Here is a 71,879-nt window from a genome sequence, read left to right on the forward strand (position 1 = left end):
AAGTAGGCGGGGCGAGGATGTAGTAAACATGACTGGACATGAGGTATCTAAGAGGGATATCTCTTCGCTATCTTGGTTAAATACTATATAAAAAATGAGAGATTGATGAGGATGTTAACCACAGAATAAGAGCAGGTTGGTTGAAGTGGAAGTACGCTTCAGGAGTTCTGTGCGACCGTAAAATACCTACCAAGTTGAGGGGAAAGTTTTATAAGACAACTGTGAGGCCAGCCATGCTGTACGGCTCAGAATGTTGGGCCACCAAGAAGCAGCATGTGCATAAGATGAGAGTAGCGGAGATGCGAATGCTTAGATGTATGTGCTGCCACAAAAGGTTAGATCAAATTAAAAATGAAGACATCTGTAAGAAGGTGGGGGTAGCACCAATTGAGGAGAAGAAGAGAGAGCACTGCTTAAGATTGTTTGGGCATATCCAATGTAGGCCTTTGGATGCTCAAATGAGAAGAAGTGACTCATGCCAAGTTGATGGAGTAAAAGAGGTAGGGGCAGACCGAAAACAACTTGGGTAGAAAGACTAGAAACAGTAAGAGACTTGAGGGCTAGGAACATAACAAAGAACATGTCCTTTGATAGGAGAGAATGGAAGAAAATGATCTATGTAGATGAACCCAACTAGTGTCAGGATTAGACTTAGCCAATTTGAGCCGGGTAGATCCTTTCACCTTCTTCATGAAAGTTTTATAAAGGATTCGTTAGCCGACGACCCCAACTAGTTTGGGACAAAGGCATAGTTGAGTCGAGTCGAGTTGAGTTTGACCGAGCAAATAGTTATTATTAAGATCAATCCTAATCAATGACTTCAATCTCATCTTACTTAGCTATTAAAAACAATTGACTTCAAATAAACAAAGTAGTTTTTTTTTTTGTTTGGCAAAAACTCTGAATGAGGCTTGATGGATCAAGGGTTTAGATAGTCTGTTCAAGATGATTTCAATGGCAGCGGGCCAAAATTCTGTAACAATAACCTTAATACTTCTATATGACACAGATGGGCCCTAAAAAAGATTTGCTCAGGGTATGTTTGGTAGCCATGAATTTGTTTTCATGATAAATTAGTTTCTCAAGGGCACTATTGGCTGGCAGGAACTTTTTTTTTCTTTTTTCTTTTTTCATGATAAATCAACGTCTCCAAGTAGAGATGAGGGTGAAGTCCAAAAAAATTGGGAAACAAAATCCTGAAAACAGGTGTCTCTCATCATCCCCACTTGAAGACGCCGATTTATCATGAAAAACAATTCCTGGCAGCCAAATGTACCATAGTTGTTGATAGAGTAGTTGCGTGTGTGGGAGGAGAGGTTTGAGAGGGCAGGGTGAGAAGTGCCTAAAAAGCAAGGAAACAAAATCTTCTATCAAAAATTGATTGTTCTTGTAAAGGGGATCCATCCCTACTTATTATATTCCTCCTTTACTTGCTAAAATTGTCTCGCAATATGCTTTGGGTCACTGCTATATTAGATTGTGACATCCTTTTCATTTTTAATATATCTAGGGTCTTGCCTAACTTCAGCTTACCCATAAAAAAAAAAAAAAAGGAAGGAAAAAATCGATCATATTTTGGCGGGGAAAATAGTTTTTTTTTTTATATTTTAAAATCTCCTAGGCAGAAATCTGATTACTGATTTTTCCCATTTTAAGTTATTTTCCACGTAAACTCAATTCTAAGGAAAATTTTGTGATTCTTAGTTAATTAGAATTTTTAATGAATGATTAACAAGTGCCATAGATTACAAAAAAACCCTAAAAATTGCCTAATAAGACAAAAAAAAAAACCTATTACCCAATGCCACCTCCAGGAATGGTAAACAGATTCCAGCGTTTCCCCTTTTTTAACATTTTTGCCCCCTGAACCTCTCTTTCTCCATGGCTTCGCGCAAGGTATTATCATCCCTCTTCCGATCCTCCTCATGCCTCAAGGCACCTAAACCTTCCTTGCTCCCGTCACCGTCTCCAGTCTCTCTCCATTCTCCGGCGGATTTTCAACTCATCACTGTAACTTCGTTTGTTTCCTCTTTCTTTTTAATGTTTTATTGAAATCGGCCATTTTATGTTGCTGGATTGTATAGAAAGCTTCTGAGATTTTCTAATTTTAGGCTTTCTTGGTATGGGTTCAACGTGGATTGATATTTAGGTTTTTGCTTTTGGAAGGGTTTTTTTGGGTTACTGTTAACTGATCTTTCTGTTTCACTGACTGAGGAGAAAGTAAGAACTGGATTTTTTTGATGGATATTGTGTAGATCCAACTTCTATTGTTTCTTATTTTCTATTCTTTTCCCTTTTTCTTTCTAGGTTTTATTGTTTTGGTTAGTCCTGTGTTGATATTTATTGTTATTAGTGTTAATTTTTCTGTGTTCTTGTATTGGGTATGGGGCTTGTAATTTCATGTGTAAGAACACGGCTTAGTGAGTTTTTTTTGGGGTTTGTTCTCTTGATGAGGTGAGTTGTTAGTTGGTAGCTGATTAGTGGGAGATTTGTTGTTACTAGATGGGTAGGACAATAGCTAATTAGTATGAGGTTGTTCGGAGGATAAAAGGAACAAATAACTGGTATTGACCTATTGTCTATTTTTCTATGTAAGGATAGTCCAACAAAGGTTTTTTTTACACGTGTTTTGCTTGTTTTTTTTTTCTTTCTTCCTCTTAGTCATAATAGTTTAGATCAGTATGGTTACCTCGAATTGTGGAGCAAGTTGAGATGACAGAGAGGACTAGAGCACAAAAGGCAAGATGCTTGCAGGAGTTAGCCAAAAACCTTTGTGAAAGCAATGATAATCAAGTCGAGGTTCTAACCGAGCTTAGGCAATTGATGGCGTCCATGGATCTTAAATATGAATGTGATCGAGCGGAGTCTTCTCAGACGTCGTGGGAATCATTCTTATCGACTGATGGGGACCATCACCTCTTCTGATAGGGCTTGGCGTACTACGTTCTTTTTTTTTTTTTTTGAAAATTGACATTAATATTTATAAATCATACTTATAATTACATGAGAAAGGGACCAGAAGTCCCCCATGATTACAATCATGAAAACATCAGAACAAACTCCATTGTCTAGAAAAGAAAACCTTAGTAAGGTCAAAAGATGCAATCTGTCCAAGTTCCTAATCTTTCCTTAACAAAGCCAAAATATAACTCCTTTGCAATCTCCAGTAGGGATCTTGAATACCTCTCCATCCTAGTACCAACCCAAACAGTCTACTCTACCCCATGTATCCCAATCTCCATCAACTTCTTCCAATTAGGTGAGACTAAGCATACTATACCAAAGGGCTCCCTTCAGCAGTGGCAAGTTAATAAGAGACTCGACAATAGTCGAGCAACACCGCATCGTTTCATACACACATATTTTTCTTTGAAATGGTTCATACACACTTCTTACTCCTCTATTAACTCAGAACAGGAAATAAAATATATCCTGAGCAGTGAAGAACAAGGTTCCTCAAGCCCACTCTGATGTTCCTTTACTATCTTCCATTTAGTACTACTGTTGAAGAAAAAAACTGCCGGGACCCTGCCCTTAACAAATTCTAGCAATCAAATGCCGGCGAAAACTTATCGTTAACATCAACCTTCCAAAAGAAGACTCCCTCCAGCCTCATTAGAACTAAAAGAGTCCTCAAAGTGAGATATCAATTCTCAGTTTTGTCCAGAGATACTCCTCCAATGCCGAAAACTTTTAACCAGAGACTTCAACTTCCAAAAACGTCTAGACATTCCTCAAATTCCACCAAGAACTTTTCACTAAAAGACTAATAGAACCAGAAAAAGAAAAGAGGACACAAATGGCCGACCCAAAAAGATATTTACAACAATGAGAGAATGGAAAGCTTTCTAGTTACTTGGGTCAGAGGACCCGTCCTTCTTCTGCCCCTGACTCTTGCTTTCTTATTTTTCCTGCCCTTTATCCTCTGATGAATGGTCACCCATCCCTGACTCGAAGACATCCCCTATTGCCAGGAAACCAACCACCTCATCCCCTACACTAGCATCCTCCTCTACTCGACAGGTCACCAGCTCCTCCAAAAGAACTACCTTTACCCTTTCTTTCGCTCATTGCTCAGAAACCCACCTCTGCCTCCTTTCCTCTCTTTCTTTTTCTAAGGCCTTTTGAAAGAATGGGAGCTTGTATTTTGGACCACAGTTTTTTTTAAAATCTCTCTGATGGCTCCTCCCATTTGACCTTCCTTTTCCCTTTTCTATCTTCCCCATCACCTTTTCCTGAACAATTGGGGTTTTCCATTAGGCCTTGAATAGATGAATGCACTTTTTTCTTCTTCTTCTTCCCTGTTTTTAGACGATCTTGGAGCTTCCTTTTTAGGCCTTGAATAGATGCATGTACTTTTTTCTTCTTCTTCCCTGTTTTCAAACGACCTTGGTACTACGTTCTTTTTCCACCAATATCACTTGGCTTCTTTAAGTTGTTGGTTAAAATAGGGCCCTCATGTTTATTGCGAAAGTCTTAAGTGATGGGCATTAAACATCAGTAATTAATCACTCAAGTTGTTAAGTGACTCACATCACAACATAATAGGGTCCTTGTATTTGTGGGACTTGAATTGGATTAGTTTCCATGATTTATTGTACAACACCCCTGCCTAATAATTAAAAATAGTCCGAGTGCACGATAAAATCATCCATTGTGTCAAGCCTCTGATTGTATATTTTTTTTGGCAAAACTAACCTCTTCACACCACCTCGTTGTCATCTCGACGGCTGAAGGACTCACCATTGCTAACCCATCTATCTGAAATAACTCTGAACAGACCAGGAAAATTGGCCTTCAAAGGACGAGGATAACGCCATAGATTGTACCAAACTGGATTTGCAGCCATGGCCCACCTTGAATCTTTTGTCCAACTGAAAAGTTGTTGCCAATCTCGTGATGTCTCTTCAAATTGTGACTCCCAGGCCAATCTCGTGATGTCTGTCCAAATTATGACTCCCAGAATGCTGTACTCTTTCAAAAAAAGAAGAAGAAAAGAACAAAAGGCTGCACTCATCCCCCCTCCCCCCCACACTCCCCCTGGCAAAAAAAAAAAAAAAACGGCACAACCACTTTCTCAGTAGGATATTATTCATATTTCTTAAACTCCGAATGGCCAGGCCCCCTTTGGCCTTAAGTCTACACATGGCCTCCCAACTGACCGGGTAATATTTCCTGCTCTCCTCATCGTTCTGCAAGAACTTCTTCCGGAGCTGATCAAGCCTGTAAATCACTCCAACTAGATATTGAAAGAGGGACAAAGTAGAACGGATGGATAGCCAACACCACTTTGATAAGTTTATTCCTATCCCATAAAGGATAGAATGCTTTTCTTCCAAGGGAATGCTTCCTCTACACCCTCTCTATAATTGGGTCCCATAGGCCGTTAGGCGGCCTGCCCACATATAGCGGCAACCCCAACCGGGGTTTAGCGAAAACCTATTTCTCTCACCATCGATCAAATGGACTCCCATCATATAGGATTTTAAGAAGTTAATCCTCTGACTGGAGAGTGGAGACAACCTCATAATACCTTTAAACCGCCTTTGGGTTCTTCACATTCTCCTCACTGGAACTGGATATTTCTACATAAGTCACTTGAGATTGGAATCAAATGTTTTGCTGACAAGCTACATATGTTCCAAAGAAACTTATTAGGCTTAGTTGAGTTGGGACAAAGGCTTAATTAAGTCTACTCATTAGCCAACCCCAACTAGTTTGGGACAAAGGCTTAGTTGAGTTGAGTATGATGATTAAAAGGGTTCTAACTTATCATATTCAGGCTGAATGATGGTTTATCTGCATGCATTTTCCCTCTTCTTCACATGGTTTTTTCTCTCCTTTATTACACATTCATTTTGGGTCGAGGAAGGGTTCTTGGTAGGGGTTTAGATAGGATTCCTGGGGGGAAAAGACTCTCATGCTATGGTTGATAATAATAGTATTTGTGGAGGATAAGGCTGTAAACCTAACAAGGTATGTCTGTTGAGTTACAACAGTAATAGTTTTAGTTTCTTCTGAGATGGTGTGAAGGATATTAATTCAAATTATCATTATACCCTCATTTATCATCCATTTTAAAAATTAATGCATTTGGACTCTTGTTAAAAAAGTGATCCATTGGTAATCTTACTGGATATCGGCGTAGTATAGACTCTTTATTTGGGGCTCTTTTGCAAAGGTTTTAGAAATGGAGATCTTTTTTAGAGTGTGACAAGTGTGCTTAGCATGAAATGTTTAATTCACTGGAAAAAAATGGTGCTTGTTGGAAATTAAAAGGCTTGGGTAAGGATTTCAGGGAAGTTATTCCTTCACTGGAGACAGGGCTTTTGGATGATATTAAGAGTGGTTCCTTTCTCTTCTTCAGACCCTTTTTGTGACTTCACCTTAGAAGCAGGAACCTTCTCTTGGGGTGCCGCTCCCACCTCGAAACCTCGATTCGGTGCTCCTTAGGAAGGAGCTTCCAGGGATCGCGACCCCAGAGAGACGGGAACCGCTCTAATGACGATCGCAAACTATTCTGTTAATCTACAAGTCCAACCATCATTATCTTCCTTACATCAAACTCCTCTTCAAAGTACTTCATTGGAGCAAGCACAGGCTTGTGCATATTCAGAAGGCACGAGGAAGGAGTGCACACAAATGAAGATGGTAAAGATGGTTAGAAATTAGCTTTTACATGTACTTAAATTTCGAAAGATACATATGAAAATGGTTAGAAACTGTTATTTTTTTTTCATGTACTTGAATTTTGAAAGATATATAAAGAAAATATTACACACACGCTCCCATGGCGCTCCCAAACTTAGACTCTTCTAGACCCCACGCTTCCCCGCTCCCGCTCCCGCCTCTGCTCCCGCCTCCGCCCCTGCTTCGTGCTTCTAAGGACTTCACTGTCGAGGGATCAGCGTAGTGGGCTTTGTGGCCACTAGCCCTTGCATGATGAGACTAAGTGGCCACTAGTCCTTTGAGTATCTTGTGTTGGGTAAGACTTTAGGGGAAACTTTGCCTTCACTGGATGCAGGACTTGGGCCTGATCATTAAGAGTGGTTCCTCTCTCTTCTACAGTTCTACTAGACCCTTTCAATGACCTTACTGTATCTGTCACAAATATCAGCGAAAAATTCAAGTTCTCATGAGAAAATCATGATATTTTGATTAAACGATAAAAATATGTTTTATTGCGAGAAATTGAATTTTCTTGCGAGAAATTGAATTTCTCGCTATTTTATCTCAAATTATCTCGATAAATTAGGAATTTGAGTTTAAAAAAAAAATCTTGAACTTCTCATTCACTGTAAAAAATCTCTCAAACATCATGAAACCTTCGACGTAGTCCTAATTCCGAATTCAAAAAGTGTATATATTTGATATTTTATATTTGTACATTAATTTATTTTTACCATTTTTTCCCGATATAAACCTGAAAAAAATAAAAAAAATAAAAATATCCCGAGAATTTCCCTTGCCGAGAAATTCCCGAGAACGATATTTGTGACAGAGCTCACTGTTGAGGAGCTCAGCCTTGTGAGCTCTGTGGCCCCTAGCCCTGGCATGGTGAGATTAAGTGACCACTAGCCCTGGCATGGTGAGATTAAGTGACCACTAGCCCTTAAAGCATGCTGTTGAGTTTGGCCGTGATGTAGGTTTGTATTTTGTACATTTTAGTTTATTCATGGATAGGAACTCTGGTTAAGTCTGCAAGAGGATGCCCTTAAAATAGGTTGAAGGACAGGTTTCGTTTGGGCATGTAGTGACATCTTTGCAAATGGAAGCATTTGGGCGAAACAGGGTGCTGATGACATTGATTGGTAAGCAAATCCATCCTTTAAAAATGTGATGGGCATTTAGGCCTGTCAATCTCTACATGAGGGATAGAGAGTGGAGAAGAAGAGACAAAAGGAGATGGAAGAATACATGAGAGAGAGAGAGAGAGTCGTAACCTCTCCCACACGAAAATACATTTTTATATACATGTGTTATTAGGGTTACGTATAAAGACCAAAACACCCTCATGACTAATACGCCCATTCTAACACTCCCCCTCAAGCTGGAGTGTATATATCATACATACCCAACTTGTTACATAAATCACTCAACCTCACTCTACTTAAGGGTTTGGTAAACATATCAGCTACTTGATCATTTGATCTAGTGAACACAGTGCAAATCTCTCCTTTCTGAATCCTATGACGAATAAAGTGGCAGTCCACCTTTTTGGGTTTAGTTCTTTTATGGAAAACTGGATTCTGCGTTATATGAATGGTTGACTTATTATCACAGTGAAGAGATGCCGGAGATGAGTAGGGAAGTTGAATTTCTGGCATGAACGATCTCAACCAGATCAACTCACATCCTATATAGGCCATGGCACTATACTCTGCCTCTGCACTTGACCTGGATACCACATCGTGTTTCTTGCTCTTCCACGACACCAAATTCCCTCTAACAAAGTTACAATAGCATGTATTCAATCTCCTATCTACAGGAGATCCTGCCCAGTCTGCATCTGAATATCCCTCAATCCTCATATGTTCGTGTTTTCTGAAGATCAATCCTTTACATGAGCTTTCTTCAAGTATCTCACGATCTGTGTAACTGCTGACAAGTGTGATGACCGTGGTGCACTCGTGAACCGACTAGCTACACCAACGACATAGGATATGTCCCGGCGTGTGACTGTGAGATAGATTAGCTTTACGAAAAAGATGTAGTTTCTTATGCTCGCATGTCACCTATGTTTACATATTTTTTGTCATCTATTTCCTCTGTTTCTATACCTCGTTCAGCTGCGGAGGCTTTAGTTCATCCTAGTTGGCAAGCAGCGATGGATGCTGAGATGGGTGCTTTAAAAAATAATAATACCTGTCAATTGGTTTCTCTTCCTCATGGGGCTCAGACAGTGGGATGTAAGTGAGTGCTTACAGTGAAATACTTACCCAATGGTACTGTGGTAAGATTGAAGGCAAGACTGGTAGCAAAAGGTTACACACAAAAATATGGCATTGATTACCCAGACACGTTCTTTCCTGTAGCAAGATTCCGTCAGTCCGAGTTCTGATCTCACTTGCAGTTAATATGTCATGGCCACTTTATCAATTAGATGTCTTAAAAATGGATTCCTGCATGGTGATCTGCAGGAGGAGGTTTATATGGAACAACCTCTTTGGTATGTTGCTCAGGGGGAGATGAAGAATGCTGTCTGTAAGTTGAAGAAAGCTTTGTATGGTCTTAAGCAATTTCCATGTGCCTGGTTTGGGAGATTCAATGAAGCAGTTTTAAGATTTGGCATGACTTAGTGTGGAGTGTGGACCATTCCATATTCAGCTCTCAGTCTAAGGATGGACGAATCTTTCTTGTTGTCTACGTTGTTGATATCATTGTTGCTGGGAATGATAGTGTAGGTATACAGAGGCTGAAGGATTTCCTTCAGAGAGAGTTCAGCAGCAAAGACCTTGGTCACCTCAGATATTTTTTAGGGATAGACGTAGCCTACTCCTATGAAGGATATCTCTGTCACAAAGGAAATATTCGCTTGATATACTGGAGGAGACATGCTTGTTGGATGCAAAGCTGGCTGAGACACCTATGGATCCCAACGTTAAGCTTTCTCCTGATCAGGGGGAGCCTCTAGAGGACCCACGTAGATCCAGACGCTTAGTTGGGAAGCTCTAATACCATGTCAATCTCTACATGAGATATAGAGAGTGGAGAAGAAGAGACAAGAGGAGATGGGAGACTACGTGAGAGAGAGAGAGAGAGAGAGAGTCGTAACCTCTCCCACACGAAAATACATTAATGTGTGTGTGTGTTGGGGGGGTGCATTCTAACTATATTCACAATATCTCGGTACTATGAGTTTGGAGGCCCTCGTGTCAAACGTTGTTACTTATTCACAATATCTAGGTGCTATGAGTTTGTCTCTGAATCTTTTTGTTTTCCCTCTTTTTAATTACTAATGGAGATCTAAATTTATAAAACAGATCAAGCAGCAAGATGAAAAGGTCCCAAATGAGCTGATTTTAGGCTGAAACAACAAAAAAACCAACAAAGAAAATCAAAGTCTCTCATCCCTCTTCTGAAACTTAGTGTGTATCTCTTTGAGCCACTTATATTATATTTACGATTATCTTATGCTTCATCCATGGACGCCCTCCACATGCTTCAACCAAGCACATTGAAATTGATTCTACCCTTCTTGGAAAGGTTGCCTTAGAAGAAATTTGGACTGCCTTTACTCCCTCCTCACATCAACTAGCAGATGTCTTCACCAACACAATCTCAAAGGAACAACCTCAATGTTTAAGGAGCAGTTAGGTGTGCTAATAAATAGGAGCTTAGTGTTTGCGTATTTGTTCATTCTTTAGATGTATATCTTATTCTTTTAATATGTATTATCGAGGTATCTTCGACATCTCTTACATTGAGAAGAGATCCGTGTAACTCTTTTAAGGATATACCTGTTCAACTTAAACTTTCAGCAGTTCAAATCTTTCACATTTTGTACTTCTGTATTAATGGAAAATACAAATATGACTCCCGCCGGCCAGTCTAGTGACTAACTCTCACTATCTTTGGTTACTGTTATCTTGAAGAATAAAGGGTAAAAACATATGTTCTTATACTTGATATTGTGTACTTATTGCAGCAATACAAGTCTGGTATTCAGACAGAACTGTTTACAGCTCATGATGGCATGTCCTTTGCGTCATCTTTCTGTAAAAGCCATGGGCTGGAGCTATTTCGATCTGGCATGGTTAGGCCCCCTTTTTCCATCAGACACTTGTCAACAACGGTTGATGCTGATGAACCCGTGGCTCAAGATGTGTCTGCTTCTATCCCTGAGACTGCTCCGCGTATCAAATTCAAAAGGCCTAGTAAAACAGCCAAGCACATTATGCAGGCATTTTTCATCTTTATTCTTAGAAAAGAAAAATCTTTGGACATCTTTGTTATTTTCATTGACCCTGTTATTCTCTCTCTCTCTCTCTGCAGATTTTGGATAAAGAAGCTGTGGAGAAAGTAAGGGCAGCTAGAGAGATTCCTGATATAAAGCCTGGTTATATTCTCCAGCTCAAAGTGGTATGGTACTCTTGTTCAAGGTTTTAAATCTCGGTTTCGGTCATCAGCGAAACCGAAACGTTTTGGTCTCGGTACGAAATTTCGGACGAAATCTTGTAAAAATTTCACCGAAATTTCCGAAATGTTTCACCGAAATTTCCGAAATTTCGGGTGAAATTTTGTACTTGACCGAAACGTTTCACCGAAATTTCCGAAATTTCATTGAAACGTTTCGTTTCGGTCAAAATTTCCGAAACGTTTCGGCGAAGTTTGGTACTTTTCCGACTTAATGTGAATTTTTTTCGTTTTCCACTGAAACCGAAATATTTCGTTTCGGCTGAAATTTAAAACCATGCTCTTGTTTACTGTGATTTAGGGCCTCTTTGGATGCCCACCAAAATTGGTCCTTATAATATTTTTTAATTTAATCTTATTTACAAATGGAACATTAAGGCCTCTTGGAAACCAATCACCTATATCATTTCTAAAACTATTGTAATAATTAGTTGCAAATAGTCATCAACTTCAAAACCAGTTGTGTATGAGGTTATATGAAAATAATTTTCAGAGGTATCCAAAGAGGCCCTCAGTTGTTGTTGTTTTTTCCTTTTGCCATTCCAATCTCTATTATGAACAGGAAGTGCCAGAAAATAAGCGCCGTGTTTCAACCATAAAAGGTATCGTTATAGCAAGGCGTAATGCTGGTCTAAATACAACAATCAGAATAAGGAGACTGGTAGCTGGTGTTGGGGTGGAATCTGTTTTGCCTTTGTAAGTATCACATTAATCTTTGTTATATATTTTTAATCTTTTCTTCAAATAGTAGTTCTTATTACCAACGTCGTTTTTTGGTAGGTAAGCTGGGATTGAACCTGTGACCTAAAGGTTGAGATACAAAGCCTCAACCAACTGAGTTCAGGCCCAACCCCAGTATTTTATTTCCACCATCTAATGTAACTTTGCCATGGACACCGCCTGTCCATCCAAGAAATCTGATAGTCTGACATATTTTGAACGGATTTATAAATATATTATTGTATAAATTAAAATACATAAAACTATGTATAGATAATTTTTTAGAAGATTTATAGGAAAACCAAATACATGTCTGTATTCTTGGCCCTATATATGCATATTTATCTCTATATATCTATAATATATACTAAGCCCGTAGGATTCCCAAATGTCATTCGTCTTTTCCCGGAAAATAATTTTGGAAAAGTTTTTCCATTTTGCTAGCCACCTTCTCTGAAGGCTACATCTCGCCCGTCCTTTGCAATTGTATGTGTGTAGAGATTTGTCTTATTCGACGTGGTGAAAAACTTCACGGAAATACTATGTCTTGAAAGGTGGCTAGCAATAATGAGTGTCGAAAGAAACTAGAGATCATCGCACGGGTTTCTTACTAGTTCTTATATATACATACACACACACACACCACACATGTACTCTCTCTCTCTCTCTCACACACACACATACACACACATATATATATTATATGGGGAATGATATTTCCACCTCCTCTTGTTTGTCTTCAAAAAAAAGAAATGACTACATTTTCAGGAAACGGTGAATAAAAGGTGGAAATGCATCCCTTATTTCAGGAAAAGATTAAAAAATGACGGGGAATTGCTAGAAAAGGGGGTAGAAATAAGGGGCGAGGCAGTGTTGGGGTGACAATGCTTGAAGGAGTTATCATTCAAGAACAAAGAAAAAAAAAAAAATGCTCGGAGGAGTTGCGACCCTCAAACTGCTTCGTAGAGTGCCAAGGGATGGTGGAGCTCTATGCAAAGGAGATGTCATGGCCCTAAAGATGATAGCTTGTAGCTAACCATCTCGCGCAGCATCACTGTAGGGCAATGCCGCTTGCGCTGAATGTGTAGTAGGGTCGCTTGTAGGGAAACCCCACTCCCATGGCCAATCGAGGGTGCTGCTCATTGGGTTATTGCTGTCAACCTCTTCTACCCCACCGCCAAGTGATTCCGTAATGTTTGAAATTATTATTATTTTTTTAAATTGACTTATTTTATTAATGTTAAGATGGCATTTGGGACCAGAGGTCCCAACCTACTTATTTTATTAAAGTGATTCCTCAATGTTTGGATTTTAGATGGTCGAATTGTGATCAGTGGGAGGGAGAAAGGGAGCCGAAAGATCCAAGGAGGCATTGAGTTAGTGTCCAATCAATTTGCCGAAAATCCTTCTCATCATCAATCTAGATAAAAAATAATGGTCGGAGGAGGTTTTGGAAGATGGTCGGAGGACTGGCAATGCTGACATTGCCAATATCACAATTTCAGCTCGCGGAAAACTTGCAGAATATACAATCGATTTGTGACGCATCTGGCGGCGGCGGCCGAGGGCGTGGGCGTGGGGGGTGGGGGTGCTTTCAAAAGAAGTCGAAAGAAAGATAAGGGGAATTGGCAATGTCTTCCCTGCCGGTGTATTAATTTTGAGTGGCGAGAAAATTGTCGTTGGTGTCGTCGAATTAGAACCCCTTCCAAATGGGTTCCTCGCTCTCTAGCTAGCCCGACTTTGGCCCAGTTCGATGATGATCCATGGCCTGACACGGGCACTATCTCTCACAAGATTGGAGGATCCCCGATTTTGTGCATCTCGCATAAGGAAGTGGACGCTCGGATGGAATCTCTATAGTCCTGTTTGATTGGGAGAAGGAAGAACCCTAATGGAGCTTTAGAAGAACTTTGGGTTTGGGCAAAAAGCACATGGAAAATCCCATCGCTACAATGCCCATGTATTCTGTCGGAAGATGAGCTACTTTTTATGTTTGACTCTGAAATGCAAGCTCTCAAGGTTCTTTCTAATAGTCCTGAATCCTTGGCACCCTATTTGAGTTCGAATATCCTGTGGAAAAGGGATTTCGTTCAAGGGGAGGAACCTATGTGGGTCAATCTTTATGGCATCCCTTTACATGCTTGGGCAATATCAACGGTGGAGGCTATAAGAGGTTTGCTTGGTAGAGTCCGAGAAACAAAATTGGAAGGAATCATCAGTACTGTATGAGCTTTGTCTTGGTCAAAATTCTTGCTGCTCGACGGATTGTTTCAGGCTCCTTTGCTGTAATTAGAATTTTAAACCAAGCCTATAGGATTGGTATTGAAATCCCTGAGAATTCTTGATCATCTGCCCCTTTGGTTTGTCGGGTGCCCTCCGGCCGTTTAGATTCGGCCTCGATCCCGGGGCTGGGTAGGGGCCCCGTAGACTTCTCCCCCCATGATTTCAAAATTCAAATTCTATTAGTAGGTGTGGGCCAGCCTGGACCTTGACTTTTGGGCTTCTAGGGTTGGCGTCTAGAGTTTTTTAGGGTTTCTGGGCTTAATCTTTAGCCTTTGAGGGTAGTTCCGTCTGTTTCCTTGTTTGGTGTGTTCTTTCCTCTTTCTTTATTTGGGGTTCCCGAGGCGGGGTTCTTAGGTCCCTCCGCTTATTTTTCTCTAGGTCCTTCTTGTGTTTACCTTTGTGGTCGTCTCTAGGTTGTCACCTTTGTTCTGTCTCTTCGTGACCTCCGGAGAATTTTCTTTTACTGCTTGCTTCTCGAGGCGTTTCTCGGTTTTGTTTTGGGTCTGGGTTCTGGTCTCTTTTTCTATTTTGAGAATGAAAAATCAAGGCACTTCTTCTAGTCTTTCTGTCTCCTATGAAGGTAGAAGATTGCGTTTGTCTACAGAGGTAAGGATTCTGGAAGACACATTAAGGAGGATGGAAGAGATAGTATATGATGAAGGAAAGGCCCCTCTTTAATGGACCCTTGGCCTAAAGAGGTAGCTAATGATTTCCTTCGAAAGCAATGGAATATTTTCAGACAAGAGGCTCAGGAATGCCCATTCACCCTAACTCCTCTCACTGGGACAACGGAGATTAGGGAAACCCAATCGCCTCTCTTTGCATACCCGTTCTTTATATTCCTTGTGGTAGAAGAAAAAGATATGAGGAGGCCTAATTGGGAAGCCAACAAAATCGTTGGTATCTGGCAAGTGAAAGAAAGAATTGCGGATAGGAAAATCCCTAGTCATCTGGAGCAGGTTCCGGAGGAGCTCCTTGTTGAAATGCCGGATTTCATGATCCACCATATCTTGGACAATCTTGAGAAGTGTGTGGTTTAGGGTTTCCGAGGAGGAATTGGAGTTCAGGCTATCTAGAGTTTTTTGGGCATTCTCAGAAGGACAGTTGAAAGTCCCTTGAAATGCATCAGGTAGATCAAAGCATGTTAGAAAAAAAGTTGAAGGGATTTTAGTCTATTATATTTGTATGGTTTACTTTGAACAGGTATTGGGTATGCCCATACCAAAATATGTTAATTTCTTGTAGTGCAGGCTGGGACCTATGGTCCCGAATGCAGTTTGAGAATTAATGAAATTCGTCATCTTTCAAAAAAAAAAATCGTCAATCTAGATCATGTTTGGGAACCAACCAGGGCATTGATTTATTGATCCACTCTTGACCAAGATTGCATGGGTTGGGATGTCGGACACTCTTGATAGCATTGACCAATATGAAGGCCTCACCACTCATGTGCAGCGATCAAGTCCTTGCTGAAGAAATTCTTCGACGGTTTGTGGAGTGGAGATCTCTTTTTTGTGTTTCGTCTTTGTTCTTCATCAATGTAGTGAAATCTCAAATTGCCTACTTACTTTAGGTGGAGCGATTCACCACTATTCATCATGGTCAGGGGAATAGTGAGTGTTGTATTGTCATCATTGACATGGGTGAAGTGCGAACATTTCAAAATTTTCAGATCTTCCGTTTTAACAAGAAATGGTGTGAAAACCTTCATATGGAAAACATTGGAACTATGGGGAATGGAACCTCATCGCCCAAAAGATAGTTGCTAGCAAAGAATGAGGTTGGAAAGCAATGTTTCAGGACATGTTCTTACTTTTTTCATCATTTCTTCGTATTTTCTCTTATTTTTTTTGGGATTAAGGGTCATATGAACAAATATCGCCTATATTTACTCAAATTAAGCATCAAAGGCAAGACTTGAAGCGTGAAATGCGCATTCGAAGGCAATTGACCTAGTGTTTTCCCTTATGGATTAGAACATTAAAGACATGCATGATTATAGCGAATTGATGGTTAAACTGCGATGGTTTTGATATTTTAGAATCGCACGCGAGACATTGTGAGATGTTTGCTCACGAAGGCACACGAGGATCCTTAATGTGTTGATTAGGAAGGGATGACTCAAAATTTTTTTTGGTAGGTAATCTGGGATCGAACCTGTTTCCTCATGGTTGAGATACAAAGCCTCAGCCATTGAGCTACAGGCACAACCCCGGGATGGCTCAAATTTAAACGAAATAAAGATTTAAAGCACTACTAACCAGGGATTGCTCGATCCTTCATTGGTTATGATTGGGGAAGGAGGTGGATGGCTGCAACTGAAGTGTCCGTTCATGCAAATCTGTGCCTGAGGGGAAAACCATACAACAAATCGAATGAAACCTGGCGAAAAAGTAGTGAACACTTCGAACGAAGCTTCGTGTTTGTTTTTCTTCAAACCCCCAATCCGCTCTCTCGCCTCTACTAACGCGCTACGGCTTTTCGCTTCCTCTCAGAAGCAACTGAACCTCGTAAACTCGTTTGCTTAAAGGAAGGGCGCACGTAGGTCTGCCAGGTTAGAAATAAACCTCCGGATGTATGCAAGCCGACCTTGGCCGAAGCTGAGGGAGCGAAGGGCTTCCCATTCTAGAAGCCCGAGCTGCATTAGGGGTACTTTCCCTAGTTTAAGGGATCATCATATTGATAGTGTTGGGAATTTTACAGAATATGACTACTTACAAAAGATTACTGCTCACAGAAGCTTACACGGCCTTTATGTGTGCTTGGGTTCCTTCACCTGCCTTCTTCCTTGATGATAAAGCTCCCATAAGTGGTGAGAATAAACTTGGAGTTGTTGGAAGAAGTTTCGAATTCCTCGGTTTGAACAACCTTTGGCAGCCTCATATGTACTCCATTGTCGAAGACTTGAAGGATGATGGCCTTCAGAGAGCAATGGTGTGACACACCTTCATTCCTATTTCTTCTTCTTTTTTTGGTTTTTCATAAATTTTTAGAGTATTTTGTTATGTTCTACATTGGCTACCTTGGAGGAGATTTATTAGTAACTAGGAGGACCTAAGAGAGGCATGGAGCTAAGAGGGGAATCTATTTGAAACTTATTAGGAACTTCCAGTATACATAAATGTGGGGTTTATATAGAGAGGGAGCTAGAATTTTAGGGTCAAAGGTAGAAATTCTTAGGTGGCAACACCTAAGAGCTCCTTGCAAGGGCAATTGGTGTTTTTTTTCGCGTAGGATGATTTTGCCCATTGGATAGTATATTAATCGAGGGGCAAGATCATTCCATCAATCGAAGGAGATGTGATGTAAAGCTGACACCCATCCCGTTTGATTTGACAAAAAGATTACCCCTCATTCATGCTTGGAAGTGATTTTTTCTTTCCCTGAACCTAGACTCTTTCTTAGTTTGTGCACTTTGGTTTCTTAAAACTCAAGTTAGAAACCTTAAAACTCAAGCTACCAACTTAGGGAAATCATGGCCTACTTCTATCCAAGAGAATGCTCTATATCCACTTGATTGTTTGGCTTTGCTTGGGATTTTTGGAAAGCTTAATGGGCAATCTTGGAAGAAGACAATTTTAAGTGGCATTTTTGAAATTTCATGGAAAGTTGAGGGTGCTCTAGGGATTTTGTAAGTGTCAGCGATATGTAGCATTGATTGTGCGACTTGACTAATCGGGTGATCGGAAACCTCGAGTTGCATGCCAAGCAGCCTTCCTTGCTATTCACATTGATTAGAGAACATACATGCAATTTGATATTTAATTTGAGACATGCCCGTGCACAATGGGCATTTGATTGTGTGTTGTTGATCATCAGGAAATTTGGTGCATCTTTCACCTCCAATTCCTGACTAGATCGCTTCTGTAGATGAAATTCAATGTGAATTCAATTTAATCTTCTTGGAAAATTGCGTGCGGTCCCCTAATGACCTTGATTGCCGTGATTAACATGTGGTCAGCTCCATGGTCTTTGATTTTTTCATTCTTTGGATCATCTTGATGTGTGCCATGTCTTTTTTTTCCCGAAGGCACAAGCTTAAGTTCTAAGGAACCAATATTCATGTAAATAACGGAATACCCCCCTTTTGGATTTATTAAAAATAGTTTCAACACCCAAATCTAAAAGGAAAAAAAAGTCAACTCTCCAGATCTAGTACAAAATTCAAAGAAAAAGGGTCGGGTTAAAATTTTAACTTTCTTAACTTCTAAACGGTGGGGTATTTTTCAAATTTTAAAAATTCATAAAATCTATTTTGTCCAAACATTATTAAATCCCGAAAGTCTGGTAAAAAAAATCTCATAATTTAGTCTCTAAAAATTATTCATCTTGTCAGGCACTAGTCAATACACTGGTGACAGACTTTTTTTTTCTAATGAATGATGTATTGATGCCTCATGTTATGAAATATGGAACTTAATCACTTAAGAAATGAAGAGTAATATTAGAATTTTCCATTTTGATGATGTTATTGTTATTTGATTGCTCTACAATTTTTTTTTAATTTTTATAAATATATAATAAAATATTAAAATATATTATTATATTCGGCGTACCCGAACGTACCCGCACCCGGTTTTTTTGGCAAATCACGTACCAACGTACCCGTGTCATACCCGCACCCCGTACCCGTACCCGTGCTTCATAGCTTCCAAGTAATAGGTAAACAGGAACCTATGGTGAAGCATAGTATATCAATGTTTTCCAACACAGAGCGCCAAAAAAAAAAACAAAAAAACCCAGTCATATGTGCTATTAGGTATCATTTTTTAGTCAGAGCGATACATTTATCTTGATACTTTTCTTCTTGCCTTGTAGAGAGCCTTTTCCCACATCACTCTCTCTCTCTCTCTCTCTTGTGAAAACGAGTAATAGAAAGGACATTTTTCATCTTGTGTGTGTAAAATCATGCGTGAAAACAGAAATGATTTTTTTTTGTGTGGAAAAGTTAACTACAAGCTTGCTAAGATGAGAGAAAGGAAGAGCAGAGACTTGAATCATATAAAATGCATCAAAGAAGAGAATCAAAGATTGTTAGTAAAAGAAAACGAGGTTAAAGAGAGGTGGAGAAGTTACTTCGATAAGTTGTTTAATGGAGAACATATAGCGTATTTGGGAGAACTTGATAATGCTTTTGATGATATAAATCTGAGGTTTGTTCGTAGAATCCGAACATCAAAGGTAAGAGTAGCTATGAAAAATATGAAATTAGGTAAGGCTAGGGGGCTTGCCGATATTCCTATTAAGACTTGGAGATGCTTGGGTGATGTGGGTTTGGTTTAGTTAACTAGATTATTTAACAATATTTTGAAGACTATGAAGATGTCTGATGAGTGGAGAATTACCAGGGAATTAAGCTAATGAGTCACACGATGAAGCTTTGGGAGAGGGTAATTGAGCATAGACTAGGAAAAGAGACTAAGGTGTCAGAGAATCAGTTTGGTTTCATCCCCGGACGATCGACTATGGAAGCTATCTTCTTGATTACGCGGTTAATGGAGAGATTTAGAGAAAATAAAAAGGAGCTTCATATGGTTTTCATTGATTTGGAGAAAGCGTATGATAGGGTTCGCAGGAGTGTTATGTGGTGGGTCCTTGAAAGGAAAAAGTGCCTACTAAATATGTTGATGTGATAAAGGATATGTACGATGGCGCAGTAACTAGTGTCAGAACCACGGATGGCACGTCTAGCGAGTTTCCAATTACAATAGAACTGTACCAAGGATCAGCTCTAAGCCCTTATCTTTTTACGCTAGTTATGGATTAGCTTACAGAGGGTATCCAGGATGAGGTGCCGTGGTGCATGTTATTTGTAGATGACATAGTATTAATCGACGAAACCAAAGCAGGAGTAAATGCTTAATTAGAGTTATGGAGAACTACTTTGGAATCCAAAGGTTTTATATTGAGTAGGACTAAGACATAATTTATGGAATGCAACTTTAGTAATCTAAGGAGGCGTGACGAGGATGTAGTAAATATGAGTGGACATGAGGTACCTAAGAGGGATATCTTTCGCTATCTTGGTTCAATTCTACATAAGGAAGGAGAGATTGCAGAGGATGTTAACCATAGAATAAGAGCATGTTAGTTGAAGTGGAAGCTTGCTTCAAGAGTTCTGTGCCATCGTAAAATTCCTACCAGGTTGTGAGGAAAGTTTTATATGACAGCTGTGAGGCTAGCGATGCTGTATGGCTCAGAATGTTGGGCCACCAAGAAGCAGCATGTGCATAAGATGAGTGTAGCGGAGATGTGAATGCTTAGATGGATGTGCGGCCACATAAGGTTAGATAGAATTAAAAATGAAGACATTTGTAAAAAGGTGGGGGTGGCACCAATTGAGGAGAAGATGAGAGAGCACCGCTTTAGATGGTTTGGACATATTCAACGTAGGCCTTTGGATGCTCCGGTGAGAAGAGGCGACTCGTGCCAAATTGATGGAGTAAAAAGAGGTAGGGGCAGACCGAAAACAACTTGGGTAGAAACAGTGAGGAAAGACTTGATAGCTAGGAACATGACAGAGAACATGACCTTGGATAGGATAGAATGGAAGAAAATGATCCACGTAGAAGAACCCAACTAGAACCAAGATTAGAGCCGGGTAGATTCCTTTTATTTTCTTGATGAATTTTTTCTAAAGGATTCATTTTAGCCGACCCCAACTAGTTTGGGACAAGGCTGTGTTGAGTTGAGTTTTGAAAAGTTAACGTTTCCATTCCATAATCCAACAATTACAAGTGGATGGGGACATGTCCCCCTGCAGCCAAACATCCTTAATCCCACTTGGAGCAGAATTACAGGCAAAAAACAATACATTATTCCCGTATCCAAGCCTCGTCGACAACCACGGAAATGTCCGCCAGTTGGACCCTCTCCTTGGCAAACCCGTCCACTGTGACATTTGCCGACCTCGTATGTGTACCAATCGGGGATGAATAATACGCAAAAGGTCCCTGATTTCATCCAAAATGTTGGCAAGTCTCCAAGGACCCGGACATCTGTTCATGACCCAAGAGATCGCATTTGCAGAGTCGCCTTCGACAATCAGTGGTCCCAAGTTATGCGATGCAAACCACTTCAATCCGAATAAGAGGGCCCTCGCCTCTGCTTTGTTAGCGTCACAAACGCCCACCGGGCCAGAGAAAGACATGATGGTTCATCCATTGGTATCACAAAGAATACCGCCAATACCTGCCATGCTCGGATTACCCATAGAACTTCCATCAAAGTTCAGTTTGAAAAATCCGTCCGGGTGTGGTTTCCATTTTGGTACAGAAATGTTTGGGTTTCAGTGGGAAGTTTCAATGGAAATCTTGTAAAATCACTAAAACATATGAAGACATGCAAATGAGATATCTGAGTTTTGTTATGGTAATCTATAACGGAGCAACGATGGTTTTGTTTCTTATTCTGTTGGTATCCTTGGTGGCTGTAAATATGAAGAGGACCGCTGGTCCCTAACTACTGTAATTTTCGATTCCATCTATATATATATATATATATATATATATATATATATATATATAAAGAGAGAGAGAGAGAGAGAGAGAGAGAGAGAGAGAGAGAGAGAGAGAGATCTGTCGTTTTTCAAAAAGAAGAAGAAGAAGAAGAAAAAGAAGAAGAAGAAGAAGGGAAAGGGTTGCGAAAATTTTAGAGGTCTTTGGCGGAAATCAAAAGGGCCATGGGGGATTCAAAGCTTATTAGCGGAAATTTTAGATTTGATGTCTGTTAAAGCCGAGGATAGAACATCGAAGGAGATCAGCAAATGAAGCAGCAGACTCCTTGGCTAAAGAACGGGTCCTGCGGGAATCTATTTTTATTTTATCATCATCCCCCCCTAATCTGTAAGAGGTCTTTTGAAAGCACTTGATGTAATATCAGTTGGGGGACAACTTGTCCCTAACTGGCACTATTGGAAATTAATAAAATGTCAATTTAAAAAAAAAATGACAATTTTTTGGTGAAACTTCAAGAAATGCTAGAACAAACACAAGTACTCACTTAATAACTATCACATAAGCGATACAACCATCCATAATGGCTTAACAACAACGAACGTCTAGTGGCATATGAGCACATGCCTGATATTCAATATATACTACATTTCACATGTAATTATGAATATTTATACATAATACATACACCACATTTCGTATGCAATTCATATAAGTATGATTATGTAAGACCTTCTGATATGCTATTACATTAATACACCCAAGATATTGGTTTCAGGATGCATTTAGATTTCAGTATGCGTTATGGTGGGGATGGAAATGGTTGTTTTGTGTCTGTTTCGGTGGAAGTTTAAACCCTCTAGGGTCGTTGTTTGAGTCCATCTTATTTCCAATGCTAATATGTTACTATTTGGGACGTAAGGCCTTGCCTCCGTATTCGGAGGGATAATCAAACCCTTTGGTGGCTGTTGGTCAACATCAAGGGTTGGTCATGTGGTGTCGTTGCCCTGTGTTGGTTGGGACGAGGAATGTGCTTGCTCCACCTTTATGTTCTCCCTCTCTTCCTAGTGCTGTCCTTCCTAGTCTCTTCTTTCTCCCATGTCGTGTGGTTCACTAGTGCAAGATTCACTAGTGCAAGAAGGGCAGTCCCAGCATTTATTGTCAGAGTAGAAGTGCCTAGTTTTACTGGTGGCTACTTACAGTTGATGAGTTTTATGGGCTAATAGAAAAATTCTATGGGTGGAAACTTGGTACACAGCTGAGGGACCGGTACCATTTATTATCATATCTGGGGAAATGATATCCAGATTGCCTTGTTTTTTATAATTGCACTTCTTCCTGTACACTTTTCTGATCGAATGTTGATAGCTTTTGGGGAATTGCCAGAAATTGTGACAGCCAATTAAAAAAAGTGCAAATCAAAGGAAGGAGTGTCGTTAGTAAATTTAGGGAGTGAATATGATTTCTCTGTTTTTTGTAATCTTGTCATATGGCTAATTTGTGTCTCTGCAACTGTTGGTCATTCACAGATACTCGCCAAACATAAAGGAAATGAAAGTGGTGGACAAGAAGCAAGTGAGGAGGGCAAAACTGTATTACCTAAGGGACAGGTTGAATCCCCTCAAGAAATAAATAGGGTAGGAACAAATGGCTGCCCAGTTTAGTTGTTTTTTTTCCTCAAATGTAACTGGAGTTTTCAATGCAGTCTAGATTGGTTTCTCTCCTCTGATCTGATATATCTTTTTTTTTTTTTTCGCTTGTGTACTCTCCTTCTTCTTCCAAGAAAAGGTAAGGTAGCGAGAGGTGTGTTATGTACGGTTGTTTATGGGTTAGAAGAAACACAGCAGGTGGTGGATATTTAGAAGTTGACATTGTGCAGAATGTCTAAATTTTATGGGTGTCAATATCAATTCCTTGTTTAATGGCCATCCCTTGTTCAGTGAAAAAACAAAGAAATTGGTACCAGATACGGTGGCCTTTTCCTTCCCTATTGTGACAACACAAAAAACAGAGTAAAAAGCATCAAGGAACCAAGGTTTTAAATTTCGGTCCCCACCGAAACTGAAATTTCAGCCGAAATCCCGAAATTTGTTCTAAGGGCCTCGAAATTTCAGTTTTTATTCCAAAATTTTGGCTGAGATTTGTTAAACAATTAATTTTTTTTTTTCCGAAATTTCGGTGAAATTACCGAAATTTCTAAAATTTTGACCGAAATTTGTACGTTTCGTTGATTTCGGATTTCGGTCGTTTCGATTTTGGTCTCAACCGAAATGGCGAAATTTAAAACCTTGTGAGGAACAAGGGGATAGAGTGGGTTAGTTTGAGGAAACCCTAGCCTCCAATAACAACACTGTTGAGGATAATGATCCTTCCCTTTGCATTATTTTCTCAACTTTTTAAATAGAGTTCTGCAATTACAGATTACATGTTTACATTCCCAAAAAACATAGGTAAAAGCTAACAGACTACCCAACCCAACAAGAAAAAGGAAGACTAATATGCAGATAACTAATTGCCAAATAAGAAGGAAAAAACAAGTCCTAACTTGTCTGCAAATCCTATTTGTGCTGGACTCCAACGGTTTATCGATCACTAGAGAATAGGTATGTAACAGAAACTAGGTGGTTCTTGGCAGCATTGCTCTCTCTCTCTCTCTCTCTCTCTCTCTCTCTCTCTCTCTCTCTCAGCTATCGAGAGAAATAGAAAAGGCAAGAAAAAAAGGGTTTTGCTACTCTGGGTTGCATCCTGAAATGCGGTCATGAATCTAATGCTGTCACATTCAGCACTCTTGTGGGTGGGCTTTGCAAGATGAGAGATACTAGTTCGGCAATTGGGTTGCTCAGAGAAATGGAAAAGAGAAAATGTAGTCATGGTACACCGGTTTATAACACAGTCATTGCAAGTCTCTGCAAAGAGAGACTGATTAAAGAGGCTGTGAATCACTTTTCAGAAATGCTTAGTAGGGGCATTGACCCGGATGTTATCACATATAATTCCTTGATTCATGGCCTCTGCAATTCGGGCAGATGGAAAGAAGCTGTAGGGTTGTTCAACAAAATGGTGACTCGAGAAATTTCTCCGAATGTGATAACCTTCACCACACTGGTGAATGGTCTTTGCAAACAAGGAATGATCACACAAGCACATGGACTATTGGTAGTTATGATTCAAAGAGGCGAGAACCCTGACATTATTGCATACAGTACATTGATTGATGGATACTGCATGATGGGCCAAATGGATTAGGCAATGAAACTATTTTCAGAAATGGTTACTAAGGGCATTTTACCGGATGTTATCATTTATAATTCCTTGATTCATAGCCTCTGCAATTCAGACAGGTGGGAAGAAGCACTAGGGTTGTTCAATGAAATGGTTGGTCGAGGGATTTATCCGGATGTGATAACCTTCAGCATACTAGTGAATGCTCTTTGTAAGCAAGGAATGGTCACAAAAGCACATGGACTATTGGAAGTGATGATTCAAAGATGGGAGTACCCCAACATTATCACATATGATACATTGATTGATGGTTACTGCTTGATGGGCCAAATGGACCAGGCAATGAGCCTCTTTTCAGATATGATTGATAGGGGCATTTTGCCGGATGTTATTACTTATGGTTCCTTGATTCACGGCCTCTGCAATTCGGACAAGTTGAAAGAAGCCCTAGGGTTGTTCGATGAAATGGTGGGTCAAGAGATTTCTCCAGATGTGATAACTTTCACCATACTAGTGAATGCTCTTTGCAAACACGGAATGGTCACAAAAGCACATGCATTATTGGAATTGCTGATTCGTAGAGGCAATAGCCCTGACATTTTCACATACAATGCATTGATGAATGGATAGTGCCTGATGGGCCAAATGGATGAGGCAATGATCCTCTTTACAAAAATGATTCGTAATGGCATTTCGTTGAATGTAATAACCTTCAACATACTAGTGAATGCTCTTTGCAAACAAGGAATGGTCACAAAAGCACATGAACTATTGGAAATGATGATTCAAGCAGGCAAGAACCCCGACATTTTCACATACAATGCATTGATGGATGGATATTGCTTGATGGGCCAAATGGACAAGGCAATGAACCTCTTTGATTTTGTAGTGAATAGTGGTCATGAGCCTAGTGTTGTTACCTATTTTTTGTTAATCAATGTCTATTGCAAGAGGTTTAGGATTGATGAGGCTATGCAGCTCTTTGGAGATATGCATCACAAGGGATTGAAACCCACAATAGGTATTTATGGCACTCTTATAGATGGATTGTGCAAGGTGGGGAGAGTTATGGCTGCACAAAATCTCGTCAATGAGATGCAAAGTCATGGTCAAAGCCTTGATATCATCACATACAAAGTATTTTTGGATGGACTGTGCAAAAATAACTGTCTTGATGAGGCAATGAAGCTTTTTCACAGCATGCAAAGCAGTGGATTTGACCCTGATACCCAAATCTTCAACATCCTTATTGATGAGATGTGTAGATCTGGTAAACTTAAAGCCGCAATGGATATTTTTCATGGCATTCCTGTCAACGGTTTGTCACTAAATGTTAAGACATATAACAATATGATCAATGGTCTTTGTAAAGAGGGGATGTTGTCGGAAGCTAATGAACTGTTTTTGCAAATGGAAGAAAAGTGTTGCTTACCAGATGCCTTCACATTTAATATCATAGTACGTGGGCTTCTTCATAAAAATGAAATACTTAAGGCAGTGCAACTTCTTGGTAAAATGGTTGACAGAGGCTTTGCAGTACATGACTACACTGTATCGATGTTATTAGCCTTGGTCGAGTCAGGTGGACAAGATCATGAAATTCTAGAAATTATTCGTAAGTTCGTGCCAAAAGGCAAAGGCAAAGGCGTTGTGCTGAATGCAGAGCCAATGTAACCCCATTTTGAGCTATTATGCTATTGCATCCTGTACAGTTATTTTTGAAGGATAATCTTAGCTCCACTTGAATTCTTTGGAGCATGCAGCAAACTGCAAGTTACCTCATATTTGGCATTAATGTGCTTGTATGGCATTTCAACTCTTTCCTAAACCACTTAGGCCTAATCTTTCGAAGTGAAGATTACCATTTACCATAAATTTTGAGGTACAAAGCCAATTTTGTAAAATCCCATTTAAAATCCCACTTAGGCACTTCAAGATGGATGCTATAGCTGTATCCAAGTCTTTCTTTTCTAACTATAGAATCCAGATCTTAGACAAACTTCTGCTACACCATTGCCATGCTTTCATCACATGGTTCATTGTCAGTGATATATACTATATTTACGTTTCTAGATTTCATGTTGTCGAAGGAAAAGATGCTCCTTTTCAAGTCAAGGTGCTAGGCTTATTTCCTCAAATTGAACTTCAAATTTGAAGTCTCCCTGGATATTCAAATTCATCAACCACCCATACAATCCACCTAGTGTCACGCTCGAGACTCGAATCTTTCCAAGTCTCGGGTTACAACTGCCATACTCGATCAATTATGGTTGTATTATTAATGGAGATCTAATTTTCATTAAACAAACACTATAATTGATTCTGAGCAGAACTAAAAAGAAATACAAAAATGACTCTAATAAACAGTCTCGGCTCAAAACTCAAAAAAATAAAAATAAAAATAAAATAAAATAAAATAAAATACAACCTTTCTTCCTTTCTGTTCTCTGTACAACGCTAAACTTCCAGAAGGGATAAAAGTTCAAATATACACTAATTCATACTACAACTCCAAATATTGAAAAAATTCTTTTAAGTCTCTATAAAAATATACCAACGAGAACTATGCTCTAGCTCTCACAGTACTCTGAAAATTTTCATAATGATAAGGGGCAGCTAAATCGCTCAGTAAGTATCTGAATAATGAACTAAAAGTTCAAAGTTTCACTTGAAAACATCATTTAATTAGGTATAAAAATTCATAATACAGATGAACATTTCTTATCATGAATTACTAAAGTCAGGATATTTCTAAAATGAAACGCACATATAATTCAAAAAGTACCCACAAAGCTTTTCGAAAATTCACGTATCTTTCAAATATTGACATGCGTTTATGAAATTCTCATACCTCCAGCGGAATGCTCGGGGAGTTTAAAACATTCAGATGTATATAAAGAAATCTCTAGAAGGTGTTGAGACGATGATGAGTGATTCTGGAAAACCTCCTAAGGATTTAACATGAGTGGCTCTGGTCGAAAAATGATCATGTCAAGGTAGTGTCGTCATCAGAATCTCTATGTTGAATGGCTGGCATCCCTGGTGGTGTTATGCATCTACTTGGTACTGCTCATGACTTGTGTGCAGCCGTCCAACACCTCTTGTCGTACCTTCTCAACACGACGAACGGGATTCTTGACCTCAATACTACACCAGTCAGGGAAGGATAAAGGGGTACGACCCAATAGACGAGAAAGGGGAAAACTTTAGATGGTCTCAAGTTGGGATGCACGAGGGGATCGATTGATGGAACTATTATTAGCAAATTTTTCTTGAGGCAGAACCAAGTCCCATTGATGAAGTCTCTTGCTAGCTAGGCATCTCAGTAAACTCCCTAAGCTGCGATTGACCCCATCTAACTGGGATGATAAACACTACAAAACTGAAGTGTATTCATCATTTGGCTCCATAAAGCTCTCTAGAAATGAGACACATTGGAGAATCTAGCTACACAAATTGACATAAAACGAGCCACATCTAAGAACCTATGAATAATAACAACAATAGACTCATCTCTTAGCAGTCATAACGATAGGAGAGCACATAACAGTATTTGGAGTTTGACATTATGTACCGGGTTAACCTACACTAGGTCACACAAACTACGCCCACATGATCCTCGTCAAATACGATTTCATCGGGTTTGCCCTTATGTGATTGCACATTCGTTCTCTCATGTGGACCACTTTTATCACGAGGACTAAAGGCCACTTCTATCTTCATTATCTACTAGTCCTACTAAATTGGTCTTAAGGATTGAATGTCCTACGCGGACAACAAGATGACCTAACTTGGTTCACCACTAGTGTAGTATTTGATGGTAGTACCTTGTGGTTTGGGGCTTAGAAGTACATGACCCGGATTCATCTCACCTAGAGGTGGTCTCATGGTACAAGTCTTAGGAGGAAGAGTGGGGTTCAAATGACTGGCCACTGGTTCCCTAATAGTTAAACTAGTGGGGCCTAGGTCAGTGTCCTTTCGTCTTGCTTTGCTTTGTATAGGGGTTTGGGTTGGCATGCATTCCTAGTAGTCATGGCATTATTAATAGCCTTCAGCCCAAGATGTTTGTTAATGCGATTCAACGTTACTTTAATTTCGACTATCATGTATGAGTGATGATTCATCGTAGCATGAGTGTGTTATTTCCAGGTTTCTTGGAGTTGGTCTCGTCTTTGTCGGGCCATGGTTGGAAGTAGATAACTTGACATGTAAGAAAACCCTATGGACTCTGGAAAGATATTAAGGCGCCTAAGCAGTTATAAAATAACATAATACTAAATAACTAAAACCTAAATCACTGTGGACAAATCCTATGACCTAAAGGTGCCCTAATAGTCATGAAGATTGAGTAATCTAGACTCTTACAGGAATTTAACCGAACACTTGGTATGCGTTAGACTAACTGATTGCTCCAAAATCAAGTTGTCAAAGATCGGGTCGAGTCGGCAAAAATTTGAGTCAAAATTTTTTGACATCCACCCCCCATCCCCCATTTACAGATTTGGCCTATTTTTACAAATTTGACTCCATTTTTTTACTAATTTGACCAGATCTTTTACTTGGAAGTAAGATCAGGTTGACTTGCAAAAATGTTGGGTCGACTTCTAAAAAAGTCAGGTCAACTTGAAAATAAGTCGAGTCAATTAGGAAAAAAACTAGGGTCAACTCACACAATTCTTCTTTTTTCATTCCTGTTTTTTTTTTTTTTTTTTTTTTTTTCATTTTTCAGATTCAAAATATAATTATTTCATCATTTCCCAAAAAATTAAAAATAATACTTTGCAAAATGTGTTGCGTGTGCTCCTTTAAGATCTTTTAATAAAAGAGAATTGCTAGGTCCATCACATAAGGCATTTCGCAGAACGTCTGTTGCAAAAGAGAGCAGACACCTTATGAATAATGACAAAATCTGTTGAAAAGTGAGCCTATGTGGCTGCTCTCTCATGCAACAGACGTTCCACAAACTGTCTTATGTGATGCCCCTAGCAAATACCTTAATAAAACATACGGTATTGTTTTTTAAAAGTTAAAAGAAAAGATTACTTTTTTACACTGCAGGGGGTGACCCAGAGAAGAAAAAGGGGTGAATATATCATTTCCCATTGCTAAGAATTTTCTGGGACTTTTTGTCATTTGTTGGAGCTGTGGATTTTATTTTATTTTATTTTTCGTGCACAGCGTGTTGGTCGTACACTAACATTAAGGCCCAATCGTAGGCCCCGCCGATATTTTTCAAATTGAAGCGTACCGTCCACAACATAGGATGATCCAAGCCGTCCATGGTTTGGATCATCCTATGGTGTGGTTCGTACCAATTTAGGCCCCACCCATATTTTTGAAAATGAAGTGTACCGTCCAGACCATAGGATGATCCGAGCCGTCCATTTGATGGGCCACAATGTAAATAGGTTGTGCCCCAAAAATCATTTCCGTAGGATGATCACAACCCTACAATCTATAGAGGTTGCATAAGATGTAGTTTCTATTTAGATTGGATGGCTAGGATCAGCCTATGGAAATGATATTTTGGGACTCAACCTATTTACGTTTATGGCCCATCAAATGGACGGTTTGGATTATCCTATGATGTGGTATGGGCGGGGCCTACGTTGTTCAAAGATGGGACCACCATTCCACCAACGGTTTCTGTTGGGCCCACCAACTGTTCCTGTTGTGTGTGTGTGTGTGTGTGTGAGAGAGAGAGAGAGAGACCGGTCAAATGGTGGGAGAACGTTAGCCAGCCGTAAGGGGGGACGGGGAGGAGGGGGGCGGGCGGGGGGAGGGAGGATAGCTTACAAGGGGGGGAAAATATCAGCGCCCTTTATTTATTATTTAGGGCAGCCCAATCTTGTGTAAAAGTAGTCATAAACACACTAGGGAGGCTGTCCAAAAGGAAAAAGCTAATGATATTGGCACTACCATTTTTCGATAATCGCACGAACTCATCTTGTCTTTAATAACTTAAATAGATGTCAAATGTTATGAGAGTTCCCAAAAAGCTCTCAAAAGCCCATTAAAAAGAAAATACAAGTTGAGTTTGTGCAATTATTAAAACATGGTAGTGCCGATCTCATTAGCCAAGAAAAATCCTCTAGCAATAACGGCAAAAAAAAAAAGAAAAAAAGAAAAAAAAAAAACCGAGGGCAAAATCGCCATTGGAGCAAGAACTGAAATAACCGTCAACCTGTCAATAAAGACACGCGTCTTCTTCTCATTGGCTAGCTTAGGGAGAATATCGACTATATAAACCCCTGCACTGCTCATTCCAAGCACAGAGCATTTCATTTTCTTGCAAATTCTGAGAGAGAGAGAGAGAGAGAGAGAGAGAGAGAGAGAGAGAGAGAGAGAGAGAGAGAGATTTTCAATGGAAGTGGTAACAGTTACAAACCCTAACAACGTTCTTGAGATGAAATCTCACAAGAAAAATCGGATTCAGGTCTCCAACACCAAAAAACCACTCTTCTTCTACGTCAATCTCGCTAAGGTAATCTCTCTCTCTCCCTAGAAGTTTGTTGTCTTTCTTGCCTCTTTTCTTTCTGTATTTTATCAATTGCTTCTTGATTCAGTCTTTCCTTTGAATCTTCGTTAATTAATCTTGCAATTGTGTAAATAATCTTGAGATTTCTTGTTTTATCAAGAATCTCCATTAGGGTTAACTTCACAATCCAATCTAGACTTTCTTTTTAGGTTTCATTGGTAAATTGATTTTACGATTGATTGTAACTGATGGAAGAAACAATTCTTGATAGGTAATTTAAGTATAGTCCTAGGGTTTTTTTTTTTCCTCTTGAAAGTAGATTTGGTTTCTTGAAACAGTTTTCCTTTTTATTTACAGAGATATATGCAGCAGCATAACGAGGTTGAGCTTTCTGCTTTGGGCATGGGTATGTTTTCTACATTCTCTTCCAGTTTTTTAGTATGAGATTGGTTATGTTTTTTTTTTAGGTATTTCTTTTTACTGTTTCTTGAACTTATCATTTGTGAACTATTACTTATAGGTTCTGCCTAGAAAATATGGTTTTTGTTGGGGTCTGTTCTTTCACTGTTTCTTTAATTAATATTTCCCTTGGGAGGTATTTTTAATGAGCCAACCTATTTCTTTCACTGTTCAAGAAATAGGGTTCTGTTCACTGTTTCTTTGACCTATCTTTCAAATCTCCCATCGTTTGGGTTTGGTTACATTTTCTTGAACCAACCTTTTAAATCTCTGTAACCTGCTCCAATCGATTTCATATACTCAAGTGATGGAACAGTCAGTTCGATTTTGGAAATTTTTTTGTTCATGAACAGCCACATGATCTTTTTTTCGTACCAAAGACCCTGTTTGGATTGGGGGAATTTTCTTGAAAAGTTCTGGAAGGACAAAATTTCTAAACTTATTATTATTATTTTTTACATATGAAAAGATGTTTGAACCAATCCAATTCAGTTTTTAATTCGAGGGACCTTCAATTTATGATATTATTACTCAAAATTAATCACAATCATATCATTTCCCTCTAAATTGTGGAAAGAATAAATTTTCCCAAGAAATTTTTTTCGTGAGAAATGTTTTTTTGCAAATCCAAACCACCAGGGCTAAAGGAAACATACATTTTTACAGTCATCTACATTTTCAGTTATTTTTATTTGGGGAATGATAATTCTCTCATTGCTTATTATAATTCCCACCAAGCTCAAAAGCCAAAAAAGAAGTCTTCAACAAAGAGATAGGTGGATCTTTCAAAAGAAAAAAAAAACGAAGAGATAGGCGCATTTATTAAAACAAGGAGTTGTAAATTTCAGTTCCCAAATCTTTGTGAGGTTACCACATCAGATCATTTCTCAATAGTTTATAATTTTAGATGGAACTATCGTCAGTTCAAGTTGATTATTAATTCCATTTAGTTTGTGCTCTATCCTCCTGCCCTCTAGGTCTCTCCCCCTCCCACCTCTCTCTCTCTCTCTCTCTCTCTCTCTCTCTCGCAATTGGGCCTACAAATATTCCATGGAATAATTTTTCATGGTGGCCAAACATGCCCTTCTAAAGTCATTTATTCCTTGTTGGACGGGCTCTTCTTCTGATCCTTGCTTATTTGTATCACTTCTTCTTTCTTTTAATACTTCCAACTGCTCAGATAAAACAAAAAGACAACCTGCTCTTTGAATTTGTATTACAAGATTCTGCCATTATACGCTTAGAAGTAAGGAAATTCGCAGCTGTTGGGATCATCTCACGTTCCCCATATTTATCGATTTAAGGCTAAGATTAGATGAAATTATACGAATCAAATTAGACATAAATAAAGTAGCCAAACCTTGTTGCCCATAAGTGAAAAGGAACACATATTATTTTGACCGGGATAAAGGATAGTCTTTTTTCTGATCTGGGAAGGTACTAGCAAAGTAGCAATTGCAAAATTGAATTCTCTGTTTGTGAATTAAAGAACGTTTCAAGTTTTCAACCATGACATAGCTTACTGATATGTGTTCTTTCAATTTCCTACTCTCCTTTTAACAGGTTTATTAATTTCCCAGATATGGTATTAGTGTTCACCATGATATATATGCATTTAGGGGGATTTACATGTTACCCATGTCTGGGAATATTCACTGAAAAAAATGCATTTTAATCATTAGAACAGATGCATAAGTTCATTAGTAATACTTGCAGTTTGTATTTGATTTTCATTTCCAAGGTACCTACTTTCAAGTTAGCTTACTTGGTTGTTGTCTCTATTCAGCTATTGCTACAGTTGTTATCATTTCAGAGATTCTGAAGAACAATGGGTTGGCTATTGAGAAGAGTAAGCCCTCCATTTTTAAAAATTCTACACGTCTCTTCTCCAGAAGGATCCTTATATAAATAAAATAAATTTTTGTTTTTGAAATGGAACAGAGATTTTGACATCTACTGTTGGCATGAAAGATGAATCCAAGGGACGTCTTGTTCAGAAAGCCAAGGTATGTGTCCTTTCATAGTAAAATTATTGATCTTGACATCCTTTAATTGTATGGGATTAGCAAAAAATACCCATGCCGTTTTTAACCATCAGTTGTTGATTATTTCTCACTGTACTTTAAAAAAGTCCAAAAATATCTTAGGAAACTTTAATTTCCACTGAGGGAATAGTTGCTATAAATCTTTGCTTTTCTTGAATGTAGATTGAGATACTTCTTGGGAAGGCTGAAAATTTTGACAATCTGATGGCTGCGCCTGGGAAGCCTGAAAAATTTGACAATCTGATGGTTGCTGCTACCGAGGAGGAGGTAGCTGGAGGAGATAACAAGGAATGATCAAAGACCTTTGGACTTTCACACTTTTAATGCGTCCATTTAGAGATAGAGGTAGAGATTTTCTGGTTAGAGCTGCTGCTAACATGAACAGAATTTGAAAGAGGAGACTTGAGAAAGCCACTGAGCATGTACCACACCTCGTGGGAACATTGCATGCATCTGCCCATCGTTTTCTTTTCTTGTTTTTGCATTTTTTAGGGTTGTAGAAATCACCTCTAATGGTACTGTTGTCTCTGATTCTTGAATCTTTTTGAGTCGTGTATCTGCATTTTCCCCTTAACATGAATCCAACTGATTGATTGTAAGAAGGAAAAAGTTTGATGTTCCTTGAGTCTATCTTTGAATCTTTGCTGGAGTGTTTGAGATCATTCTAGTTTCTTGGCATGCTGAAATTTTTTCTTTCATTGGCGTTTAAAGTCATTACAAGTGGCCTGTGATTCATCATAAATTGTTCTGTCATGGGGGTAAACATCCAAACTTTAATGAGGGAAAGTAAAAAAGGATAGGTCAGACTTAAAAGGGAGATTGCATCACAGATGATAGCAGTCTCATCTCCATTTCTAGAAGTTAATTGGTTATTTTTGCTCAGAAAAGGAGGCCTCTCAATAATTTCCAAAACCCAACTGCTCTTAGAACTAATCGAACAACAATACATACAACATACATAAGGGTGGCCCAGTGCATGAGGCTCCCGCCATTGCGGGCGGGGTCTGGGGAGGGCTAGATGTACGCAGCCTTACCCTGCTATGCAGAGAGGCTGTTTCCGTCACCAACATACATAACATACATAACTACCCATATTTTATTTTTTTGAAAGTTCAAGTCAACTACCGATATATCAGATACAAAATGAAAAATGCAAACTAGCACTAGAAAGTTTGGCCTGTAACTGAAGATGTTGTAATGGAAATTTTGGTGGGGAACTCAGTCCAGAGATAACTTGGCAAGGGTTAGTGCCAATACCTTCACTCCGTTTCCAATATCTTCGATGGAGGCGTACTCTTCAGGCTTATGGCTATAACCTGCAAAATGTAAATATACAATGCTTAGACCATGTGATATTATAACAACATCTTGAGCAACTTAATTGCATCTGTTTGTCTGCCAATGTATGTCCATCTCTGTATGTTTGTGTGTGGACAAGCATGTGCCTGTGTATTCTTTTGTAAAGCCATACTATGTCATAGGTAGGATTTTGATTTGTGAATGCTCATTCTCTATTGCCAATGCACACACTTCCTAAACACAGGATTGTTGGATGTACAAGTTCTTGAGTGGATGTATACAGAAGTTTATGAGATGCTGAAGTGCATTACGAGACCTGATTTCTGGTCTGTTGCTTACATCACCACCAGCGCATGGCTTTCGCTGTATGGTTGGATAATCTGGGCCTGCCGATCTGGTCAACTGTAATGTGGAAGGGACATGGTACAAAAGGACTTTTGCCTGTCTAAAGTGGGCCATATATATATATACACACCTGCCATCTGTTGAGGGATTGAGGGAAAAAATGGGCAGAAACATGGACACACAGTGTTTGTCCATTTTCCACTCCACCTTTGATTGGGTTAGGATGATCCTATAAGGCTGATTTTTGGTACACACCCTATCCATGGAAGGGCCTTCCAAATGAATGCTTTGGATCCCCCAAAAAATGTGGGGCCACATGTGTTTTTGAGCTATAGCTCAGATAAGCTTAGATAAGCTATAGCTTAGCAACACTTTCCTCATATATATATATATATATATATATGTTTTCAACCCTCTTTTGAAGGCCGTTAATCAGATGGTTGGGATTGTATGATAGTTTGATTGGCATGATTTTGGTATTGTAGCCTATCTACCGAAGTGTGGACCACAAGTATTGTCTGTAATTCGATAGACAGTTATGGGTTCAGTAGTGGAGAGCGAAGAGCGGAAAACGATTCATCGCATTGGACCAGAAATAGCCTCTTATTAAAAATCATTCAGTTAGTTAACTATATACAACTATGCTTAGTGGAAAAGGTTTGAGTGAGGACTGCATTGTGGGTCTCTAGGTACCTACAAACAGTAAATGAGCAACCATGTTTCTTTACAACTTATTTCACTCATTAGTGTTTAAAAACTCATACATGGACAAGAACTCGCCCAAGGTAAAACCGAGTCAATTTGGGAGAGCGGTGACTGATGGAGAGAGTTTTTTTTATTGATTCGGTCAAGTCAAAAGAGTTTTGCTTGACTCGGTAGGACCAAAACTGTTTTGACTCTGGCGGGTCAGTGACTGACTCAGTAGGTTGTCAATAGCGCATAAGTACTTGCAGAAGTTGAATAGATTTCCTTCCCATTAGATTTATTCATGTAAATGTGGTACCATCAGCTTGAATATACAGAATTAATAACATGAGATATAAATAGAGGGCAAACCTTTGTAGCACGGAATGAAGATCATACCCATTGGAGATATTCTGCAGGCACATATCATTGCACAATTAGCTGTTTCAGGCACCCAGAACCCATGACAAACCTCTAGTAATATCTTTTCCAAAATGTCAGATTTATAAAATATCATAAATAAAATATGGTCGTTCCAATAGAGGAATAGATCCCAGGTAATATAATAGCTACACATCTGCACAATTGGATCACATAAGAGGGGGGGAAACCATCCCTTTATAGGGACTCCAAACACATTTTTAATTGCATATGGGACTAAGTTACTAGCCATGAAACCAAAACGTAACAAAAAGCCATAGTCATAAGACATATCCAATAAAAGAAAAATACAACAAAGCATAGGATGCAAGACTAACCTAACTACAATGGTTTCACCTTTTTAACACTGAGTTACTACTTACAAGGGGATTTGGGAGAGAAGGGAATCAAGTTCGGGGTAGGCTGGGGAAATTGAGTTGAATTTGGGAGGATCTTTGGTTTAATTGCAATTGCCAAGTAATAGTTTTGGGGCCTCTGTAAAATCTGGTGGATGTTTTTGTTAGGTATTACTTTGGGAGGAGGAGTAATCTTGGGGTTTGGAGGTGGGATGTTACAAAGTGTTCACAGTCAAGGCAGAATTTTTAATAGGTGCATACCATATTCTGTTGCAGAAGAGATTGTGAACCTCCTTTCCCTCCATACCCCTCCAAGGTTCGGAAGATTTAATCTAGAGGACTCTTTCTGGCAGAATGTTTTAAAATTTGAAGGGAGACATGTAGGAGTCACTTTCTAAGTTTTCTAACATTAGATAAAATCCATAATTCCATATTATATAACATGAAGAAAGTTACATAGCATCAAGGAAAAAAGTTGGATATTATATAACATGATATAGTTTCGTATGATAAAAGCATATACTTGAAGTAAAGTAAGAAGTCACGGGTGACTGAGCTCTATAGAAACTGTGAAACAACCAGTTACTCCAAAAGCTTAAGCAGTTGGAGAAGGTGTCATATTATACTTTAACACTCCCCCTGACGTGTGCCCCTCTTTTTAGGGTGGGCCTATATGTGGCACTTGTGGCCCCTCTTTTGGGTTTGGCCATTGCACAGGGAATTTTACGATCAAGGAGATCTATTATACTTTAACAGAAACATTAATCGCAGAGTCATAGACAACTGTACAAAGACCCAAGAGTATATTCTATGTTTCATTTTTACCTGGCCATGAAAAGTGAATCATGGTAGGCTCTGCTAATCATCAATTTGTAGCTGAGGTTCAGCTCTTGTGATGCAACTTCCATTGCTCTAATTACTGAATTCTCAGACAGGGCAGGTGGGTCCTGATTGACAATTTTAAACTCTGATAGCTTAACTCCACGGATCTTAGCTATTGCAATAGCAGATTGATGAATTTTCTCTATTACAATATTCCTCCTCTTCTCATCAATGTCTCGTGTATCTGAAAAAAACAAATAAGAAATTATTTGAGTGATATGAAGAACATATTTGACATTCACCATGCAATTGATCAGTATCAGCTCAATAACAATAGGACCATCATAGCATAAGCAAATATATAAACAATAAGACTATCATAGAATAAGGAAATAAACAAAATAAGACCATCATACATTATATCTTCGATGCTCCATCTCTTACTACAATATCTATGATGCAGAGATTTACTTGGTATGTTTATGATGATGACAAATAGGGCAGAGGAAGAATTTTTCTAAGTCATTCAAGAAAAAGGAATAACAGACACTAAACTGGAAGGAATTGATCGGATTAGATAAAATGATTTATTTAATTGTTAGATGATGCCACACTATAGGTTTTTGTGTATCAAAAGCATATACTGGATTGTGCTTGTGTGCATGTGCAAGGTGAATTTAGGAGTTAGGACAACTAAAATAGTTGGTTCGGAAGGTACACCATGAAGATTTAGGCTATTAGATGGGACAATGAAAATATTTTCAGGTATCACCTAGAGCTTGTCTTCACATAGAGAAAATATGCCTTAGATCGTAAACAAACTGGGGCAAATAGGAAGGCAAATTCAAGTAGGCACCAAGGTTTAAAGATCCATATGAAGATCAAAAGAATTCAAGAATGATGAAAGATTATTTGTTTGACCACAACTTGAACAGAATTTGATCCTCCTCTTGGGCAGTCAACCAGTTCCAAAAAAACTCAACTCATCTGATAACAGCACATAACCAGTGCCAAACAAATGTAGGCGAGATTATTTTCTTCTCTCGAAAATATCAACATATTTTCGTAGAACAAGGAAAATATGAAAATATTATAAGCACTTGAAAAATATTACGAGACACCGAAAATTGAGCCAAACGCATGCCGTGAAGAAACCTCAACTAAAAAAGTAACAGAAATAAGTTGTCAATCTGCCAATCAATATTGGCAAGTCTTTGCGGCTTCGTGTCTTCGATTCAATGCCACTACTCTCCCTATAAGATTCCTTGATTTTCCATTAAATAATGGATCCTTTAGTATCCTTGAGTGGGATTAGGTGGTCGAGAGAACATAGTCTAGGTTGGAGAGCTGTAAAGGTAAATATCTTTCTCTCCCAAGCAGGATTGTCCACTTAAAATCACCCTTTCAAAAATTTTATGTATTTTCTTGTTCAAGATCCTTCTACCCGCAGCAGAAAAAAATCAAAGGGAATTAAAGAAATTCTCTTTGGAATGATGATCCATATTTCGTAAAGAAATTTTCTTTGGAATTATGATCCATGAGGTTCATCACTCTAAGATGAGGCATGGGAATTACCCTTTCTGCACATAGGTAATATAACAAAAGATCATCTGGCAGTCATCGAACAGCATCAGTGGGAGGTCGATTATACATGTCAATCCACAGATCTTTACTTCCATGCCTTTGGCTATCAGTTTGGGCTCTGAGTTGATGGCCTTTAACGATGTAGTCTCCTTTGCAAGTTGAAGGCCTAACTACTTGGCCTCCTTCAATACAAAGTTATGAGTTGCACTAGTGTCCACCAAAGCCTTTATTGATGTAGTCTCTTTTGGAAGTTCCTAATGGCTTGACCTCCTTTGATACAAAGTTACGAGTTGTGCCAATGTTCACCAAGGCTCTAGTGCCCTCTTTTTGATGTGCATGTCTGCATATATCAACTCCCCTTTCAAGGGTTTACCAACCTTACCTGCCCTTGATCGCATTGAAGATTGTCAAGGACATAACCTGTTGTTCATCCTCTTCACTTACTAGGCGACTTACTAACTTTATCATCGACCCTAAGCAAATTGAGAGCCTCCTTTGGGAAATCCCTTGTCAGATAACCTCTGCCACATATGAAACAATCAATGTCTTCTCATAAGAATTGGGCTTGCTCATGTCATCCGAAATAATCATAACAGAAACAGAATTCTCAATAAAAGTAAAAGAAATGATCATATATTTTTAACAGTCAAACTCTGAAATATCATCATCTAACATACTAATTTTTCTTTAAAGGTACAAGCAAGGAATGATATCACAGGACCGAGCGTCGGAAACACCATTGTACAGCGTATACAACCAGAAAACCACCAGAATGGAATCCATTTACTAATGCAAGCAAACACAAAGACTATTCCTTGCCAGCTAATCAGCACAACCTTGAAGCAATAGCATGAGAGTTCACCATCAATCTGCGAACATCTTTTGAATGTCCTTTCAAGCAAATGGATGTTGCACATTTCCATGGGTCTATTTGAGGCTCATGATAACAACAGAATTCGAAAGAGTGACTATGGACAGAGATCAATTTCCTAAATGATAAGGGAAGCTTAGAATGCTATTTTAAATGACAAGATAAATACCAGTTTTCCAGTGTCTTTTTAAGGATAACTTTGATCAGATGAATAGACAAGAATGCTATTTTAAATGATAATCCTTTGAGTATTCATACAGAGTGGAAGCTTCATAAATATCACAAATTATGAGTAGGATATTAAAAGAAGTTAATGAGAGGAACTTAAGTGCCAAAATTAGCAGTGTTATAAATTTGTAGAAAGCCAGATGTAACAGTGGCATCACATCCTCATCATAAGTAAAAAAGGTATCGTAACAAGAATCATAGTAAATAAATGCTCAATCATCCAGAAGCTGAATTCCAGGTAAGGAACTCATCTTGCAAAAACTTTGTTCACCAAAAGGAGAGGCATACCAATCTCCAGGTGTGCTTTACTTGGGATGCTGTTGATGGCTCCAGGATGCAGCTCAATAATACCTAGCAGAAACATTAAATAGTTAAAGAAACAGAAAGGCATAGCATGATGGGGGTGCAACTTGGGTCGGGCTCAACCTGAACCCCACAGGTTCAACCCGATTTTGGCTTGGGTTGGGTTGGGTTGGGATAGGGTTGGGAAAAGCCAACACGATTTAACTTCGGGTTGGGTTAGGGTTGAGACCTTGGCAACCCAAACCCGACCTCCGTCTTCTAATTTTATCATGATTTTCTTTGGGTTATGTTTTTGTCTTGTATTTTTCTGTTTTGCCCTAGGTGAACCGAACCCAACCCGATTTCGGGTAAGATGGGTCGGGTTAGGGTTGAGAGATTTAGAGGCCGGTTGGGTTAGGGTTGGCCATCCTCAACCGGGGCTTGGGCCGGGTCGTGTTATGGTTGAGGGAATGCTAACCCCTCAACCGGGGCTCGGGTTGGGTCGTGTTAGGGTTGAGGGAAAGCTAACTCGGGTTAGGCTAGGGTTAGCCTCAACCTGATCCAACCCAACCCAAGTTGCACCCTTATAGCATGATCCTCAGAAATGTCTTAATTTCTTGACCTTCCTCTCCTGGTCGTTTTCAAATTGCATACAAAGCACTAAATGGACCCCGATCGATTAAATGGCAGGAAATACAAGGAAAAAAAAATAGTTCAGGTACCATGTAATCCAGCTCAACTGCACAGTTTCAGGTACAGAAAACCATGCAATTGATCCATGGTTTCAATCCCATTAAGTTGTATCTTTCACTTAGAAAGATAGCACTATATGGACCCTGATCGATTAAATGGCAGGCCATACAAGAAAAATATAGTTCTATCTAGTTCTGTTCACAAATAATATTCAATATATCTTGATGACCGTACCATGTAATCCGTGTTTTTAAATTGCATACAAAGCCATATAATTGAAAACTCTTAAACAGCACCATACCTACAGTACCAACAGTGTCCACTGATCCAGATTCTAGCACATGCTTCTCAACGGCAAGTGCTAACTCTGCAGCCGCCAGTCCTGCATCATTTCTGGACAATGATGCAAATAAAAATTATGTATCTTTTTTAAATGAAAGAAACTAAATATGAAAATTAATATCTAAGGTAGAATATGGACTAAAAACATGACATTCTATATGGAGGCTTCAAGCCTTGATGACCATAGCAGAGACCATATTGCTAACATGAGTGCAAGGAACATCATCTAGTCTTCCAACAATTACATTCCTTTGCAATGAAGGATTAAAAATATCATCATTTAATGTAAAGCTAGATGCATTTATGAGGTAATCAAGGGATTGGAAAATTCCAAAGCAGTAGGAGGTGTAATCAACTTAAACAGAGAAACCTAAAATTATGGGCATAGAGAAAATGAAAGTCAGGCATGAACTGCAAAAAGTCTAAATAATGAAAGCAAAGAAAATAAGTGGTTATTCTGGGGCTCTGAATTCTGTAGTAGAGGAAGATCTAATCATTTGACACAAAAGAAAGAAACCTTCATTATGATCAAAACTTAGTTGAATATTGTCATTATTCAAAATGCCGGTAAGTGTTAAGAAGAGAATTGAGAAGCTCTAAAAGGATTTCCTTTGGGAAGGAAAAGAAGAGAAAAGAGGATCAGCCGGTTAAGTCGGGTCGGTTTTCAGGCCTAAAGAATACGAGGGATGGGGCTCTGTAATTTATGAATGAGGAACAAGGCATTACTTGGGATGTGGCTCTCAAGGATGGGGGTTAGGAAAAGAGGCACTACGGAGGAGGATAATATTTAACAAATAATGAGTTGCTCTCTCTCTCTCTCTCTCGCGTGCAAATTCTATCAGAGTATTAAGTATACGGGTGAGAGGGGAGAGGGAATATTATGTTTTGGGTAGATTTATGTGTTATAACTTATAAAAGTCATTTATGGCCTCTATAGTTTAGTCTGTGAGAGGGGGTTCAAGTCATTGGCTGTCAGGTGAGTGCGGGGGTGGGGGTGGGGGGCTAGGGCAGTTTAGGGTTGCCGTTGGATAACAAGTTTGAGGATTAAGAGTTATTTGGTTTGTTGGAGGAGGTCTATGCATCCCAAGCATAGTTGTAAATTTCGTTTCGGTGGCCATTTTGTTTTGGCCACCGAAACGAAATTTCGGAAAATTTCGGACAATTTCGTTCGAAACTTTTCGGTAAATTTCAGTCATTTTTGGTCGATTTCAGTCAATTTCGGCCGAAATTCGGAACGAAACGAAAATTTTGTCATTTCGTTCCGGTTTTCGGCCGAAACCGAAACGTTTCGTCCATTTCGGACGAAACGAAATGAAATTTACAACTGTGAGTAATCAATAGTTATTCATATCGGCAGGGTCCAATACGATTTCAATCCTCTGAATCAATGCTTGAGAAACCTGCACCCTTATCATTCTTGTATCTGCCATATTGGCTGATACAATCATACAGCTGCCATACCATTGCAATGTTCACATGATTTTTGTGGGACATTTGGGATATGTAAAAACACAACTTGGACCTCATTTTTTCACTATTTTCACCTATTTCCAAAAGGCATTGCTATGTTTATGGTTGTATGAAATACAAACTAGAGGCGTTGCTAGATTCAACCACCACAAACAATATTTGAAATGTGAAACAATGATTAAAAAGACATTCATAAAATTTGGAGATATGTCTGTTCAAGGTAAATGCCTAATTCTTTTGAATTTTTATGGATTTGTAAGACACCAAAAAAATGCATGATTCATTGGATATGCATGTTTTTTAAGACATGATTTGAGGATATTTGGATGGTTTTTTATGCTATCATCATCGTTTTTCTTTTTTATTTTTTCATGATATTCTATCTTTTCATGAACATAATAGAGAACATGACCTTGGATAGGATAGAATGGAAGAAATGATCCACGTAGAGAACCCAACTAGAACCAGGATTAGAGCCGCGTAGATTCCTTTTACCTTCTTCATGAATTTTTTTCTAAAGGATTCAATTAGCCGACCCCAACTAGTTTGGGACAAAGGCTTTGTTGAGTTGAGTTGAGTATTCTATCTTTTAATGTATGATTTATGTTTAATGTATTGTTTGATTGTTTTAAACATAAATTGGGCTAAACCTACCATGTTATGCATTTGGTGGATTTCTTTCTCTTCATTTTATTCACTTTTTATTTTTTTTATTTTTCATTTTTTAACATAAGCTCTTTTTAATCGCTATGGAGCTAGGTCTACATGTTTTGAGCATGATTCACGCATGTATGAATCTAAGTGCTATCTATTATGAAATATTTTACTTTTTTGCATGTTTTCGTGAATTTTTCAATATTTAAATAATTATCTCTTTTTAATGTTAGAAATTTTAGAATATTTGACCTAGATCTGTTTGTAGGCTTATTCTTGTTTGTTCTACTCTTTTTTACTAAAAATAACTTTTTAGTCTTGTCTCTTCTACTTTTTTACAATATTTTGACATTTTTTTCTTTTTCTCTAATAACACTCTTCATAAGGGATATCGATCCCTTCATTCTTCGGCCAAGTCACCACTCATGACCTTGGTTCTAAATTTTCGCCAAAATCGACATGAAACGACCGAAATGTTTTTGTTTCCAACAACAACAAACGCATACCGAAACTGAGTGCATACTGAAACTAAAAATTAAGTGTATATATTACTTAGCTGTCAATACTGCTTCGTTCGACATTTTGTTTTGGTCAGTGTGACGAGACGTTTCGATGTTTCGACCATTTTGGTGTTTCATTTCGGAAAATATGCTATGACTGGAGAATTTTTCTAATAGTTCAAAATTAAATAATAAATCAGAAAATAAGAAATTATTGGAAAATATAAGAAACCATTATACCAACCAACTTTAACAAAAATATACATTTTATTACTTTAAACATCAAATTTATTGCATTGCGTTTTCTCACTATTTTCTATTTTTTTTATAATTTTTAATAAAATATTAAATAAAATTTTAACAGAGAATATGACCTTGGATAGGATAGAATGGAAGAAAATGATCCACGTAGACGAACCCAACTAGTGTCAGGATTAGACTTAGTCATTTTGAGCCACGTAGATTCTTTCACCTTCTTCATGAAAATTTTCAAAGAGATTCATTAGCCGACCCCAACTAGTTTGGGACAAAGGCTTAGTTGAGTTGAGTGTGTGTGTGTGTGTGTGTGTGTGTGTGTGTGTGTGTGTGTGTGTGTGTGTGTGTGTGTCTATATATATATATATATATATATATTTCTTTGTCATTTATTGTATTAGTGGTTTACTACACCAATATGTGTTACGTAATTATATTTGCATGAATAACAAGGTGAAATTTGGTATGTACTAAATTATCATACATGTGTGATAGGGCATGTCACAAGATTTTTGATGTTAAACCATATTGGTGGTTGTCTTATGTGATTATTTATGAGTGTATGTGCATGCCTATTCTAGCATTTCCAAAAGTTTCATCTTAAATATCCATTATTTGTATATGTTTCCATATATTTATGCGTTTTACAAGATTTACACAAAAATTTCTATTCAAAACCTCATTTCCACCACGATCGAAGTACATACCAAAACTGAAACCTCGCTCATGACGCATGTTTGTTTGATGAAGTAGTTTCCCCCGTATGTTTTGGCATAATGTGGGAGTATGCCATTGTGAATTTTTCATAAATTTTTTGGAGTTTGGGCTACTACCAATGCATCAAAAGCATCAAAAACTACATTTACATAGTTAGAAATGCCAAATCACATGAAATGAAGATGAAGGTGTCAAGAAAAATGGGAGCATCCAAACCTCGATGACATTAGGACTGCTCCTGCATGGCCTCCATTGCCTTCAAAATCTACCTTTATACTTGCAGGGGCAGCAATAGCGGTTACAATACCAATAGAAATACCTGAATGTCATATCTTCACATTAACAATGATTTAAATTTGTAATAACCAAAGCAATTCCTATCTTTCAAAAAAAAAAAGAGAGGCAATTCCTGTGTGGGAAGAAGCTGACCTTCTTCTTCCAGAATGGGACCCTGCTCTATGTGTAATTCCAGAAAAGCAGAGTATTTTCCTTTATTTATAAACACGCTGGTAAAGTCCTCTTGATCTTTTGCATAGCCTGCAGATCTTGCAGCATTGGAAAAAGATATATTGTGACCATCAACTATTTCTTTGAGATCTTTTGAAAGTTGCTCACTCCCTGCCAATAAGCGGCTGCACATTTGAGACTATGTGAGACACTTTAAGGTTTAAACTAAAATAGAAGCATTCAGTGCCTCATGTGCCCTTTATAGGATATTACCCATGGAATGTCACAATTTTAGCAAAAACAATTCAAGGCTTAATGTTAACAATAATATAAAAATGTTCATAGATAAAAAAAAATGAATGGTGCTATTGAAGAGTTATATTGTAAATGCCATAGAAAAAAAAACAGTTATACTGTAAATCAAAGAGAACAAATAAAATCCATAGCATGATAACCAAATGATCTATTGTAAGCTTAAGCATTTAGTATTAGTATGGATAGAAAACCTAGGTCCATACCTTCCCAAGCAGCTGATTCCAAAGCGTGTAGGCTCTTCTGATGTAAACAGGATCAATTCCAATGATCTTTTAGGCTGGAAGCCAGACCTGTGAAACAGGTTCAGCCCATATAACACATACAGAAGGTTAGTTATGTGTATGAAGTGCTTTGAGGGAATAAAATCAAACTGAAGCTCCTTCAGAATACCGATGATTTAGCCAACACTTTGAATTTATTGCTGACACGTGTCCTGCCATGTCCGATACGACATGCGTGTCCACACGTGTCGACACTCCTTTGGACACTTTTGAGTGTATTTCCAGGAGTGTTAGCATTAATGTGGGTGTGCGGACATGTATTTGCATAATAATCAATAATTTTATGTGTATGTACGTGTCACCATTTCTAGATTTTAAGATGTTTCCATGTCAGACATCTCATATCTGTGCCGAAACTTGACAGACAAATCCATATCAACAAACTATGATTATATGTGCTTTCTATTTTAGCCGTGTTCCTGTCTCTAAATTTTGGGGGTTTGCCGGGTCCGACACTCCGTGCCAGTGTCGACACGTGACGCGCGTGTCCGTGTCCACAAATCATAGCAGAATACTCACATTGTGTACATGTATTTCAAAAAGGTATAACAGTTTTAAGATGAACATCTAAATGAAAGGAGCCCAGTTAATGGCAAATTCAAGTGCGTGGTGGGCACAGTGGTGGAAATTTTGGCAGAATATTGAACATGAAGCATGACCTTAGGAAATCAAATTACTAAAATACTTGAATTGCATGCATGCAATCTTGAGTAGGATGAAGGATCCGCATCAATAGGTTACCCACCCAATAGAACAAAGACTGGAAGAAGAGAAATATGATTTCCAGCTTCTACATGGCTCAAAGTCAAATGCAGAATAGGTTGGAGTCTCTTTTTTTCGAAATGATAGATTGGAGTTTCTCTTACACAACAAATATGGAGAGATGTTCAAATCCTTCAAATTCAGTTAATTAAAAAGATAATATCCTAGCATTAAACCGAAAAGAAATGGAAAAGGTATAAAAAAGGTTACTATATATAGTGAAGTGAACATGAGAAGTATCATAACAAAAAGGGGCTGCTTGGATTGTTTGTCAGTAGCTGTGCTAAGTGCAATAAACCTTTTAAATCTTTGTTGCTCAATGTTTCTTGTCAAAGGCATATACATTTTGGCCATCAAGTTTGAGCCAATAGGATCTCTACAGGTGTATCGGCAATGGTGATTCTCCAGTCACATAGGATGATAGGACCATGGGTGATGAACTGGGTCACTAAAGCACGCCATGGCTCCAGTGATGCTTGAGCCCCCAGTTCAAGATGTCAATGTGAATGTAAAAGTGAGCTCCCTTTCTCACAGCACATTAGCAGCCTAAGGATGCAGATGAAAAATGGCCGTCAAGTGAAGATTTCCCGTCAAGTGAAGATTTCTTACAGCTTCAAGCAAAGACCCCAAATTGAGGCTTAGCTCATCATTCAATCTAAAGATAGAGAAGAGGAACATATTACAAAATTGAATGAGGAAAAGAAGGCTTCCGTAATGGGAGCGCTTGATGGTGAAAGAAGGGAACAAAAACCTGGGCTTTGCACTGACAGAAATTGACAAAATATGAGCAACATTCTTTATCAGTCAAATAAGGGCAGCCTCATATGGCTACTTCGAGGCCCTCAAATTTATTTCATAATCTAGATAAGGGGAAGCCTTCATGCATTTCTGCAGATTGATGGGAATTAAACCATCAAGCAGATGCAGAGCATGCAGGTAACATCTTTTCTTTTTACGAAGATAACAATTTTATTAAGAAAAAAGAAAAATAAAGATTACAAAGGAAGATCATTGGGCAATAGAGAGCTGGAATAGAATTGAGGTCTCCTGCCTCGACTCTAATGGGCATTGGAATGAGTGGTTTAGCTTCCCTAGCCACTCCCAATTTAGTTGGTCTGTCGATGAGGTCATTGGCGCTCCTCGTTTATGATTAAAGTTAAACAACACCTCTCTGCCCCTCACCATGTCACCATATCTCATCAATATACTTAGCAAGCCTCCACGGACAGTGCTACTCCTGTGCACCCAAGAGAGAATCCCTGTCCACCTCAAAACGACCACCATCGATAAAAAAAAATTGAAAAACCAAAATGGAGAGCTACGTGCACCATTCGTGAATGACTTAGGTATAAAACAGTTTTAAAATGCAATAGAAATGAAAAAATATGGAAAACTGTAAAGAACGGAAAACTAGAGTAAAATCAGAAAATCTGGCAATGGTTAACTTTTAATTTAAAATTTAATTTCATATGGAAATTATTAAATTAATATTATTTTTAAGAAAGTAACTAAAATACTAGTAAATCGTATTGCATGCCCGCTCAGCTGTCAGGCACATGGCTTTCAACATGTGGTTACAATGATACAGGGCAGCCCAGAGCACGAGGCTCCCGCCATTGCGGGTCTGGGGAGGGCTAGATGTACGCAGCCTTACCCCTGCTCAGCAGAGAGGCTGTTTCGATGTGGTTACAAAGATATAATATTTATTTAGTGATTCTATCAAAGATGTCTCAGAGGATGTAAATTAGATTTCATAGTTCTAATCATATTTCATTTGAAACTAGGACTGAAGTTCCAAATGAAGTTTTTATAAGATTTATAAACTGATGAATTTGCTTCATGTATAAATCTGGTCTCTAAAACCAACTGATTCATTACCATAATTTCTGCCAATGGGTTTAAAAGGATAGAATATCCCACAATTCCAACCAAGTATTGGAATGAATAATTGGCTCAAACAATTTGCAAAATGAACAGACGAAATTAAATATTCCAATATTCCACACCCAGAATAGTTATGAAATAAAAGCTGACTATCTTAAATCCCTCAGGCAAGTTACACACCTCTTCAGTACATTAATTGCCTCTAATGCACCCAAAACACCAACCACTCCATCATATTTCCCTGAGTATGGAATGGCATCAATATGAGAGCCTGTTGCCACTGCCCCAAGCTCTGGTTCATAGCCTTCCCTACATAAAAAATCATGGACTTTGAGTGGCTCATAGCCTTCCCTAATAAAAATTATGAACTTTGAGCCTTTCTTAATGCTTGGCAATGTACTTAAATTAATACGCCTTCAGTAATTAGGTCTACAATATAGATGAATTCTTCAAGGCAGCAAGGCCATGGCATCTCTTCAAGCTTAATGAGGTTGGGCAATTTAGAAACTGCAGTCATTGGTTCGTATGTTGATCACTTTGATCAACTGAATGTGAAAGCTAACAAAAGGCGGGTCCATAGGATAATTGACAGAAAGATGGGGAGGGAAGGAGGTTTCCCAACCCCGGTTGGCGGAGTGGGCCGTTGAGCGAAAAAAATGGAGAATCTTAAGAACTTACCATCTACCAAATATGTTGCCCACAGCATCTTCTCTAATGGAGAGACCAGATAATCCCATTAGGTTTTTTATATATCTGCAATAAGAAATCCAAGAAGATTTTAGCAGAAAAGCCTAAAAAAGATTATTAAAATACCATATTGAAAGCACACAGGCGATCATAAGCATCGATGTAGGTCCTAGTTATATCTAACTAAAAGTAGCCTCTGGTATCCCATTGCACATTATGCATGCCAATTGCTGAAACAGAAGTTGCAAACTTGAAATAAAACACACACACACACGCGCACACACACACACACACACTAGTAAGAATTGTACGAACCACATCATCGGTTGATCCAAACCGTCCATGTGATGGAACACAACAACAATAGGTTGTGCCTGTAAGATCATTTCCATAGGCTGATCCTAGCCCTCCAATCTATAGAGGTTTCCATAATTAAAAAAGCATAAAGGAGGGGGGTAGGATTGAAATTATGTGGCTTTAATGGGTGCCTTTGTTAAAAAGCATAAAGGAGGGGGTAGGATTGAAAATATGTGGGTTGAATGGGTGCCTTTGTTAAAAAAAGTCAAAAAAGTGATGTGTAATTCTATTAGAATTTTGAAATAATTCAAAAAATTCTCTTCTTTTCTCTTCTACTATATATATATATATATATATATATATATATATGAGAGAACATTTCCTACACACTTGTGTAGGTAAGTTACCTACACACTACCTTAAAATACAGTGGGGGCCCACATTGTTTGGGTGATCCAAACAATTCATTTGAATGGTCCTCACATAGATAGGGTGTCCACAAAAAATCAGATCCATAGGATCATCCCAACCCTACGATTTGTGGAGGTAAAATGGACGTGTATAAACCTTTACAAATTAGTCCATTTTTTGCCTCCATAGTTTGAATAGTTAGGATGATCCTATGGATCTGATTTTTTGTGGACACCCTATCTATGTGAGGACCATTCAAATGAATGGTTTGGATCACCCAAACAATGTGGGCCCCCACTGTATTTTAAGGTAGTGTGTAGGTAACTTACCTACACAAGTGTGTAGGAAATGTTCTCTCTCTCTATATATATATATATATTAGGAAAAGGTTTCTGAATGGGTTGGATGACTGAAACAACATGGAGATGTTGTATATATAGAGCTCTCTCACACACACACAATATATATATATATATATATATATATATATATATATATAGAGAGAGAGAGAGAGAGAGAGAGAGAGAGAGAGAGAGAGAGAGAGAGAGAGACGGTTCCTACACACAAGTGTAGATAAGTTAACTACACACTAGCTTAAAATACAGTGGGGGCCCACATTATTTGGGTGATCCAGACCATTCATTTTTAAGGTCCTCATATAGATAGGGTGTCCACAAAAAGTCAGATCCATAGGATCATCCTAACCATTCGGACTGTGGAGGCAAAAAATGGACTAATTTGTGAAGAATCATTTTACCTCCACAAATCGTAGGGTTGGGATGATCCTATGGAGCTGATTTTTTGTGGACACCCTATCTATATGAGGGCCAATAAAATGAATGGTTTGGATCATCCAAACAATATGCCCTCAACTGTAGTTTAAGCTAGTGTGTAGATAACTTATCTACACTTGTGTGTAGAAACCGTTCTCTCTCTCTCTCTCTATATATATATATATATATATATATATCAGAAAAGTTTTTCTGGCTGATCAACTGGATAACTTATCTGGTCTGTCAACCATAAATATAGTGGGGGCCCACATTATTTGGGTGATGCAAACCATTCATTTGATGGGCGCTGACATAGATAGGGTGTGCCCATAAAGTTGTCTCGATAGGATCATCCTAACCCTTGATTTGTGGAGGTGCAAAATGGACGGCTATGAAATCTGTCTATTTTGCACCTCCACAAATCGAGGGGTTAAAATGATCCTATGGAGATGAATTTTTGGGAACACCCTATCTATGTCAGGGCCCATCAAATGAATGGTTTGGCTCACCCCACACAATGTATGCCCCCCACTGTATTTTAGGTCAACGGACCAGATAAGTTATATGGTCGATCGATCGATTGATCGATCGATCGATCGATCGATCGATCGAGAGAGAGAGAGAGAGAGAGAGAGAGAGAGAGAGAGAGAGAGAGAGAGAGAGAGAGAGAGAGAGAGAGAGAGAGAGAGAGAGAGAGATTATGCATCACAATATAAAGGTTGTAGTTGCCATTAGAAATTCCGAAGGATAAGCCCAATTGAAAAGGCATTGCACATTCTGACATATAGCTCGCAGCATTCGTGTGAAGACTTTATTAAGCAAATAGTTGAACATGAAGAGAAATAGTTTTCATTAACATTTGAGTTTGAATTATACAAGGATGAAAAAACATACTTCCAATATCTATTACCCAGATTCCACAAATAACAGCTGAAATTAATGTAGTGTCCAACAATCTATCTTTGTTTAGGCTTTTCCTCTTATTCCAATTCATGCATTCAATATATAAATGTTAGTACATATAGATGTTCGTACGCATTAATCAAATGACTATACCTTTTTTCTCTTGGGGGTAGGTAACATACAAGTCTTTGTGCTCAAAATGTAGAATGTGCAAAGAGAAATGTCGTTTCCCTGAAAAAATAAGACCTAGGTGGAGCTATCAATTTTGTTATCTCCACTACCATAGAATATGTTTTCACAGATTGTCGGAAAGGTTTTTCAGGGCCCTTATTTCATCTCTAAAGTTCTTAAACTTGCCAAGCAAAAGTCAAGACCCTTTCCCTCTCACAAGATCCAGTTGTCGCTTAGCTTACCATCAAGTTGATTTTTTATTTTTTTTTGAAATAGCTGCTTACCATCAAGTTGATATTCCACTATAAGCTGAAATTTGAATAAAAGTCATAAAAAATTTGACTTGCATTGGCGAAGTATCTAACCAAGCATTACAACCAAAGTCATCCACAAAATAACCAGCCATTGAAGCAAACATACACAGTTTTCCCATCTAGCAACTGCTACATACAGGAAAAAAGCAAAAAACAATGTAACAACTAGAGAAAATGCTATTGTCTTCAAGATCTTAATCAACTTCCCTATTTGGTGTGTAATCAAAGTGATGAGAGGCGGCCATTATTTTAAAACAAATAGAGGCCACCTACATTATCGAGATCAACTTCCCTATTCTCACTTCTCATGTCCACCACAAAAGCTCAGGGGGCGAATTCAAAAGAAGACCATTGTAAGCTAGCAGACCAACCAATGAAAAGAAGGTTCTTCAGCATGAGAAGAAAATCAAGCTTGAAATATCTCCCATCACAGAGAAAATAGGGAGACAGCTAATGTGTGATACAAAAATAAATTAACCATGTCCAATGAAAATCTTACTAGGACCAATCGTTCAAAAACAAATAAAAAAATTACCATAACTATAATAAGGCTCCAGTATAAAAAGAGTAGCTAGGTTGTCAGCCATGTGATTTCTAGCAACCCTAGCAAGAATGCAAGATACCACTTAGGAGCAAGCAGGGGGACAAAAATGCAACGGGTACTTCTGATGCATGAGAGATATCTTCAAGCTGATAAGGAAAATGAAACGGGTACATGAAAATCATTTTACCAAAAGCTCACATCTTGCATGGGATCTCTGCAAGCAGCCAAAGTTTGGACCATTCCAGCTCCAACCAGGGTCTTCGCATTCGGATGGACGGCGGTCCTTGATAAAATTCTTACGGTTATCACTTGAGGAGTCGCCAATTGTTGATCATGGATCACTGCGCTCTATGTATCGAGGCGGGTGAGACAGTGAATCATCTTATCTTGTATTGCAAGATTGCTCGATTTGTGTGGAGTAGGATTTTACATCGGTTAGGTATTAATTGGGTGTTTCCTGCTCGGGTGGCAGACTTAGTTAGCATTTGGATGTTTCCTCCATGGGGGAAGAGAGGCAAAGTCTTATGGAATTTATCTATGTGGGCTATGATTTGGACACTATGGACGGAAAGAAATGCTAGAGCTTTTAAGGGTGTGAGCAAAAGTCCGCATCATATCTTCATCATGGCTATAGCTTTGATTATCTATTGGGCTATAACCCTCCCCAAATTTAAATTTATCTCTGCTCATGACCTTTGGTATGGATGGAAGGAGGTTTGTTCTAGTGGTGAAAAAAAAAAAGGAACTAAAGTGTTTCCTACTACAAAAAAATTTAGACTTGTATCTTCCAATCCTAATAGTCCAGGTTAAGTTTAATGAGACCAATTCAGTTTCCAAACATCCGAGCACTGGGGTTTATTTGGATGATAACATTGTTGGACACCACGCACTCAATCAATGCAAATACAAGTTGGGAGTCATTGGTGCCGAAGACAGTGCCTCTATCTCTTGTGCACTGCAAAATGTCAGTTATTTTAAAGCATTTTTCACTCATCTTCTCATAATCATTAGCTTCAGAAATATTTTACATACTCAACACATGTAAGTTTAGTAAGAAAACAAATGAAAACAGATGCACACATCATATGTTGGAAGTCAGTAGATAGATGTTTAGAGATAGAACTAAATCTATTATTTTTCCCTTCTAACCATCATTTTTTTTTTTGAATGGTTGCAATTTCATTCAATGAGAACCTTCTATCCATCATTGTATTAATTAATAAACTACATTTTCTGATCAGATTAGTTTCAAAACAAAATGAGATTATCCTCAATACCTCCGAGCTAATACATCATTCTCGCTGTACAGGATACGAGTTACTGATGGGGCAGGAGTGTCGGAGAATGTCGAAAGCTCGTCAATCTACCAAAAAAAATAAAAATAAAATCACAGGACCTCCAATTCAGATATTCTATATTTTAAGTAAAAGACAAAAACTCAAATATACTTAAAATCAAGACCCTGTAGGTTAAGAAAAAGGAGTGTGGGAAAAGAATCTCTTCCTATATTATGCATCCAAAACTGGAGATTTTAAATGATGCGTGGCCCTATAAACCCGTATTTTTCAGACAGTACGGTACAGTCCACACCATAGGATGATCCAAACCGTCCATTTGATGGGCCATAATGTAGATAGGTTGTGCCCCACAAATCATTTCCATAGGATGATCCTAGCCCTCCGGTCCAGAAGTTTATACAGGTTTATACTGCCACACATCAATATTATTAAAATCTCCCAAAACTGAACCCTAAAACGAATAGAATACCCAAAAAAAAAGAGGAAAAATAACAGTAAATGCATAACAGAAATCCATTGAAATCACAACCAATCAAGTTACTTTCTATGAAGATATCCTTCTCAAAACCAATCTCATGAAAGAAACAAAAAAACTAAGAAATCAGAACTTTCAATCATATCTGAGTATTCTTAATATCTTACCTGCTTCTGTAAGGTTTCTGTATCGACAGATATTGATGATGGGTTGTTTGAAAGGCAAGAACGGGATTCAGTTGGGTATCCTGAGAATTCTTCCATGGTTTTGGTTGTTGGGTCCTCATTGGTATGGGCTGAGATTGAAGAAAAGAAGAACAGAAGAGGAAGAAGAGAGGAGATTTTCAGAGTCATCTTCCTCTTTGCTTGGGAGTTGGGACTGATGCTCTGTCCTTAGGAGTGGGTATTTTTAACAAAGTCTGAAGATTCTGTACGACTACCCAGTTTAAAAGCTATTTATAGGCCTAGTGAGATTTGCACAAGCGTGTTAAGATAATGGGCCAAACTCATGTTGTCCTTTTATTTTAATCAGCTGTACAGAGCTTTTTTTGGTGATTGTAAGCCGTTACAGGTGATTAAATAATAAAAGACAAGGTGAGTTCGCCCTATTATCAAAACATGGTAGTGCAAATATCAGTATCCTTTTTATAACTCTACAACGGGAAGTGATAATGCACCCCTTTTCATCACTTTGGCCTCGGGGTGGACATGGTTCGGTTCGGTTATGGGGTAATCGGTCCCAGAAATTGGAACCTGAACCGAACCATATATCGTTGGAACCGAACCGAACCAGAACCGAACTTGAACGGTTCAGTTCTGGTTTACCCAGGTGCAATGTATATCCACTTCTCTAGTTTCTGAGTCATGCAATGTAATGTATATCATGGTTGCGATTTCCGAGTCATGCAATCCAATGTATATTCTTTCACACTTTCGTAAGACAGATTATGCAATCCTTAGTCCAGATCAGTCTAATTGTCATAGTAAACTTAAGACAAGTGCAATCCAATGTATATCCACTGAAACTTAAGAGTGAGCGGGATCAGAGACATACTTACAAGAGAAAATCCCACTAGAGACATAATTACTACCTGCAATTTATTAGTTGAGGCATTGGGTTTTAAGTTGAGGTTCGGTTCTCAGTTTGGTTCTCGGTTCCAGGATCCCAAAACCCAGAACTGAACCAAATTTCCACCTGTTCCAGGATCTCAAACCCGGAACCGAACTATGTAGATATGGAACCGAACCGAACAAAATGTGCCGGTTCAGTTTGGTTCCTCGGTTTGAACCGGAACCATGTCCACTTGGGACACCCAGCTATAGTGTATCTATAACTGCAAAGGGGCTAAGTACATCAGCCTCTATAACTCCTGTCAAAATCTCATTTCCAACCTAAATGCACTAATACTTTCATAATGTGAGTGCAGATATCAGTAAGTACATCAGCCCCATTTTGGGGCTGGGGGCTTAGCCCCTTTGAAGTCATAGATACACTGTAGTTGGGTGTCCAAGTGATGAAAAGGGGCGCATTTATCATTTCCCCTCTGTAACTCCTGTCAAAATTTCATTTCCAACGTAAATGCACTAATACTTTCATAATGTGAGTGCAAATATCAGTATCATTTCTATAACTCCTGTCAAAACCTCATATCCAACCTAAATGCACTATTACTATCATAATTGGAGTTGGGACTCACCAATCAAAACATGAAGTGTGAAATGGTGGCCTCTGCCCCATAAAATGGACCAGGTTCGAAATGGTGGGGCTTACCTATGCATCGTTTGGCAGATAGAGAGAGAGAGAGAGGTATGTTTCATTCCTTATACTCTCACGATTTGATTGGCAGTCACGAATTCAACTTTCCTTCAATAATTCTCTATGTTAAAATGTATTCTTGATTGGTTATTCTTTGTAGGTGCAAATGGAAATGAATTTAGATGAGGGGAAACGAATTTAACATTGAAGGTTGGCCTAATCTTCTTAATAAGAAATAATTAATTGCAATTAATTCTCAATGCATTAATAGTAGGGCCACTTTATTTAGCAAGATATCTTATCCTTGATGAATCAAAACCCAAATTAGAAATTGTTAGCACGGTAAACTCGAATTAGGGTGAAATCATTTTTTTAGGAAAAAACTTTTCCAAAAAAATATTTTCTTGGAAAAAACAAATGAGAAACATGCTTAGTATATATTATTAGATAGATAGATAGAGAGATTGACAGATAGATGGTGGTGACACAGAACTGTCAAATTTCTCTTGATAAGTAAGCTTATTCGAGTATGAAAGTCTAGGTTACTTACAATTATCTCTTGAAGATTAATTGTAGAATAAGGATAGGTGCATGGCCTAGGTAAATAGAACTAGTGAATAATATTTTGAAGTAGTGGGTGTACCATGTGTTGACTTAAACAATTCTAGTATTATTCTCAATATTTTGAAACGTCGGGATTTGCTAGCGTCCATCGCAGAATGCCTTTCGCGGATGGTCTGTTGCGTGTGAGAGCAGACACACCGGGTCACTTTTCAGCAGATTTTGTCTTCATTCATAAGGTGGTTGCTCTCACAAAGGCCCTCTGCGTTGGACACTAGCAAATCCCGACTTTTCAAAATTTCGAGAGCAGCCTCACAAGCTCACTTTTCAACAGATTTTGTCTTCATTCATGAGGTGGCTGCTCTCACATGCAACAGGCCATCCGCTAAATGCCTTCTGCGATGGATGCTAGCAAATCCCTTCAAAGGACACAGGTGAAAGAGCGCTTTGATTATTGAAAAGATACTTGTTTTGTTAAAGAGAATTTTTATGTGAATGGCTTGCCTAGACCAAACCTTAATTTGGTTCTTTGATTTGTCGTTTACAATTTTGCATCCAATATATAAACAAAATTACAATTTTATTCATCTTGGTTCTCCTACTTTGATAATTTTTATCTATACAATTTGCAATTTGATCATTCAGCACACTAATTTTTCTCAACACTCCTCTCTAGTGCTCTCTAGCACACCCAGCGCAGCCCAGCCCAGCCCAGCCCACCCCACGCCAGCGCATCCCCACGCCCACCCAAGCTCGCTCTTATACTTTTGCCCTCTCTGCCTATCGCACTCTTTTAACACTGTATCTCTCTATCTCAGCACCATCATTTAGTTTATTCTTTGCATCACCGACCAAAGTCGTGAGCTAGGAAAGAATGAGCACATGAGCGGAGAGATTTTTCCCCAGTAGTAGAGGTTGAGCATTTGGTTGGGTAAGATCGATGCCTAACGCCTTCTGGCCTCATACCCAAACCACTTACCCATCGAAAGGGAACATGCCAAGGGTCTGTGCGCTCCACGTGTCCTGAGGAGTACATTCCTCTTCACAAGGCAATGTACGCATTTCAAGAACATGATGCACCCAACCCGAGAAGACTGCGGCAAATCCTTAGAACAAGGAAACCACAGTGATAGCGGAGCACACTCGAGAGGGAATAAGCAAATCCTTGGAACATTATGCACAGAAAAGGCCGTGCATGGGCACAAGACGTGACAACTACATATGTGTAGACACCCAATTTTGTCAAGGCAGTACTAATGATAGGTGTCGCGAGGAAGAACCTTATGACGAGCCCCAAAATACCAGTTGTGTTTCTCTCAATCTCTCTATAGGGTGTTTTCTCGAAATAAATGATTTTCGAAAGACCCTTTAAACAACTGAAAAGCCTGTTTTAACACAGCACCTGCCTTTTTCGGCAAACTCAAAGCCTATTTTACACAGCACCCGCCTTTTACGGCATAAACCGGCAAACCAGTTTTCACACGGCATTTCAATCGGTAAGTTAACTTTGGGTCGGAAACTTCTGTTTGCACCCAAAGGATACTTCGTTTTCCGAAAGCATACGATATTAGATTCATTGGAAAGCACCTGGAACAAGGAATCCAACGAATCTGACCGCGTGGGAATCGGAGTTCCATCGGAAAGATACAAACATTCGAAACGAAACCGATAAAAGATAGAAAATCACATTTTTCGAGAACCAGCAAAAGAGACGAAACATCGCGCAAACCGGGTATGACATCATCTGGATAAGACCAGATGATGTCACCAATTTTCGCCCAGGGCAAAATTTGAATTCACCCAGGACAAATTTTGGGCGAAATTAGATATTTTTAACCCCCTGTGGACCCCGATCTGAGATCGGTGAGGGAATGAGCCCCCAACACCCTCTAGGATCATCCACGTGAAAAGGAGAGCTCTGCCAAGGAACTCTCGAAACGGTGCCACCCTCATAGCATAGCACGAGTGGCGATATAAAACGAAAGAGATACCTCCTGATTCAAGGATAAATCCACAAACCGAGACGTACCAGAAATAACTCAGAGTCGCCATCCATGGATAGGCCATGGAACCCCAAAAATAAACCCTCTGTGCAATGGATAACCAGAAATATATATGGGCTCGTGCCTGATTACGAATGGAGAAGGTCTGAAGAGCACCCCCAATTCGTCCGAGTGCAAGCACTTGGTCTCTTATGCCATTTTCATAAACTCGAAAGAAGTTTGGGTAAAAATCATGTGAAATGGGAACAAATATCCCCCGAGTGAACGTCTACCTAATCATGCATGACTCGGGGATGAAATAATAAGCACACATAAAGTAAGATAAAAGATGTGTCACCTAATGACAACTAGGTTGTGAGTGACATGCCTAACTGGTGTCTAAGTTCTGGTGGACATACACATGCAAGCTACAGCTAAAGGTATAGGATCAGTACAAGAAAGTAAGAAAACACATCAAAACATACAATAATAACACAACAAATCCTAAGACTTTAAACCATTTAGCTCGAGTCCTTGGATGGTCTGATGTTCATCCAAAGAAGCCTACGTATCCCCGCCTCCGCAAGAATCAGAGCAACGTAGTTCTTCGCGCCTATTCTAAGCTATGATGCCTAAGATACCTAGACCTCTATCCTAGACTCGATCTAAAAGACCAGACCAGTTATTAAAGTTTCTTGTACGATTATTTAAATTCCAGTGAATTGTGGATTTTAGGACACCCTATATGCCCTAACTAAATATAGATTAGCCCTAAGCTAATGCAGGTGGTTCCTATAACCTATGTGTAACTAGGCTGTGTTTTCTAAGGAAAACAAAGGGTGGACTAACGTATCCTACTCTAGTCATCACTCGACGATGTGGATCGCCGACTGACCGGACGGAGGCGTTCCTATAACTCTAGGACAGACCCCTAACTCTAAAACAAGCACACAACAAACAAACAAACAAACAAACGACCTATCAAAAGAAACTCCTAACTCTAAAACTCTCTATCTAGGAGAAACTCCTAACTCTAGAGGAAGATCTTTTGAAAACAAGGTTTTAAAGGTTGCTTATTCAAAAAGATTTAAAATGTTATTTACAAAAGTTTGGCTGGACTTGGGATATAAATCCCAAGCTGCACTACGTACCTCGTGGAAGAGGATCAAGCCAACGTAGTTCGAAACGAACTTCCTAACTACTCTCACGAAAACTTAACTTCTCTAAATGATTTACGGGTTTTAATATTTTTCAAATGTTTTTGATATTTTTAAAGCTTTCAAATATTTTTGAGTTTCAAATTTCTAATGTTTTTGGATTTTAAAATATTCCAATGCTTTTGGATCTTTAGATGTTTTCCCTCTTAAAGGAAACACGCAAGTACAACCACAAACTAGGGCAAAGCCCTAAAGCTAAAGGGGAAACCCCGAACTAGCAACTAGCGTCTCAAAGAGACAAACCACAACAAGAAAGTTATTGTCCCAAGAACAGAGAAAACAATCTAAGATTCCAAGCAGGGAAGGCTCTAATAAGACTGAGTTAGTCTCGAATCAAGAAAACTCCTAACTAATAACACTAGGGAGGAAGTACAAATGAGTCAGAGACTCTCTAATAACACTATCAAGTCAAAGACTCGCTCTAAAAGAGAAGGCCACTCTAACATGAGGCTAGGTAAGCCTCCTAAAGGGGAAACTCTCTATATGAGACAAGGCTTGTCTCTGAGACACAAATGACGTAAACAAGGGTTCTGTTGAGACTGGGCAAGTCTCCTATATACAAAGGAGGGCTCAAAGTATCCCTATCATCGCCCCTATAGTCCAAACAGGCAGGGATCAATCAAGAAGGCTCCAAATCCAAGGCTTACAAAGAATAAAATTCTGAACTTACTTACTACTAGGCTCAAGTGTCAAAGACCACTATAACCCCAACTATAATGAAGAATTAATTTGGGCAGAGAAGAGAAGCTAACTCAATAAGACCAATTGAACAAGGTAATGGCATCAACAAGTTGAAATATTTGGAGCTATGGGAATTGGCACCCAATTGACAAACATGCTGAAATAAAGGTACGAAACAGTTGCATCACTTTCTCATTTGGGCCACCCAATGATAGTACAAAATGACAAAATGGGAAATAGACACATGAGAAATGGTTGGCACAATGAAAAAAAATTAAGAGTGAATATCATTTTCATCATAAGTGAAGGAGAAAATAATTTGCATACTCAAAGGAAATGACCACACAAGTAACCTGTTGAGGTATAGGTACCCAAAGACAACATCCAATAAAAATAACAGGAATCATCCAAGATATCCACCCAATAATTCCATTTTCAAATCAAGAAATAAGCAGCCAAGAGAATGTGAATATCACGAATCTGATAAATCTATTTTGAGCAAATTCTTTCAGCACCCCTATAGCAATAGAAAACCATGATCCGGCCCTTAAGCTTATCTATATAGAACAGCCAAGCTAGGATCTTATTCCAAAGGATGCCAAAAGAGACTAAAAAAAAAAATCAGTGAAAATTATGCAGGTTATAGTAAAACTCCGTCCATCAACAGCGAAATAAGCAAGAATTCCACAACATACCTTTAAACCTATGAAAAATCCTCTAATTTATCAAACAGATCTCAGCCTATTTTCACTCCAAATAATCAATTTAAAATGAGAGGAAATCACTGAACAAAGATAGTTACCTGAAATGCTTATATAATTCTCAAAGGCTTTCTGATCTGAAGAAAATGATTTTCCATCGGCTAAAGCTCGAGAAAATGACCGAAAAATTGATGGTGGCTGCCCGGAGATCTCATCTATTGATGGGAATCACCAAATCTATTGTGGGAAATGCGGTTTCGAGATGGGTTGTAGATGAGCAGAGGAGTGGCCGGTCGGAGTTACAGAGGAGGTGGAAGAAGGTGGTGGGTTTTGAGGTGGAAGATGATGAGAAGGTGGAGGAGAAGAAGGAGAAGAAGAAGATGATGATGGATGTAGCTTGGCTTGGCCGAATTCCGGCCGGAAATAGAGTCGGAGAAGACAACTGGTCTCTCCTTCTCTCTCTCTCTCTCTTTGTAATTTCCCTCTGCAAATGGGGTTTGAGATGGGTTAGAGGTGGAAAGGGGGCAAAACAGGGGATAATGGGGATTTTTGTGAAGTGAGAAGAGGGTTTGATGGTGAAATTGGTGGCTGAGATGGGGATTATGGGGCGAAGGTGGTCGGATTCCCTCGAGATGGTCGGAATCAATGGTGATAAGGGTGGCAAAAGGGGTTGCTGGGTGGCGGAAATGGCGATGGTGGAGATGATGGATGATTTGGGTTTAATGGAGGTTGAAGGAGAGGTTATGGTAGTGGTGGTGTTAATGGAGGGTATGGTGGTGGCGAGGGTGGAGTGGCCGAAGATGGGAGAGGTTGAAGATGACCTAGCTTCTCTCTCTCTCCCTAGAAACCCTTTTTCTCCCTTCTGCTATCCTTCCTCTCTCTCTTGATTTTCGCCCAAAAATCCGAAGCCCCTCCGATTGCATCCCTAATTCAATGGGTTATGCAAGGGAAATGATATATTTGACCCCCCCCCCCCCATTTACTAATGGACAGCTCACTCTAGTGCATTCACCACTACTTTTTTTCACAGCAAAGGGGTGGCTCGGGTGAGGAAGTAGAAGTGATATAATTAAACCCCTTTTGTTCAATGGGCAACCCCCATGGGTATTTGTCACTATCATTTCCAAAAAAAACAGAGGTGGTCCTGGGTGATAGCAAAGGGGGGAAATATTATGAAAAATATCTCTTTAGAAGATGATCTCAACCCTCCAAATCACCTTTATGGATGAAGGGTTGGGATCGAGGGCTTTTTAACCACTAGGAAGCTTCCTAAGATGCTCTCCTAGGATTCCCTTAACCTCCCTTAAGCTAGATTATGTTCTAAACATTACTTGAAAAGAAAGAAAAGAATCTTTCTTATTTACAGAATTGCCCAGCTCCTGGATAATGCAACCCTCAATTATGCTGTACACTAATCTGTGCACTCACATATCCTCCTGGACAGCCCAAAATGGCGAATTTGAACTGGTTTTCCAGGTTCCAGCGCACCCCTATTTCTGGCTAAATCGCCACCCTTGTTCCTATACTACCCTACACCACAAACGTCGCCCGTTTGCTAGGCAAACAACGACGGATTCTGACGAAATTTTACGGGAACTTTAGTGGGACCCTATCCTACCTTAGGAACAAATTGGGGGCGCTAAAACACTAGTTTGATAGGGTTCCTGTCCTAACGACTCTATTAGGGTTCGGTCAAAATGGGGTGTCTACACCTCCACAGCCTATAAATACGAGAGGGGGGGTAAGAGGTTTTCACACCCTCTCTCTCTCTCTCTCTCTCTCTCCCCTCTTGGTTTTTTAACACACCTTCTCTCTCTCCCCCCACTTTTGGTTTTCACACCCCCCTCTGTTGATATTTTCATCTCACTTTCGGCAACCCCGAACCCCTGCCAAAATTTAGAAAAAATCCTAGTTTATTTGCTTTTTAGAAGAGAGAAAGTAGAGAAACACTAGGTAGCTCAAACCGGGCGTTGACACTCTTCCGAAATTCTGAAGGTTCGGAGCGACATATTTTACTTTTACGCCGTTGTTCCGGCGAATTTCGCAGAGCTACGAGTTGTTTTCAATAGCAGCGTCGTTGTTCTGCTGAAATTTCGACAACTTCGGAGTTCTTCAGCCACACAAGCGTCGTTACGCCGTCGATTTCCTCGCAACTTCAGAGCTTCCTTCATCAACACAGCGCAATCCAAGTTAAAAGATAAATTATCCTTGTTCAAATTCTTCGAAAAATGCCAATCCAAGTTAAGAGGCCGGATTAATCCAGGCAAGAGGGGTGCCTAACACCTTCCTCGATTGTCACCATAACCCTTACCCAAATATCTGTAAAGACCGTACCTTAAAGTAAACAGAGCAAAATATAAGGTTCAAAGGCCCAGAGCAAAAGAACCCCTGGTTACTGTTCTTCCAACGAAATTCGAGTCCTGACTCATTTCCTTGGAAGAATAGACACGGGTCCTAGGCCCTAACCTAGGTGGCGACTCTGAGTTTATCTAACTTGCGAAGTCAGGATCACGGTCCTGAGTTTGAAAGTAGCGCAGATCAAATAACACTCCCATAAGAACCCAATGTGGTGATCCCATGCCGTCCTACGCAACACGGGAACAAACTGGCTCCCACAATATGTTACGACAGGGAAGGCGACTTCAATGGCATATGATATATCCTATTCCTCCACATTTTCCTTGTTTTTTATGGCCAAGGATCCAACCATGGATTTTTAGTTTTACACACCCTTGGGGTTGATTTTTGCAAGGGCACCCTTCAGTTTAGGAGTCACTTTTATGCTCCTTCTTAAAAGACACGTATTAGGCCCCATTTACATGATCATATATGTTGCATTGATAAAATCGCCCCCTACAAGTTCAAATTTGCCCCCTTTTAGTCATTATGAAGCCCAGAACATGCTCTCTCTCTCCCCTCTTTTTGAACCTCCTCAAAGCAATGATAAGATTCTGGGATCCCTGGTCTCATGTATTCCGTTTCGGTCTTGAGGAGATTTGTCATTCTTTCGAAGAGTGTTGCACTCTTTACAGTTCCATGATGACAGACTTGTTATCCGTCCTGAGCTCAGGTATGGATCAAACAATTTCCTATGCCGCAGATTAGTCTGTATGCCATCGCAGGACCTGGTCATATTCATGACACCAAATAGCGTCCTCACCGATAGACTCATCCAGACCTAGCTCCTGTCGGAGACTTGGAAGACCTATTGTTCTAACAAAGTCATTACAATGCCTATATATTTTGTAGATACGCCAAGTACCTTGTATGTCAGAACTCTAATTTGGCTTTCCTTTCCATCATCAATATAGTCGATCAGTTATTTGTAGATGCCAATCCTATACCTACACATAGAAAAACAACTTGGTTTCTCTGGGGGTGGGGGGGATAACTTTGGTCAAGGCCATGCTAACTAACGTTTCGATCTATCAGTTGTTGGTATTCAAATGCCCAATATGCGCCATCAAGCAGATAGCTAATTTAGAGAAGATTCCTATCGGGGAATCCGATGACAAGCAGAAGTTGCTAAACTTGTAAGGGTGTGGCTCTTTGCCTTAAAGTCATGGGTATGCTCCTCATTGACGTGAGTTCGAATCCCCTTGGACTTACCCGATGCGCATCGTTTACGGGTGAAGAGTCAAATCAGTAATGGGTCAAAGTGATAGTAAGTATGAGCCTACGTCAGGACAATGGATATCTACCGGCAATTTGACATGTTGGAGGGACGATCTAGAGGAATATTTTTAGACAGATACAAAAGTTTTTGGAAGGGACCAGACTCAGTATATGCAAGGGAAAGAATTTGGTTTTGGCATGATAAGTGGTGAGAAGAGGTTCCACTAAAGGAATCCTTCCCTGATTTGTATGTAGAGGATATCCTAGAAGTTGGACTTTAGAAGAAACTTCTTTGCCAGATAGATTCCTACAGTGGCTCGGCTTCTAAAGAGGCTTCAGAACTACAATATTAAGAAGGAAGGAGAAGATAAAAGGGTTTGGATGTGAAACTCCTCTAGAAAATTTACTGTCAAATCGTTCTACCAACAACTTGTACATTTTCCTGTGCCCTCACGTCTAGCCAATGTGGGGAGCATCCCAGTGCTGCGCAGGGTATGTGCTTTTGGTTGTATTGTAGTCCTCGACAATATACACATAGTGGATCCTTGCCATGATCGCCACATGATGATCATTGACCACTGAGCACTTCGCATAGAGACATGGAAAACAATGGACCATATATTTATCCATTGTAGATTAGCCAGGGAAGTATGGAGTAAAATCTTGATCATATTCGGATTGTCTTGGGTGTTTCCCTCCAAGGTCATTGACCTGTTGGAATGCTGGCTTTGTGTTCCCTGGGAAAAGAAAGGGAAGATCATTTAGAACGTGATATTGCTAGCTACGTTGTGAGTCTTATGAAAGGAGAGAAATGCACGAACCTTTAGAGGCCTGGTAAAAGGTGTCCATTACATATTCTTAAAAGTGATAACATTAACTATATCATGGGTGACGGTACTCCCTACCTTCAGGTTTGTACCTGCATTTGATTTATGGAATGGGTGGAAGGAGATTTGTGTTAGCACTGAGCAGGAGATCATGATTGCTCAAGAATGGGAACCGCCGGATCCAGGTCATTAGAAGCTCAACTTCGAATGATCTCGTATGGGGAACTCGGGGCCAACAGGAGTAGGTGGTATCCTTAGAGACAAGAATGCATCGACGTCATGGGCTTTCTCTGGGTCCATTGGATCAAGGTTTTAAATTTCGGTTTCAGTTGGCACAGAAATAGAAACATTTCGCTTGGCAATTAAGGTGAAAATCTTGTAAAATCACATACAAGTACGGAAACATGTGAAACTGGTGAAATTTTAAGATGAAACTTTGGAAAATGCTATAATAAGCACAAATACATACTTAGAAACCATCACATAAGCAAGAAAGCTATTCATAATGGCTTAATCACATCGAACACCTAGCGACATGCATTATCTCACATGTTTGGAACATAAAAGTTAATAATGAAGTATAAGAAAGTATAATGACCAGCCTACCCTCCAAGGACTCCCAACTCCATGTCAATACCACGTAGAGTTACAAGGTATTGACATCTCATGCACGAGATAAGGTTACCTTGTTGTGCAGTTCAAGGATGTTGCCCACCAAATGTCATTCTCTATATTAATGAAATGAAATGTAAAGTTAAATGGCATACAAAAAACATTTTCCCTTTCTGTGCTTAGTCAGAAACTCATCATTTGTATGATGCTGAGGTATTGAAATTTGAAATTCTCGTGAAATGGAAAAGTGGGCCGACTTTCGATTCTATTAGGACATAAGAAAGAAAGCAATTCATAGTGGCTTAATCACATCGAATACCTAGCGACATGCATTATCACACATGTTTGGAACAGAAAAGGTAATAATGAAGTATAATGTAATGGAGTATAAGAAAGTACAATGACCAATCTCCCCTCCAAGGACTCCAACTCCATGTCAATACCCGTCAAATATCATTCTCTACATTAATGAAATGAAATGTGAAGTTAAATGAAATGCAAAAAAAAAACATTTTCCCTTTTTGTGTTTAGTCATAAACTTATCATCTGTATGATGCCGAGGTATTGATATTTGAAATTCTCATGAAATGAAAATGTGAGCTCACCTTCGATTCTACTAGGATGGACCAACAAAGCATGTTGACAAAGATTAAAAATGTTAATTGTTTTTCAACTTTTGCAATTGGTATTAGTACCACTATTTGCACCATAGTTTCAAAACTCTCCCGCATCATCGTGGACTCCCCCTAGCTGACTCCCTTTTGCCTCGGCCGCGTTCCCTGTTTTCCTTACAAAGTCAATAAAAACTCCTATGACTCTCCCGAGTTATGACAGCTTCAACCTAGTTCTCAGGCGCGTCAATCGCATTCTTGGCCACATCCGCGCGGAGTCGACAAGGATTTTTCTTGGCCGCATTTTAACCCGCATCCGTGTTTTTAAACACTAATTTGCACCATTTACATTCAAATGGAAATTTATCTATAAATACAACAAATCAAAAGTTGAAAATCAGGGCCTCAATAAAAACTAGAAATAGTCCAAACGGAAAAAACAAGGCTTTAGTAAAAAGAAATCAAAGAAACATGAAATTTTCTGAAGTATTCATTGGCCGACCCCAACTGGTTTGAAAATTTTCTAAACAAATTTTTTATGCTTTTCCAAAGAAAGGTTTTCCAGAAAAAAAACCCAAACTATTTATGGTCGATAACTAGGTTTCCCAGAAAAATTCCATGGAAAAGCATGAAAAAACTAGTTTCTTTGATTTGAAGTTGTTTTTCGATTTACAACATATCAAGGTTGGATTTTTTTTTTGGTTTTGAGAAAAATATTATATGATGTAAATCATAACAACTTTCCATTTTTTTGTCGTTTCAACCATTTCAGTTGAATTTCGAGAATTTCGCTAGAAATAATAAAGTGGAATGAATCCATTGGGATTTCAATTTGGTGGGGAAGGAAATGAAAACATTTCTCTCGTTTCGTGTTGGTTTCAGTGGAAATTTAAAACCATGACTGGGAATTTGGGATCACCGATTCTAACGAGGCAGAGGTTAGAGCTTTCCTGTAGGGGATTAGACTGCTATAGAGGAACCTTACGGACCATGTGGTGGTGGTGTAGGGTGATTCACTTAACTTCATAAGGCGGCTAAGGGGTCCCATGCCTCCCCTTGGAGATTCACTTCTTGCGTGGATGAGATTCCGAACCGGGTGATAGGTTCTTCTATTTCCTTTTTATTATGCCAGGAGATTGGCTAATAGCGATGCCATAGGCTTGCTAGGACAGGGGTTTCTAAGGAGAGCCTCAAGATGTTTGACTATCTCCCTCCTTGAAGCTTATTATGCCGTAGGATTCTTCTGGATCTCCTATTTTATGTTTTTTATTGTATGTTTATTTTTTCCTTTTACATATTTGTACTAAACTCCTCAGTCGCTGGTTTTCTCGTTTTGCTTCATTTACAATAATTACGTTGCCATTCAAAGAAAAGTAGATTAGAAAAGAGTTGACAATGAGCATTTCCATTCAAAGAAAAGTTGATTAGAAAAGAGTTGACAAGAGCATATCCATCCGAAAAAATAATCAAAAGCAACAAGATTATCTTGACATGCGTACAAGCACTATTCTGAACCATACATCAATGCCAAATATAAGGAGGTAGCTTGCAGTTTCCTGCATGCACTTGAGAATTCAGTTGGATCCAAGATGATCCTTTAAGTAATTCACTATTTGTTGGATAGAATCCATATCTTAAGAAGCCCAAATATGATTCTTAAGATTGTTGGATAAAATAGACGGATCAGATTTCTACAGATCTTATAAACAAAGAATGAAAGAATGATATATGGCTTAGTTGAACCCAAAACACGTTACTTGAAACGAAAACATGTTACTCGACCTCAAAACAGTGCAAGTCGAAGCCAAAAATCCATGTATTGTAATTAAACCATAATTGAAATAAAACATGGAAAACAGATTGCACTTATCTCTTTTGATGGAAAAACGTTTATGGGAAACCCGATTAAGAAGAAGAAGGCTGAGTCGTGCCACTGGTCACTCTCCTTAAGAATCGTATCCGCCCCCTACCGGTGCAACCGGGATCCGCGAACCGATGCTCCAAGATAAAACAGCCAAAGTTGGCTCCAGTCCACGTGCACTCACTGACTGGTCCACCCAGAACCACCTTAGAACTGTGCTCAGACACGGAAGGAACAGAAGGAGATGAAGCAAAACCAAAAAACATAACCCTTTTTCTGTGTAAATCTCTTTCTTTTTTTGTTGGCAAAAGCCACCCTAAACGTAGACCCCAAAAACTCTTAGCCTTACCCAAACCGTATTCTCCTCTCCTTTTTATAGACCACAAAGTGTCTATTGGAAAGAGCCACCAATAATGGGTATTAATGTTGAGAAAAGCCACTATTAAAAGCCTTGAACGTTTCTCTTCCAACATTCATATCTGTGACCGTTAGAGATGAAACGGTTTTGCAACTTTAATAGGTGTTATTATCATAACTGTTTGGGGTGCCATTGAAAACAAACGTTTAGCAATTAATGGGGTAAAATGGAAACTGTTTTAGGCATTAAAAAGATTTATTTATTTTTCATTTAAACCCAAAAAAGCACTCAAAAGTCACTAGCTTTTGAAATAAAAGGGAAATCAAATTTTGAATATTTCCCTCTAAATTTTAAAGACAACGCAAAAGCACTTTTGATTTTTCAAATTCTTTAAAATTTCCAACAATCCCCCACAAGTTTCAAAATACAGTTAGAGTTTAAAAACGGAAGCATCTGAGCACATTAGAAAAATAAAGTGAATTCATACCGGTGTCTTTTGGACTTCAACCGATATTTAGGATAAACAGATTACGTTACCGAGTACGGGTAAAGTTAGACTCCTTCAACTTTTTCTCGTAGGTGTAACTGGCTAACCTGTTACCCACACCCTCCGTTCGATTCCTTGGTGATTCATTCACAGTATTGGAACATTTTGGCCTTGTTCCCCTCTTGGTTCTCATGAATGTTCTAGAGAATTACCCGTTAAATTCTCATAGGAAGCGGCCTCACCTCCACATTCACTTAGGTCAGTCATCAAGTGTGCACCGCAAGTAACACACCACCCAATTCAGGTTATGAACTGATTAAGAGTCTCAAACTCATCCTACCGCATTTGCAGTGAACACTATCTTCCAATATTTTGCATCTAGAAGTGGGGGGTGATAGTGTTAACAAACCATCTGGTGACTTGTTAGTACCCATTGAACCTAATTCCAGGGATCTCCTTTCACATAGGTTGGGTGTCCATCACTAATGGTTAATGCCTCGATCTTTAACCCCATTCCTTTCCGATGCCTTATACACCACTTTATGTGGTTTTACCAGAGGATCTGCAGACTCCTCTTCGCCTTTACAAAGTCGAGTGTTATTGTCCCTCATCTGCTTTACCAACTTATGCCTGAGGCAATCATGCCCCTTTTGCCATTTAAGGTTTTACATTTGGCCTTGGCTAAAGCATTTTTGGTTTTGTTTTGCAGTCACTATATAAAATTACTGATGGAACCGGTCTTGGCCATAACAGCCCATCTGCCATAAAAACATAACTTGAGCCATTTGGCTCCACCTCCTGCTAGAGATAAGGCTATTATAATCTTACTATCATATAGTGGGACTTTTACAACACATGTGTGTAACCGATTTTAATGAAATCGCTCCACCACTTAAGATGGATAAGTACCCACTGGTATACTTGGATTCTCTCAATTAGAGATCCAATTAGCACAACCTAGCCTTCTTGAACAGTAGGACCCCCACAATTTGAACAATTACCTCTCAATTCTGAGTTACCAGGTACAATCCATCCCAATCTAATGTACTCATGTACCTACCAGGCAACAAACCATAAGTGAGTATATGGAATTTACATTTTAAGCCTCCATACTCCAAAAATTATGGTTAGCCTCTCAACCAAGAATTTAAAGTCATGTCCATACACTACATGCATCATTGCATATGTAATTGCATTCAATTGTCCAATCTTCATATAAGTATTTTTATGGACTTACATTCTGCAATCTGCAGAATATGTATGTAATAGGTACATAATGCATATAATATTCAAATTGTGTTCCAATATGCCAAATCTACTTATTTTCCAAAAAAATACAGAAAATTTGAATGACATTTTAACATGCATTATATTGATGAATTTCATCAATTCTTCTTTAGATGGAATGAACTAGTTAGGGTAATGCCAAACCCAATTTGGCTCTTAGAGTTCACATGCCATAGTACATATAAAACATCATTTCCAATACATAATGGCAATACACCAAGTTCCTTAACAAGAACAAGAACTTTAAACTTTGATAGTATATGAATTATATAGCATTCCCATTCAAGTAATGCAGATTTTTTCTCATTGAAAATAAATCGTTACTTATATTGCCATTAGATTCATTTACAAGCATTCAACAAGACATGCTTATCTCTTAAAGGCATTTTAGCAAACACTTGACAAGCATCATTTTTTTAACCATGTACCATTACCAAAACAAA

At 38.9% G+C, this 71,879-nt stretch overlaps 4 protein-coding genes across 6 annotated transcripts; 3 read left to right on the plus strand and 1 right to left on the minus strand.

Moving 5' to 3' along the window:
• The first annotated feature begins 1,807 nt into the window (after window positions 1-1,807).
• On the plus strand, window positions 1,808-23,521 carry LOC143887165 (large ribosomal subunit protein bL19cz-like). 2 transcript variants are annotated; one of them, XM_077391272.1, is made up of 6 exons: window positions 1,808-2,010; window positions 10,649-10,903; window positions 10,996-11,082; window positions 11,699-11,832; window positions 23,123-23,230; window positions 23,382-23,521. In XM_077391272.1, exons 1-5 carry the CDS (start codon window positions 1,882-1,884, stop codon window positions 23,223-23,225), a joined length of 708 nt encoding a protein of 235 aa, XP_077247387.1. In that variant the 5' UTR covers window positions 1,808-1,881; the 3' UTR covers window positions 23,226-23,230; window positions 23,382-23,521. The 2 variants fall into 2 exon arrangements, with proteins under 2 accessions (XP_077247387.1, XP_077247386.1); XM_077391271.1 differs by having other exon boundaries at window positions 1,809-2,010; window positions 23,123-23,521.
• A 1,969-nt stretch (window positions 23,522-25,490) lies between these two features.
• On the plus strand, window positions 25,491-26,571 carry LOC143888702 (uncharacterized). The gene has a single exon (XM_077393129.1). It carries the CDS (start codon window positions 25,491-25,493, stop codon window positions 26,487-26,489), a length of 999 nt encoding a protein of 332 aa, XP_077249244.1. The 3' UTR covers window positions 26,490-26,571.
• Window positions 26,572-31,100: 4,529 nt separating this feature from the next.
• Window positions 31,101-34,459, plus strand: LOC143887166 (uncharacterized protein At2g34160-like). The gene is made up of 5 exons (XM_077391273.1): window positions 31,101-31,299; window positions 31,651-31,699; window positions 33,539-33,601; window positions 33,694-33,758; window positions 33,960-34,459. The coding sequence occupies exons 1-5, from the start codon at window positions 31,180-31,182 to the stop codon at window positions 34,089-34,091; spliced, it is 429 nt and encodes a 142-aa protein (XP_077247388.1). The 5' UTR covers window positions 31,101-31,179; the 3' UTR covers window positions 34,092-34,459.
• Window positions 34,460-34,875: 416 nt separating this feature from the next.
• UAH (ureidoglycolate amidohydrolase) lies at window positions 34,876-55,340 on the minus strand. 2 transcript variants are annotated; one of them, XM_077391991.1, is made up of 12 exons: window positions 55,049-55,336; window positions 54,386-54,471; window positions 49,687-49,761; window positions 49,189-49,317; window positions 46,285-46,371; window positions 45,749-45,951; window positions 45,536-45,638; window positions 41,683-41,774; window positions 40,695-40,757; window positions 37,727-37,967; window positions 36,498-36,538; window positions 34,876-35,113 (listed from the first exon to the last, which is right to left on the minus strand). In XM_077391991.1, exons 1-12 carry the CDS (start codon window positions 55,232-55,234, stop codon window positions 35,016-35,018), a joined length of 1,404 nt encoding a protein of 467 aa, XP_077248106.1. In that variant the 5' UTR covers window positions 55,235-55,336; the 3' UTR covers window positions 34,876-35,015. The 2 variants fall into 2 exon arrangements, with proteins under 2 accessions (XP_077248106.1, XP_077248107.1); XM_077391992.1 differs by lacking the exon at window positions 36,498-36,538 and having other exon boundaries at window positions 55,049-55,340.
• Between the last annotated feature and the right edge of the window lie 16,539 nt (window positions 55,341-71,879).

Source organism: Tasmannia lanceolata, unplaced genomic scaffold (genome assembly GCF_043159265.1).
Source record: "Tasmannia lanceolata isolate RefF3 unplaced genomic scaffold, GAP_Taslan_0.1 ptg000012l, whole genome shotgun sequence".
NCBI classification, from domain to species: Eukaryota; Viridiplantae; Streptophyta; class Magnoliopsida; order Canellales; family Winteraceae; genus Tasmannia; species Tasmannia lanceolata.

What these genes read in the sequence shown, in the direction of transcription:
- LOC143887165 (XM_077391272.1), top strand. Translation starts at nt 1,882, where the DNA reads ATGGCTTCGCGCAAGGTATTATCATCCCTCTTCCGATCCTCCTCATGC. An exon ending in CAGCCAAGCACATTATGCAG is followed by an intron (nt 10,904 to 10,995) that starts GCATTTTTCATC and finishes CTCTCTCTGCAG; the next exon opens with ATTTTGGATAAAGAAGCTGT. An exon ending in ATATTCTCCAGCTCAAAGTG is followed by an intron (nt 11,083 to 11,698) that starts GTATGGTACTCT and finishes TATTATGAACAG; the next exon opens with GAAGTGCCAGAAAATAAGCG.
- LOC143888702 (XM_077393129.1), top strand. Translation starts at nt 25,491, where the DNA reads ATGATTCGTAATGGCATTTCGTTGAATGTAATAACCTTCAACATACTA.
- LOC143887166 (XM_077391273.1), top strand. Translation starts at nt 31,180, where the DNA reads ATGGAAGTGGTAACAGTTACAAACCCTAACAACGTTCTTGAGATGAAA. An exon ending in GCTTTCTGCTTTGGGCATGG is followed by an intron (nt 31,700 to 33,538) that starts GTATGTTTTCTA and finishes GTCTCTATTCAG; the next exon opens with CTATTGCTACAGTTGTTATC. An exon ending in GTCTTGTTCAGAAAGCCAAG is followed by an intron (nt 33,759 to 33,959) that starts GTATGTGTCCTT and finishes TCTTGAATGTAG; the next exon opens with ATTGAGATACTTCTTGGGAA.
- UAH (XM_077391991.1), bottom strand. Translation starts at nt 55,234, where the DNA reads ATGACTCTGAAAATCTCCTCTCTTCTTCCTCTTCTGTTCTTCTTTTCT. An exon ending in GCAGTCCTAATGTCATCGAG is followed by an intron (nt 41,775 to 45,535) that starts GTTTGGATGCTC and finishes ATCATTGTCCAG; the next exon opens with AAATGATGCAGGACTGGCGG. An exon ending in GGACACTGTTGGTACTGTAG is followed by an intron (nt 40,758 to 41,682) that starts GTATGGTGCTGT and finishes TGTTTCTGCTAG; the next exon opens with GTATTATTGAGCTGCATCCT.